Genomic DNA, 72,089 nt, shown 5'->3' on the forward strand with positions numbered 1-72,089 from the left:
TTTCAAAGAAAGCAACCTTCAAGGAATCCAATGCTGCTATTTCCAAGGAACTCACTGAGTCAAAGGAAATACTTGCCAAATTCAATAAGAGCATTGTTAAGCTAGAACAAAATCTTGAATCAGCAAAACCGGTAAAGAATACCACTAGACTTGGTTTTTCTGGTTATGAGGAAGGTGAGACCTCTGGAATAAAAGATGGAGCATCAAAGAAGAAACTGACATCAAAGGATAAAGATAAGAAAAGGTTTAAACCTGTTTGCTTTAATTGTCTCAACAAAGGACATACTACCAATGTGTGTAGAACTAAGGCCTACAATAATTTTCCTTATTTTCTAAATAATAAGCCTAGATCCAATAGATTCAATGGTAACTGTTATGCATGCAACAAGTTTGGGAATAGAGCATTTGAATGCAGGTCTGTTATGCACAACACTAGGAGATATCCTCAAAGGACTCAAGGAGTTTTTCCTGAATCCTGTGTGAACTAGAATCCAAACTGGTATAATGCCTATGACCATCAGTCAGGTGGTGGTAGCTATCAAGTGGCAACCAGTTGGAGAGAAACCTATTTGATTTGCCATGGTAGCGGTCACATTGCTGCAACATGCAGGAGGAAGAATGGTAGAATGAACAATGGACCATGGAGCACACCTGGAATGGTATGCTATCATTGCAACAAACCGGGACACCCTGCGAGAACCTACAAAATGAGAAAGAACCTATCAGATGACATACTGGTCACTCCAGGAGGGAAGATTGATGTTGAAACCATTCAAGCAGGAATGAATAAAACATGGAAAAAGAAACCTGAAGAAGTGTCACAAGATGAACTAGTTTCTGTACCTAGTGTGGAAGTCTTTGAACCGAAAAACTAAGCTTCAAAAAATCTTAGGGGGAACAAATCGGTGAAATGTTTCGAACCCCCTGGTCTACACCAGTAAAAGACCTTAACTGGTATACGTTACCTATCAATCAGCAGAAGATTGTGAAGTGGTAAAAGACGAATTAGGGTTTGTGCCCTAGTGAAGGAGCATTTACTATGGTAGGTGAATAATTCATTTAAAAGGGATTTTCAAGTCATTTTCACTTATCAATTTTCGAGCGAAGAATTTTTCAAGAGCAGAGCAAAAAAAGGTGATTGAACTTGTGATTTAGAGAGATTTCAAATCTTGCAAAAGTATTCAGAGTCATTTACAATCAATCAAGTGAAGAACACCAAGCGGTAATCAAGCAACCGAAGTGGTGTAGTGTGAGTTGCATTTGTCAAACCCTAAATTTTGAAATTGTGAAGGTATTTCTCATAATTTTGATTTATCAGTTAAATCATGGCTTTTGCATCACACTCTAGTTCTAGTGCACCTATGGACTCAGCTGAATTCATTCAAACAAAAATGAAATACAATGCCCTGTCCCAAATACCTGTCAGAGTCATTGTCGAAGGAGATATTTCAAGGTACATTGACTACAAATTGGAAGACCTAGGATCCTTAGCAATTCATTCCCAGCTAAGTCTATTTTGTGGGGATGACAAGAAGATAAAATTGGAATACAACATTTTGGAGAGGAAGAAACTTCACAATATGGTTTACTTCCTTGAAGAATTCATGGAAGACCACATCTGCATCATCCTAAGCAGAGTGCATGGAGACAAGATGTATCTTGAAAGGATGCATGACATTACACCTGAAGAAATTCATGCCATCACTAGTTTCTACAACATAGGTGAGGTGTCAGCCCTAAGGAAAGTCATCAAGACAAAAATGACTAAGCTCACCGGTTCTGTGAGCGATCAACAAGGAATGACTATTAACACCATCAAAGATGAGTTGGTCAAGTATTCTTGCATGGTGATAGGATACCAGACATTTTATGCCAGCAGATTAAACTTTGTCTCTGCTGCTGCGGTTAATGTTGCTTACAGAATGATCATGGAGGACACCTCATTTGATCTATGCACCAGAAGCAACTCCTATTAAACTTGAAGTCCATCAAACAGGACAGTTCCCTAAGATTCAAATTTGGACAACTATTGGTGGGTCTGTTTTTCTACTTCCAAGGCTATTTCCCAGGAGTGGGTGATATTCAATGGTCTGCTGACCAACCAGTCACCAAACAAATCAGGGAAAGTCTCTAAGCGGTGGGAACCAGATACCCTGAAGTCTTGAATAAATACTTTGATGAATTCAAGCAGAAGATGAGTGATATTGTTAAGAAGTATGAAGAGGACATCTCCTTTACCATTAGAGTAGATGAGTGTGTAATGGAAGTGGTAGAGCCTAGATGGGAAGAAGTAGAACCTATGGGTTATGAGGTAATGTATGACATGTTGGATGGGTATGCCTCTACCCTGATTGCCTCTCCTTTAAATGCAAAGAAAAAGAGAATCGACACCTACTTGGAAAGGGTAACACTGCTTGAAGAGCCTTCTATGAAAAGGGAAAGGCAGTGCCAGCGGCATCGGCACCAATTACCTCAGCCAACCCTAAAGTGACCAAGCGGTCACCTACCAAGAAGAAACCAGAAGTTGCACCCGCTAAAGTATTTGAAAGGAAGCAGAAGGCCAAGAGAAACTCACCAAAATCTAAAGACACAGAATCAGATGTGTAGCCTAAGAAGACAAGGCAAACAAGGAAAAAGACAAAAGCTACTAGTAAGACACCTACATCATCTACACCAATAAATATTGACATCTCTTCTTATAAGCCAATGACACATTGTCAAAGGACTATCAAGAATATAAGAAGAAAATTGCTTAGTGATCTGAAGGAGTGTTTTCATGACTTTACCAATAGTTAGAAAGAGGAAACAAAGTGGGAAGTCATTAATTATTTGTGTAAAAATGATCAGTCACCATCAAAAATTAGATCTGAGGCACCTGATTCTTTGTATAATTCTTTGGACAACAAATGGTACATTGACATAGAGAAAGAACAGGAAATAATGGAGAAAGTGTTTGCTCAGTACTTTCCTAAAGCCTCCAATCCTAGATTATTTCAGATTATGGACACACATAAAGGTCTCTTCTTCATGAGAAGAAGAAGACTTGGGCTGCTTGAAGGAAAAACCTTTGAAGTAGAGAAGGATACTCATCTACATGCCAAAGCTGTTGTCTTGTTGCATCAAGTGTCTGAGGCTAACAAGAAGGCTGAACAGGAACCAGAAAATTGGATGAGGAATTTGATGATGAAGGAGAACCAAATACAAAATAGGTGGACACCATTGATCTTGATGATCTAGATGTTGAAGATGTCACTGCAGATGCTAAAAAGGAAAAGGCTAATAAAGAAAAAGCAGACAAGGAGAAATGAGACAAAGAAAAAGCAGACAAGCAAAAGTTGGAAAAGGAAAAGGCAAACAAAGAGAAAGAAGAGAAAGAGGAAGAGAAAAGGAAAGTGGAGGAGAAGAAGAAACAAGAGGAAGAGAAGAGAAAACAAGAAGAAGAAAAGAGAAAAGAAGAGGAGAAGAGAAAAGAAGAAGAGAAGAGGAAAGAAGAGGAGAAGAGGAAAGAAGAGGAGAAGAGGAAAGTAGAGGAAGAAAAGAAAGAAGAGGAGAAGGGGAAAGATGAGGAGAAGAAGAAACAAGAAGAGGAGAAGAGAAATGAAGAAGAAAGAAAGGAGGAAGAGAAGAAAAAGCATGAAGCAGAACAAAGGGAGAAAGAAGAGGAAAAGAAAAGAGTGAAAGAGGAGAAGGAAGCAGAAAAGAAAAAGCAAGTGGAGACTCCAAAGGCAACCGGTGGTCAAGACAAACCGGCCAACATCACTAGTCCTCTTGACCTCCAATCTGTAGATGAATCAGAGTTGCTGCAAGGCATAAAGCTAGCATAGGAAAGACTAGAAGCATTGAGAATGAAAAAGATCAGGATGTCATTCACACTACTATTGACACCTTTTACCAGTTTGATCCTAGGTACCAACCTCCCCAGTACCGATTCCTCTCTGGCCAAACTGAAACTTCTATGTACAGTTGTTGAGGATCAGGTACAATGCCTGGAGGAAGTTGTTGAAGCTAATGCATAGAAGAAGCATCAAAAGGCACTTAACACTGCCTTAGTAAAGAAACTAAATGAGCTCCGGTCTCAACTTCAAAAAGAGCAGAAGGATATTAGAGATGCTATGGATGAAGGAAAACTACTACTGAGAAAAAGAAGCCAACCCCATCTATTTTGTGATGATGTGCTTGCACAAAAGGATAAACTGCAATCTAATTTGCAGACATACATAAGCAACTTTAAGACCCTATATGACTCTTTCACCACATATGGGAAAACTATTCATTGGTATTAGCTTTAGTCTGCCAGAATAGAGTTGGAGATTAGCAATAGGACAAGAGATTTGCAGGAACTTTAACTAGTTTTATTACCCACACTGCAAATTCTTCAGAAGTTCTTTCTAAATCTAGAAGCTCTAACTGCAACCCAAGAGATGAGCACAATTGATGCCATGGAAGAATAGGTATCACAGATGCAGATGGAAAGTGAGGTGGCTACCTCATTACTTGAGTCATGGTCATTATCCATGAAGACTTTTATGCAGGATTTTAAATCAGTTTTTGATAAGTTTCACTCATTATTGTCATAAACACTTATTTATTTTAATGATAATGAGAAACTAGGGTTATTCTACAGTACTTTGTCATTTTTGGTAAAGGGGGATTAGTATCAAAATTTTGGTGAATTTTATGTATACTTTCATGTTATTTATTTAAGGGAGTAGTATACATTGTATTTTCTACAAAAAGGGATAGTGTATATGCTTAGGGGGAGTAATTTTGATTATGGCATTTTTTTTGTAAAACACTTAGATGTCAAAATTTTCCTAAGTGTTTCCATCAATGCCAAAGGGGGAGATTGTTGGCATTTTGATGATGTTGTGATTGTCATTGATGGGCACACACTTATTTTATGATCACTTCCCTATGTATGAGTTATGTTCAACAGGTAATTGTTCCAATCGGTATTATGCATTATAGTCTTTTAGACTATCAGTGTTTTGTAGAAGGTGTTTACAAGTCACAAACTGACTGAAGACCCAAAGTGGTATGAAGACCTCAAGTGGTTCGAGGATCCCAAAGCGGTATGAAGGACCAAAGTGGTAGTTAACATTTTTCCAATCTTCATTTTGACAAACTGGTAATCAGTAATGAACCGGTATTTCTATGATGTGTTACCAATCGGTATTTCTGTGATGAGTTATCATCCACTGACACTTTGGCAGTGATTTTGTGTCATGTTACCAAATGTGTCTAGATGCACTAAACCTAGGAACTTATAATGTAATCCTATTGGACCGACATGAAATCAGATTCCTTTATAAGGACATGATGTCTAGGGTTTTAGATGATGAAAGGGTTTTAGTTGATGAGAGTTTTGTATGTGTGATCTTAGAAGAGAAGATTAGGTTTATATGAAGAAATAGTGTGGAGATATTGAAGACTGAAGTAATGCTAAATGGGCATTAACAATGAGCTATCAAGGATCTAACCAAGCATACTGTGCTATTATCTAGATCACTCACTTGTTGACTACTCACATCTTCGACAAGTTTGATAACCTTAACTGGGTAGGTCTAGCAAAGCTTTTGTAAACCCTCTAACAAGGTGGTTCATAACTGTGAATCTGAAATCCTCTCACAAGGTAGTCTTTAATAGGACTTATCTCCTAACAGAGATCTAGATTCCTAACAGGATCTGTTCTGGTGAAGAACAATGTATGACCTTAACCAGTCTGGTTACTACTCTGCAGATAGTTTTGTGAGTTTCCTCTCACCGTGGTTTTTCCCATTTGGGTCTCCACGTCAAAACCTCTTGTGTTATGGTGATTGTGCTCTTGTGGGTGAATGTTTTATTTGTTGTTTGGTTTGCATTTGTCTTAACCGGTTTGTTAGTAGATTTGTTATACCAATTAACTGCTAAATTGTTTAAGAGTTTAAATTCACTAATTTTTGGTATACTAATTCACCCCCCCCCCTCTTAGTATTCATCACCATGGGCCCCTAATCTCGACAATATCACCAAGGTCCTAACCAAAGGCAATTAAAGCAATCTTGAGCACATTATTAATTCTTTAATCATCAAATATCACATGGCAAATCAATTACTCAATATTAATTAAATATTTATTTAATTAATTGAATCGTTTCCAAGAATATCATTTTGATCAATTATCCTATTTTAATTTATTAAATATCCTTGCATATTTAATTAATTAATAAATTTACCATTTAATCATGCAAAAGGAATTAATTTATTACAAAAGAGGAATTAATTACAAAGTAAGAGTTGAATTGAAAATAAACAAAAAGAAGTGAATTGAGAGAGAAATCAAACTTGAGATATTATTTCTTTTTCTAAATTTAGAGCTTGAAATCAGAAAAGCAATTAATTGAATTATTGATTATTCTCTAAAATTGAAACTCAAAGCTTTTCAGAAAAAAGAAGTTCAATTGCATTGAAAAGACTCTTTTCTTGAATAAATCAAAGAATTATCTATTTTTATCACAAATGCATGGAATTAATTTATTATTATTTCTAATGCAACTTGAACTCCCTATCTAAATGCATTTCAATTAAACTATAATTGGAATCTATCTCAAGGTTAACTGAACCTGATTTCTCAATTATTTTCAATTAATCCTAAATTGAGCTTTTTTCATCATCTCTCTTGTAATTCTCTATAAATTCAGCCTTCAGCTCTCATTCTAATTCACCCCAGAGATTTTTGAGAACACGCTTGGAGATTTATTATTATTATGCTGATTTTTGCTCTGGATTCATTGAATACATTTTGTTTTTTTAGATTATTTGCATCCATATTTAGTTTATCCATATTTGCTTGAATTCATTATTGCTTGAATTATTCATCCATCTTGCATCCATATAGTTAATATCATACTCATGTAGATTAAATCCTTCATCTTGGTGTAGTCTAGTCACTGGTATTGCTTATAAAAATGTAAGAGCAATCTTATACTCGCATCTTTTAGAAGGCAATTAGTCGCTTTGTTATGGTTTATTATTTATTGATTATTGATTACTAACCATACATGTAATGACTTAATTGAAGTGTTGTGTCTTGCAAATACAGATCTTTATTCCACTTTTCACACACATTTCTAGCACCCACCGTGGGGTAGAAGACTACATTTTTTTGGCCTCCAAAACTGACTTTTCATTTTTGTTATTTTTTTAGATTTTTGACTTTTCTGATTTTTGTCTATATAGCCTCTACGTCATCTCATATGACATTTTTCATAGGCTAAAACGACAAACTGTAGGTGTCATACGAATAGGAATTTTGTATCATACGAAATAGAATTTTGTATCGTACGAGAAGAAATCTTGTATCGTACGATCTGGTAAACTCTGTTGTACGACTCTGTATTTTTTTGGTTAAAAAGACAAAAAAAACAAATTTCATGATGTTGGTTTTCTGTTCAAATTGATTATTCTGGTAGCTGACCCTAGTTTTTATCTGTCTATCTTAGAAATTTTTCACAGCCTAATTAGTTTTTTGCAGAACGCTTGTCGAAGAATATGCTTGTCAAACAAAGACAATATGACTACTGATTCATTGTCTTTGCAAGTTACCTGAGGAGAATCGACCAAACATCATGTATTCTTTCAATTCATTTTTTAGGCACCTAAATTGCTATCTGGTTAAAGAACAAATCTTTCTTTTGTGTTTTTAGGAAATTCTGAGAGGTAGGAGAGTATGCTCTTGTCTTTTTCTAGACAATCAGAAGTCGAGACCCTTGAGGCCTTTTCTTTGTTTGAGATTTGTACATCTTTAAAAGGCCTGCCTTCCCGAGGGGTTGAAAAACTCTTAAAGTTGTTAAGGTCGGTGTGAGGGGAATGACCTAAGTGGGAATGGCTAAATGCCAAGTACTCCAACCCACTATAAAATAAACATGATTTGATAAAAATTAAGTCAATGGCAGTGCTCAGGAATAGCTCTCCTTTGTACCTTTGAGTATATTAAACCTTGGTTTTCAAGGCTAGAAAACCTCTTAATTGAGTTTATACCTTGACGTACTGAATGGATCCCTTACTAGTTCCAATTAAAATTAGAAGCTACTCGGTTCACCTCTGAAAGGGGAGATAATCTTTATGCAAGAGAGATAGTAACTCTCCCAAGATACCCATCATTTCCTGCCCCCATTAGCGTTTGGAGTCGAATAATACGATGTTGAGAATCCATTGCGTGAGACTCAGCGGCCATATTCTAATTAGCTATAAGATGTGTACCTGAGTCTACAAGCAAATTTTTTCTTCTCTCACCAATTTCTGTAGGGTTTGCATGTTGTGATTGGAGTTACTATTCATACTAAGTGTTTTCTATGTTTTCATCCCTGAAATGAAAAAACTGAAATACCAAAATTGGAGAAGACAAGAAACAACTCAGTGATTAGAGACTTTGTCCGTGTCAGAACTAGTCCATCCTAAGTCAAAACTATATCCATGTCAGAACTAGTCCATCCTAAGTCGAAACTTTGTCCATTTCAAAACTAGTCCATCCTAAGTCGAAACTATGTTTGTGTCAAAACTAGTCCATCCTAAGTCGAAACTTTGTCTGTGCCAGAGCTAGTCCATCCTAAGTCAAAACTTTGTCTATGTCAGAACTAGTCTATCCTAAGTTGAAACTCTGTCCAAAACTAGTCTATCTTGGTCAAAATCAGTCCATCTCAGAATTGGTCATACTCAGTTGTCATACTTAGCTATTGAAAAACTTAGAATTTTAGTCTGTCCTATGAACAGTCGTACAAAACTGATCATTTATCGCCCTACACTATATACTGTGTCGTACGAGTCTGATAATCTATCGTTCGAGCTCAATCCTCTATTGTACAAAACCCAATAGTCTGTTGTCTAAACCTAAATCATGTGTCGTATGAAACCAAACTACATTGAATCTTTTGTCATTCTGGACAACCCATTTGTCATACGGTACTAGGTAGCAACTCATAAAAAATAGAACTGTTGTCATCCTAGAACTATTAAATTGTCATTTGGTTTAGTAAATCCTGTCATACGAATCTCTAGTTTTGCCAGTACAGAGTAGTCAAAACTTGCCTAAAACAGTCTATAGCAAGCACAATACTAGTTATCATCATCCTAAGCATAAACAGGTCAAGACAATGTACCTCTACCATTTGTGTTGCATGATTTGGTAGATCATCTTTCAGCTAGTTCAATCAACTACCTATCAAACTTAACTCACTTAGATAACATCTTACACGGGATAGATCATTCCTAAAACCAGACTGAATATTAGTCACTACTCTCGAATCAACCTAGATAAATGTCTTATATGGGATAGATATTTCCTGAACCAGACTAAATCTTAGTTTTTTCTCTCAAACAATACATTAACTGAACAAACTAGCTCTGAAATTGATCTTGACCTCTGCATCACAAACAACTTTAGGTCACACTAATCCATAAAAATGCCTATTCAAAAAAAGAGTTCTCATAAGAAAGAAGCCAAAGGCAAAGGACAGCCCTTCTCATATCAAGATAACCCATTTTACGTGGAGGATCCACTCGCTGACATACCTTCATCATTAGGCAAACCAATTTTTGATGAACTTGAATATCCCACTATATATAAGACGGAACACAATGACAAGAACAAGGACAACATTAGTATTCACAAAACTGATAATAATTCCTCATCAAGTGAAGATGAAGGAGGTGCTGAACCTCTAGAAAAGGATATTCATGACTGTCAAAATGACAAAGACTTTAGAAAAATGATGAAAGCTATCCTAACTCGAGAAAAGGAAGACTATTTCCTAAAACTAGTAAAACAAGGTGCCAAACTTCCTACTAGATATGATATTCAAACACTCATCACTAAAAAGGAAGAGTCACCTATACTCGCAGTACACAGATGATTACAAGCCTTACAGACTGAGATCACAAAATTGAAGAATAAGGATAAGTCCCCAAAACAATATTCTCTAGAGACAATATGCCCATTTCCATTTCAAAAAAATCTATACATGTCCCCATTTCTTTCACGAGTTGAGATCCCCAAATTTGACAAATATGATGGTACCTCAAATCCTCAAGACCATGTCAAAGAGTTTTGTGTCACTTGTATGGACTTCATGCGTGATCAAACGTATCTCATGTGCCTTTTCCCAAGGAGTTTGGGAGGACAATCCATGGAATGGTTCTCAAGCCTACCTAAAGGAATAAAAACATTTGAAGAACTAATCCAATTATTTCCACAATAATACTCATACAACATTTGACATCCTATGACTATGATCAATCTTTGCAATGTTAGGTCCCAGAGACAACTGAGAGGGGGGGGGGGTGAATCAGTTGTCTAATAAATTCAAACCAAAAACCAATTAACCAACTTGATGCTTAATACCGGTAAACCAGTTAAATATGTCGGTAGATAGTGTTAATAGTAAATTGCTATACCGGTAAAGATTAATGCATGAAACATAAACATAAAGTCATCCACAACACATAACACCAATATTTGTATGTGGAAACCTTGTAAGGGGAAAAACCACGGTGGGAAACCTTACCCACAATTAGATGATACTACTATAGATAGTAAGTGTACATAAATGGGGTCTGCACATGTAGAAAGGCCAGCAGCCTAGAGCTCACTGCTCAATCACAAAATGGGAGTCACACTGACTACAGTTGGATGGTTAAATCCAATAAGAATGTACTGCACAAAATAGCATCTTCATATGCTAGATTCAGTACCGGTGTAATGCTAATATGCTTATACAAAAACCTAGCTTCACCTTCAAATGATGTCTTCATGTATACCTCTGCTTATTCTTGCATATACCTTCACTCAATTCTTTTTTGCATTCCACACTTGATCTTACAAATAAGATCTTACATTTATACCATAACCTAAGACCAATTTTAGTAGGTCAGCTCTATAAGACATTACAATAAAATCATTTTACAAATAATATAGTATCGATGAAATAACCGATTAAACATGTCAGCTCAATGCATTTACATCAATAATAAATCATCTCCATAGCATGTCATGCTGATCTAGAAAAGATAAACCTGCCGGTGTAACCCTAGATAACCTAGACCTATTTGCCGATAAAAGCAAATATGCAAATATGAATATATCAATGATTAATTCTTCAAAACAAAGTGTCCACATGATGTCTTCGACATTACCAAGTGTCTTCCATATCATTCCAAGTGTCGGTGAACATTTTATCCTGTCGGTGAACCATATACCAGTAGCTATGCAATAGTTGCTTACTGGTGAATGTTGCTGGATCTCCAAAGTGCTAGTTTTCAGTAGGTGTTGACATCAATGACAAAACCATACCAAAATACCAACATGCAATACTAAACAAAAAACACGGGAGCCTTTTCTCACTTTCCTCCAATGCTGGAGAAAAATGTTCTCTAGGTATCCACGACCTATCCCAGACTCTGAGAAAATGGATATATTTGTCAATAACTTGGTCCCTAAACTAAAATATAGTATACAAATGCAAGTACACCCATCATTTAACAAAATAGTAGATAATTCCATTCGAATGGAAGATGTGCTCATAAAGAAAGGGGATATCTCACCTTGGAAAGAAACACAACCAGGATCTAACTCTAAAGAGAAGAACAAGTATTGGAAATTTGGCAAAGACGACAACAAGAATGTTATTAATGACAGAGTGGTGGACACTATTAAAACCAACTCAAAGCCCATGATATTCAACTTGGCTAGTGGCACACAAGCACTCAAAGCTATTGAAGCTGTAGCAGAAAATCCTCCAAAGAAAACAAAAGAATGGTTCAAAGAGAAGCCTTGGCTTTCCAAACCTAAGCATTATTTCACTCATCTCGAAGAATCATATGAATCCACTCTGAAGACTCTATTGGAAAACAACCTGATATCACTACCAGATAGCTCTAGACCATATGATCTAGAAGTCAAACCAAGATGGTGGAGAGAAAATGAATACTGTGACTTCCATCGGAATAAAGGTCATAACATAAACAATTGCATGAAGCTAAAAAATAAGATTCAAGATCTCATAGACGCTGGTAAATTTTTTGTTGGGAATCACCTGACCAATGCTAATCATAAAGCATTTAAATACCCTTTACCTATTTACAAACAAGGTGATTCTTCAAAGACCAAAGCAGGTGCCAAAGTAAATTATACTTATACCAACAATGACAACGTCATCAACATGCTTGAGCCTTCCCAATCAGAATATTGCAATGTGATTATAGTCCAAGATAAACCAAATGAATCATGATATACAAGAGCTCTGACCCGTTCTCAGAAGAAAGTCACTCTCCAAGGAGCTAGTTCTTCCAACCCAACTCAAGCAACATTAAACCCAACAGCCCCGTCAAACAAGCAAAAAGAATCAACCTTGGATAAATTTAAAAGGCTCACTTCAACATCATCCTCTAGATATAATGTCGTTGAATAGTTGAAAAGGACAAATGCTCAAATCTCAATCTTTCAATTACTAAAAATCTCTTCTGCTCACAAAGAGATCCTGGACAAAGCATTGCTCACCACTAATGTTCTGAAGGATTTAGACATTGATCAGTTTTAGTCTATGGTGGGTCACCTAATTTCACCTCACTATCTGATCTTCTCTGAAGAAGATGACAACTCGCTAAATCATCCACATAACTAGCCATTGCATATTGAAGCCATGATCCATAAACATAGAGTCAAATGTGTTTTGATAGATGGAGGCACGGGATTGAATATCTGTACTTACAATTTTCTTACACAACTAGGATTCTCTGAAAATGTCATTGATCCTGGAAAGAAAATAACAATAAAAGCCTATGATGAAGAAGAAAGGACCTCTAAAGGTCTGGTATCATTACCTATCAAAGTGGGACTTCTAGAAAGAGATGTCCTTTTCCAAGTACTTGATATTCCTTTGTCATACAATATCTTACTGGGCAAGTTGTGGATTCATGAAATGAAGGCAGTACCATCAACATACCATCAATGCTTAAAATTCCCCTATAATGGAGTTGAAGTCAGTATTCCTATTGATACAAATGTTGTCTGTAATGCATTGACAAAAGGTGCAGATACTTTTGTGCCTCATAATAGGGCAGCCTCTACAAATGAATATCTAGAAGCACTGATGAAAGACTTAGAAAAGAGATTGAAGATTACAATTACTGGCATGAATGGCTACAAGATAGAACTGGTACTTTCATTAGTTTCTCTCCCTCCATCACCAAAATAGTTAGGCAAACCATCAGAGGCTATGAGAACACAAACTTTAGCTCTGAATATCATATATGATGGTCTCTTTATACAGTCTTCTACTTCCCTGACAGATGAAATAGAAGAGGATGTTGTTCTCAACTGGATCTTTAAAGAAGATAGTCAAAACGAGGAGGTACGACATTGTGAGATTTCCTCAAACTAATATGGTCCTAGCTACAAAATGATTCAGCGCATGGGATATTAAGGTATTGGTCCTTTGGGAAAACAAAAGGAAGGCATTAGTGAACCAATTTAGCTACAAACAAAATCCACAAATGATAAATCTAGACTAGGACACCTTCCAGGAAAAACATCAGATCAAAAACATGCTTCTAAGACTAAATGGAAGAAAAGGAAATAGCCTTTAACATTACAGGGAGTAAACACTCAACAAGTTCAAGACAGCTATGAAACAAAATGAGAGGAACTGGCAATAAAGAGAGAAGAAATAGTCAGTAATCGAGCTCCCATAGTATCAGCTACATTGCTCCAAGAAATAGAAATCCCAGATGATATGAAAGAAGAAGTAGAAAGGTTCAGAGAAATGTTTACCCCGCTAAAAATTCTAGTCACATACACTGGTAAACAATAGGTAAAAGATTATGAGACTGACTCGAATGAGTATGAATGGGGTTCAGATCACCTCTCAGACACATCCACTACATAAACCCTAGAAGAGTCTACTACCATCACGGATGATACTCAAGAGCGGATGCACCTAAAAATGGAAAAAGAAATATAGGAAATCAAACAAAGGAGACAAGTGAACTATGAACAAGGACTGAAAGAAGGAAGAATACCAGAAAATTTTTTATCTATGTGCCCCTATGCTAAAACAGAACAAATCAAGTATAGCACTACACAAGAAGAGTTAGAAGCTATAGAACAAGAACCAATTATCAGTCCAGAAGAAGCTGAATAGAGTAGACAACAATGAATCACATAAACATCAAGATCATGTCAACAAGTATGTCAGATACAAATGACAAATGAGCCACAATATGAAGGAACTTGCAGCATTAAAGATGTTGGTGTTGATACCATACATATGCTCACTAAATCACTTGAAGAAGACTCAAAAAATTTATCCAATGACTCTCATGACTCTGAAAATGGTCCTATTCAGGACAATATCTACTCAGCATCAAAATCTGAATCATCTGATGTAAACAATGAAAATTTATTTACTGATCTTATCACTATCAAACCACAATATGAAGTCCAATCTAGCATAGGGAATGATGTTACAAGTATGTCTATTAGATTAGATCAACAAAATATTAATGTGAACTTTAATAATCATGTTCTTATTCTTCCTGATCACAAGACACTTACACAAGGTATCCTTTTGGAACTCGACTTTTTGATCCGTAGTTGTGATGACAATACTGTGAATGCTCTTGAACCGGTCCAACATTTATCCTTACTACATCCAGAACTAATTGACTGTACTTTACAGAACCAGCCCATGAATATACCCACTTTTGCCAATGACTATACGTTAGCCTATTATCTCAATGCAGTTGAACCTATGGACTCTTCCACCAATGAACAGAGTGAAAACATGATTGAAGCAAATATCAAGTATCTTAGTCGCAAAAATAGGAAAAATAAAAATAAAAGATCTGATTGCAAAAACCACATTGTGGCTGTGTTAGAATCTAAAAGAGAAAATAAAGGATGCACCTAAAGGTGAAATCCTCTCTGAGGTGCATGAAGATGAGATACTTGATGTACTACCAAGTCATTTCCAAAAAAGGTCTTCTATATTGATCGATCCAACTCAGCCAATGAACATGGGGAGTCAAGAGACACCACACATCATTCATGTAGCTCAATCTCTATCAACAGGAGAATTGGAGGATTTCACTCATCTATTCTCAGAAAATAAAATAACTTTGCATGGACATACTCTGATATGCTAGGCCTTGATCCTGATCTCATTATGCACCATCTTTCTATCACACTAGGAGTTAAACCAATCAAGAAAAAACTTCGTAAGATGCACCCTCACGTGGCACTTCTCATCAAGGTTGAGCTAGAAAAATTGCTAAAAGCTGGATTCATTAGAGCCATAAATTATGCCAAATGAATTTCAAACATAGTACTAGTGTCAAAGGCAGACAAAACTATTAGAGTTTGCACAAACTTCAGAGACCTCAATAAAGCTTGTCCGAAAGATGACTTTCCATTACCAAACATTCATATGATAGTCGACATGACTGTTGGGTATGAAATGTACTCACTAATGGATGGATTCTTTGGATATAATCAAATCAAAATAGCTCCTAGAGATCAAGAAAATATAGCTTTCACTTGTGCATGGGGAACCTTTTGCTAGAATGTCATGCCATTTGGGCTAAAGAACGTAGGGATGACCTAGCAGAGAGCAGTTACAACTATATTTCATGACATGATGCATAAGAATATGTAAGATTATTTTGATGACACCTTAGTGAAGACTATGAAGAGATCCATGCATATTCATGAACTAGGTCCTATACTAGACAGAATGGAAAAGTTCAAACTTTGGTTAAATCCAAAGAAGTGTGCATTTGGAGTAACATCTGGTAAACTACTTGGATACATCATTTCAAAGAAGGGAATTGAGGTTGATCCTTATAAGGTTCAAGCCATAATGGAAATGCTACCTGTGAAGAACATCAGTCAAATGAGAAGTCTACAGGGATGTCTCCAATCCATCAGATGCTTCATTTCTCAGCTAGCAGATAAAGCTCAACCTTTCACAAAAGTATTGAGGAAAGGGGTAATATACAACTAGGATCATGAGTATGAACAACATCTTTAGAAAATTAAAGAGTACCTATCTAATGCACCAATATTGACGTCGTCGATTCAGGGTAGACCACTAATTTTATACATATCAGCAATTGATTCATCACTGGGGGCACTTCTAGCACAACAGGATGACAATAAAAAGGAGCGAGCCATCTATTACATCACCAGAACATTGGTGTCCTATGAAATGAACTATAGTATAAAAGAAAAATCATGCTTGGCATTAGTCTTTGCATCACAAAAACTGAGACACTACATGTTAGCACATTCAGTCAAGCTGGTGGCTAAAATTGATCCACTTAAATATCTTCTTAACAAAGCAACACTTACAGGAAGATTGGCGAAATGGGTCATGATCCTTATAGAGTTTGACATTTAATATGTGGAACGCAAAGCCATAAAAGGACAGGTAATTGTTGATCAACTTGTTGAAGCTCCACTTGAAGACACTCAACTACTTCATATAGAATTTCTAGATGAGTCAATAATGCACCTTACTCAACTACCCTGGAAGATGTTCTTCAATGGGTCTTTTACTCAAAATGGTTTTGATGCTGGAATACTATTTATTACTCTTCAAAAGTACTCAATCCTAAAGTCTTATAAGATTCTATTCCCTTCACAAACAACATTGCAGAATATGAAGCTTTGGTGAATGGGATAAAGCTAGCTATTGAATGGAAGGTTGCAGAATTACACATCTATGGAGATTCTCAGCTGATCATATATCAAATCAATGATACATATCAAACTCGAGATGAGAAATTGATGCCCTATAAAAGGATGGTGGATGATCTTAAGAAGTATTTTTCTTTTGTATCATTCTAGCAGATTCCCAGATCTGCAAATAGAGTAGCAAATGCTATGGCCACCTTGGCATCTATACCTAAGTTACAAGAACCCAATTTTCACTTTTAATTCTTGGTGGAAGAGTTACATTACCCGGCCTATGATTCCCCTGAGACCCAAATAGTTTGTGCTATTATTAGACATGACTCATCCTGATATAGCCACATCTATTCTTATCTATGAGACCAAATTATCCTTGAAAATCTTACCCATAATGAGAAAAGAAACCTAACTCGAAATGCTTCATGGTATGTTCTCATTGCTAATGATTTATTTAGATGAGGTTTGGATGGTACATTGCTTAGTTGTCTATAAACTAAAGAATCTAAACGTGCGTTATCAAAAGTTCATGAAGGTATTTGTGGATCTTATTCGAATGGTCTTACTTCAGCTTAGAAAATATTATGGGTTGGCTACTACTGGCCAGACATGGAGAAAGATTCTATTAAATTTTCTAAGACTTGTGAGAAATGTCAGCTACATGGAAATCTCATACATACTCCAACAAGGGATCTTATACCCTTCACTACACATTGGCCTTTTCAGCAATGGGCCTTTGATCTCATTGGTCAGATATATCCTACTTCATTTAATGAACATAAATTCATCATAACTGCCACTGAGTATTTCACCAAGTGGGTAGAAGCAGTTCTGCTCATCAAAGCAATTGGTAAACAAGTCGCCTTGTTCATCTTAAACTATAACATATGCAGGTATGGGATACCTTCGTCCATCGTGCCTAAAAATGGAGGACAGTTCAAGAATAAAGACCTGGACAAGCTCTATGAGAAATTCAAAATTAAACAACACTGGTCATCAGTATATTACCCTCAAGGTAATGGACAAGCTAAGGCATCTAATAAAAACCTAATGACTATCTTGCACAGAATAGTGAACAAATCTAGGAAGCATTGGCATTTGCAGCTCAATCCTACACTATGGGCTTACAGAACAAGTATCAGAACACCTACTGGGGCTACACCTTTCTCTTTGGTGTATGGGTCTGAATCAGTATTACCTATTGAAGTAGAAATACCATCTGTAAGAGTTTCCTTGCAAGGTCTTGTTACTAATGAAGATCATAGAATATCTAGATTGCAAGAACTCGAATTGCTAGATGAATGTCGGCAAGTGGCGTATGATCATCTCAGAGTGTGTCAGAAGAGAATGTCCAGAGGATATAACAAGAAAGTTAGACAAAGAGAATTTGAGGTTGGTGACCTAGTCTTGAGAGAAAATCCTAAAAATCAACAGTTTTGAGAAAACAAAGGGAAATTTGAACCCAACTGGTTGGGTCCCTACATCGTTACTGCAATATTTGGCTCTTGTGCCTATCAACTCTCAACATCAGAAGGAGAACAGCTCCATGAACTGATTAACACCATCCACTTGAACAAATTCTTCACTTAGCATTCTCTGCTCCAACAACATGTACAGCTGAAAAAGTCAAAAAAATCAGAAAAATCATAAAACAAAAAAAATATATAAAAAAGAAAAAAGAAAATAGAAAAAATATAAAGGGAGAAAATGCCCTGGTGAAAACCTGGTAAACAGGCACCTTGGTAAAAAAAAATGAATCTCCGTTAAGCAGGTGAAAACCTGGCAAATAGGCGCCTCTTGTACTTAAGCGCTCCATCTATCAATGCAATGTTGGCATTCTCGCTTTACTGCATCTTTGCTTTCACTTGTACATATATTTTACTCACTTATGTGACATCCTGGTTCATTGGAACCCTCATGACTTGAAACTGATCGACGTCCTAGTCTTAGGTTAATTGATAGAGCACATTACATGTCCTAAGCAGTATCAAACAATTCATCTTTCCATCAGTGAAACCTGGTCATCCACTCCGAGTCAGTCACCTGTCTCCTGACTACTGAAGAGTTTTATCACTGAGTAAACAAGCAAAACAACATAACAAAAAACAAACACTAAACAGTTTGAGCTATGAATGAAAATTTTCTTTGTGTGTTGTCTTTTATATTGGTTTTCAATTATTATCCCTCTGAGTAACTCGAGGAAGTGTATTGTGACTAAGAGGAACAAGGATTGGGGGCATAATATTTTCTTTCTTTTCTGCTTGTAGGAATGATCCCAATGATCTGGAAACATCTAAATTAGCTGGGTATCTATGATAAGAGCCTTCACATCAAGGTGAAATCGCCTCACATACCTCGACTCCACTTATTTGAATGCTACAAGGAGGCCCACATCATTTCTTTGTTTGTTTTGAGGAAATTTCTTTATGATGCAATTCAAGTCCCTGTGAAATCTATCCAAGGATATGAATGAAAAAAGGGTCATTGCGGACAAGATAATAAATATTTCACATTGAAAAAGAAAGGAACTCTAACCTGCTTGTGTGTTTGTTATGCTCGGTGATGAATCTTAAGCATTTTAAATCCAGTGACTAGGTTTAGGTTGCATTTTGCATATCATTTTGCATTTCATTCTGTATTTTGTAAATCTAGAGTGATTTTGCTGTGATAATAATGATCTAATTTTATGAGAGCTGAAAGCATCATCATTTCTTAGCTAAGTGGTCTCCTTTTCATCATTTCTTCGATTGATTACTTGTGTTTTGAGATGTTAGCTGCATACATAAACATCTTACATAGATTCATACATTTCATATTACTCATTTGCATTCATCTTATTGCAATGAAAAATGAAAACATTACATTTCATATTACTTATTACACATTCATCTATTTGCATATGAAAAGAAACAAAAATAGACATCCATAATCATTTGCATTACATACATCCATGCTGAAATAAAATGCATACATATAGAATAAAGCATATAGAACGCATCTCATAAACGAATCAACACAAGTATGATGAATTCAAATCGGATCTCATATATATATATCGTATAAAGTCAAAGTACAAAATGATGTCACATGACATGTACAAACTCCCATCGGAGCAAGAATCATATAGGCTACAAAAAATGGGTGTGTGTAAAAAAAATATCTGAGCTACAAAAAAGACTATCTAGCTCTCAGCCTCTCCCTCATCACCTGGTGGAGGAGGTGGAGCTTACTAACCGAGATCCTAAAGAGGTGCCCGAGCTCCCTCTGACCATGCCATATATTGCAAGTAGGGGACAACTTGCTATGCAACTAGAACTGCTACGCAATACGCTACAACATAGTATACTACCCTACTTGTCTGGTGAATGACATCTTGTCATAATGCCTCTATCTCTGCTCTCATCTCTGTTCTCATCACTATGACCTAACAGTCACACTTAGCCCTAAGCTCTGCTAGCTGTCGATCACACTCTGCCAACTATGTCTGAGACACTATCAACTATGAGTACAACTTTGCAAGATGTGCTCTTATCGACCAACCTGCGTCAATCCCCTCCTCTCTTGCAGGCTCTCCACCTCCATCTCCACCTCCACCCTGCTCCTACTACCACTGTCGAGCCTGTCTCAAAGCTCCTCCTCATCTCTACCCAACCTCACACCTATACTCCCAAGGGATCCACTCTCAACCATCTATTGTCCAACCCCAACTGGAACCCTCCTGCTACTAGCACCAAGATCACCACCTGTGCGCCTCTAAGCCTCAACTCTCTATCCTCATCCCTATCTTTGTCCCTGGTCATGTCCCTATCCTATTATGGTGGCATCATCCTCAACCTCCTCTATATGAGGAGCCTACTTAGCTAGATCTATCAATCTAGAGAATGCATGCTGCTGGAACCAATCCTTGTACTGGGGCAATACCCTTGCATCTGTAACATCATCCATGTAGTCCCATCTCAGTCACTATAGACCAGTCAACTCCTACATACTCAAGGCATCGGATAACCTCGGTGACCATCCCCTCCTCTCCTCATCAACATATTTGGCCTACACTATGAACTCATGCGAGATCCCTTGAGGCCTGCCATACTACCTCATCACTCGAGAAACTACAAATTGCTCTACTATAGTCTATGATCTACCAATAAGTGAGTGTATAACAAAAATATCTCAGCGTACTAGTTGCCAGTTATCCCATGGCCCCCTGTAAGGTCTCCATATCATGGCTATAAGGTCATCTAACTATCGCTACCAAAAATTGTTCTTGCCCAGATGGGGCTGTGTAACATAACTAACATACCTATATATAATCGGCTGCCCAGGCTCTCTACTATCATCTACAATAGGCCGACAAATGAGAAGGTGCTCCCAAGCCCAAACCTGTAAAATCAACACACCAGCGACCATGCTCTTGCCCTTCTTGTACACTATCTCATGCATCTCATGATACATGTGGGCTAATATGCATGAACCCCAGCCAAGCCTCTGAGGGGTCTCCATCAATCTCTCTAGCATCCTACCCTAACCACACTAGAATCCCCATTGTCCCCTATCCGAAATCAGAAAGCAACTGATAAACCCTACTAGGACACAAGCTAGAGGAAATTCCTCATTGTACCTACTCATCATGATGTCCCAACTAATGGAATGTGTCAATATATCAGGATCCCTAAAGACATGCCTAACTGCCTGTAATCCGGGAAGGTGTGCTACATCATAATCCACCTTATCCCCAGCAAAAGGGATACAGAGGATCCTATATACATCCTTGGGAGTGATGGTCATCTCCCCAATTGGTAAATTAAATGTGTTATGCTCTGAATGGAATCTCTCTACCAATGTTGTGAGCATATCATGATTCACATGGATATCAGGTAATCTAAGAAGGTGTGTCAAACCACACAAATCAATATGAGCCTAGTCAACCTCTAATAGTTGTCAAACTAAAGTCATGGTAGGCAGATAAATGCATCTAAAGAGCACATGAGGTAATCAAACCTGCAAAACAAAATCAAACAATGAAGCATCAGAAAACATTCCAAATAAGCCTACAAGAGAAGTAAAACATCACACAAATCCAACTACGCCAATTGCAAAATCAAAATTTCAAGTTTAGACATTCAAAAATACTCATTGTTTTCCAAACTACAAAACAAAGAAGGGTAGCAACTCGTACGAGTCAGGATTAGGCCCCATATGACAAAAGACTCCCATACGACAAAAGATTAGACTTTGGACGACAAAATGGTCTTTTATGAAGGTTGTTGTATGACATAAGGGTAGGGTCTGAACGACAAAACTAATGGCCTCAAATGACAAAACAAAATTTAGCAGATTGTCGTACGAGACAAAATCCTGTCTCACATGACAAAATGAGATTGGTCGACTTAAAATGTGTGAAAAGTTGAAATTTGAACAAAAAAAATTCAAAATTGAGAACATAAACAAGCTTAAGATTGACCACTTACTGTTGGCTCATAGTGTCAAGGTTGATTATATTGTCTCTAGTGCTCGAATCGATGCTCATGAGTAGGGACCACCATTTTTTTTGTAGAAGGCTTTTTGAATTTTCAAACTTGGAGGGTTAAAATAAATTGAAAATGACACTTTTACCCCATATATAGCCAAAACCCTAATTTTTCAACTTGCTCTGATGGACATGAAAATTGTACCCTTAGCTAATTTGCCTATTCTGATTCCATTTGTTGGGATCGAAATCAAAATTCGAGATCATTTTCCTAGTCAATTTCTGAAATTTGGACCACTTAGCGCTTTTTATAAAAAGCTCATTCTTTTTTCAAATTGTGCTCAATTCCTCATGCATCAACGTTGAATCTCAATTCAATTTCATTCTACAAATCAACTTGTGCTCAATTTCTTATCAATCAACACCAAATTTTCAACAATTCCTCCAAATTATTCTTTCTTCTTAAATAACTTATCATCGCTGAAAATTGCCTATCATCATGTACCCTCATTATCTTTCGATTTCACTCCCGAGGGGGCATACTCATGACCTTAAAACCTCACATCTTCAAAGTCAAGAAATTTTTCAAATCTTCATCAAAAGTCGAGCAAAAAAAAAACCAAAAACTTTTCAACTAAAGAAAATCAATCAAATCTTATTGCTAAGGGGCATCTCAGCTTCATCGCTTCACATCAAGTTGAGATCTCTCGATCATCTGAATCAAATCAATCACTAGGGGCATATCAATTTCATCACTTCAAATCAAGCTAATATTTGTCTTCATCTGAATCAATCTCTTAACATTAATTAGTTTTATCGCTTTTCATCAAGCTGATTATTCATTTAAACTCAGTCAAAATTTTAAAGAGTATCTTTGATCACATGCTCAATCTAAGCAGGTGTTCAGTTTCATCGCATCGAATCAAACTGGATAGTTTATTCTTTGCTCATCGTATCTTGATCAATCAAGTTCAAGATCGATTTTTATCTTCGCTCGTTGTGTCTAGATCAATCAAGTTCTAGATCAGTAAGATCCGCTTCTTGATCAATCAAGTTCAAGTTCAGTATATTTTGTTTTCTATCGTTCCTTAGTTAAATCAAGTTTGGGATCGGTATCACTTTAATTAGATTTCATTCAGCTTCATCGCTTCGAATCAAGCTAAACACCTTGCTCTTCATCTAGTTCATGATCAATCAAGTTCAGAATTGGCATCTCCTAGACATCACATATTCTTTGAACCAACGTGCTGCTTGCACACTAATTCAAAGAGGGGCAAATGTAATACCCTAAAAATGGTCATCTAAACCATGGATCCCTAATCTTGACAATATCACCAAGGTCCTAACCAAAGGCAATTAAATCAATGTTGAGCACATTATTAATTCTTTAATCATCAAATATCACATGGCAAATCAATTACTCAATATTAATTAAATATTTATTTAATTAATTGAATCATTTCCAAGAATATCATTTTGATCAATTATCCTATTTTAATTTATTAAATATCTTTGCATATTTAATTAATTAATAAATTTGCCATTTAATCATGCAAAAGGAATTAATTTATTACCAAAGAGGAATCAATTACAAAGCAAGAGTTGAATTGAAAATAAACAAAAAGAAGTGAATTGAGAGAGAAATCAAACTTGAGATATTATTTCTTTTTCTAAATTTAGAACTTGAAATCAGAAAAGCAATTAATTGAATTATTGATTATTCTCTAAAATTGGAACTCAAATCTTTTCAGAAAAAGAAGTTCAGTTGCATTGAAAAGACTCTTTTCTTGAATAAATCAAAGAATTATCTATTTTTATCACAAATGCATGGAATTAATTTATTATTATTTCTAATGCAACTTGAACTTCCTATCTAAATGCATTTCAATTAAACTATAATTGGAATCTATCTCAAGGTTAACTAAACCTGATTTCTCAATTATTTTCAATTAATCCTAAATTGAGCTTTTTTCATCATCTCTCTTGTAATTCTCTATAAATTCAGCCTTCAGCTCTCATTCCAATTCACCCCAAAGATTTTTTAGAACACGCTTGGAGATTTATTATTACGCTAATTTTTTCTTTGGAGTCATTGAATACATTGTGCTTTTTTAGATTATTTGCATCCATATTTAGTTTATCCATATTTGCTTGAATTCATAATTGCTTGAATTATTCATCCATCTTGCATCCATATAGTTAATATCATGCTCATATAGATTAAATCCTTCATCTTGGTGTAGTCTAGTCACTGGTATTGCTTATAAAAATCTGAGAGCAATCTTATAATCGCATCTTTTAGAAGGCAATTAGTCACTTTGTTATGGTTTATTATTTATTGGTTATTGATTACTAACCATACATGTAATGACTGAATTAAAGTGTTGTGTCTTGCAGATACAAATCTTTATTCCACTTTTCACACATACAAAACTAGTTTAGGTGCTGGTGTCATTTTAACACCACCTTCAGGAAAACCAATCCCTTTATCCTATCAACTAAATTTCCATTGTACTAATAATATCGCTAAGTATGAAGCCCTCAAAGTGGCTTTATCTCTTAATATTCAACATTTGTGTATTTATGGTGATTCGCAACTGATTGTAAGACAATTTATAGGAACTTATCAAGCTAAACAAGACAAACTATGACAATGTCATGATTTGGCCTTATCATTGTTAGAGAAGTTTACTTCTTATACCATAGAACATGTCCCTTGAAAGGACTATTGACATGCACATGTGATGGGAATCACAAGTTCCCTCATATTCCTTGAAGATCCTATAGTGAATTATCAGTTTATTATTCACAATATTTCTTTTCTTGCTATTATTGATAGTCCTAGTGTTGTGGCTTGTTGTTATTCTTTAGATTCTAATGAATAGTATTCTCATATCTTGTAATATTTGAAAGATGGTACTTTTCTAGATTCTACAAGTAAAAAGACTAGATCTAGAATTCATAAGCTTGTTGTGTGATACATTATTCTTTCTAATATCCTTTATAAAAGGGGTCGTAATGGTCTTCTTCTTTGTTGTCTCAACAAAAATGAGATACCTATTTCTCTTGAGGCACATTCAAGTGTTTGTGGGGGGCATTTTTTGTGGTAAACCTTTGGTTCAAAGGTTTCTATTAATGGGATAGTATTGGTAAACTATAGAAAAAGATTGCTTTACCTTTGTTAAACAGTGTCATCAATGTCAACAACATAATAATTTGATTCATGCTCCTACACATGAACTTAGGTCACAAGTGGCCTCTTGGCCCTTTTCCTTGTGGGGTTTGGATCTTATTGGTAAAATTGCTCTTCCTTCTTTGAAAGGATATACTTTCATTCTTACCGCCATGAATTATTTTATGAAGTGGGTAGAATTCTTTCCTCTTTAGTCCACTACTATTGATATAATCTGTCAGTTCCTCCTAGATAATATTATTTCTTGATTTGGTATTACCTTCCACTTTGATTTTTGATAATGGTGACTAATTTAATAAAAAGATGTAAAAAAGTTCCTTGAGAAATATAAAATTCAACATCACTTTTCTACACCATACTATCCTCAATCAAATGGTAAAGTCGAAGCTTCTAATAGGATTATAGAAAAGAATATTCATAAGATTGTAAATCAGCATGGTAAGGATTGCAATACTCAGTCGACATATGCTCTTTGGGTCTACCAAACAAGTGTTCACATAGCTACTGATACTACTTCTTATAATAATGTTTATGGTAGTGGTGCAATTATGCCTTTAGAGTTAGAGATTCATTCACTGAGAATATCTCTTAAGGGGATAATTGATGATGATTCTTACTAAGAGAAATGTCTTCAACAAATTGAAATGCTTGATGAACAATATATACATGCTCTTGAGCACATCCAAGCTTATCAAAAGACTACAAAGAATCTATAACAATAAGGTCATTCAATATTCCTTCTCTGTTGGTGACTTTGCACTATATGAGAATCAACGTAATGTGAATGCTTTTTTGGAGAAAAAAGGAATTTTAGCCCAAATTGGCTTGAACCATACATCATCACTGATGTCAATGGATCAGGTTCTTATAAGATCACAAATATGGAAGGTACACCTCTTAAGGAATCCATAAATTCTATGCATCTTCATAGATATTATGCTTAGAAATTTCCCTTCTTATCTTTCTATGTTTTACCCTTCATCCTAATTGCGTGATAGGTTAGCATGTCTTTACTAAAGCATATAGTTTTTCAAAATTTATAATTTTTTGATAATTATTAATTAAATATGTATTTATTCATTCTTGAAAAACATCTTTAAATTTGGTTGTCTTGAATTCATTGTGAAATTTCTTAGGAACTTATATTTTATTATGCTATCTTATCATTCAATTTTTTTTTATGTATTATGTTAGATTACATCATGTTGTGTTTAATTAAGATATACTTTAATTACATCACATTGGCCATGCACTTTAACATAACTACATTACATCATCACTTGTAGCATTTAATTAAACACTTATTTGTTTAGTTAAATCACACATTATCAATCTAATAATGAAAGTATTGAGAAATCAATCACATGAGTATTAAATTAGGCATGCATGTAAATTTTCCAAATTTGTTACTTTTAATAAAATGAATATGACACATTGTTTTGCAATTAAAGGAACAAACTTGAGACAAAATATCATCATATATAACAATAAGTTTTCAATACAAAATATACATATCATCCCACTAATTCAAAATTTGGCATCCATATCACTAACTCTATGGATGGTGGTTGCCTGATCCATGAGACCCCTATCTTGGTGGTCTCGTGGGTGTGTATCAATGGATAGGTGTGTAATGTGAGTGACTCCTTGATTATATCCTCCGATCGTAATCCATCATGATACCCCTATACATCGCTAACTCCACTCGGGCCTTTGTGAGCTCACGTTGTAGCCACTCCCTCTCCTCTCATCCAAGATCTAACTCTATCCTAATTGTATCAAAAACATCCTCATGCCACCAAACACTCTATTTTGATCTATTTTTTATCTAAGAGGACTGTGGAATGCATGATGAAGTGATAATATCACCAATCACATTATAGATAAAGTCATGCCATCCCTACATGCTAGCTATAGAGAGAGAGAGAGAGAATGTCATGCATATATATATATATATAGTCAAATAGTTAAATTCAAACTTAATTCTTTAAACAAATTCTTACTTAGATCCTCCTTTTTCCAAGTAGGATCGGATGAGGTAGGAGCCTAATCTATTGTAGTCTCTGGCATCACCCTAGTATTTTCTCCTTGCTCATACTACCTTTGTATCTTAGGGTCTGGCACTGATGGTGATGACCTACATAGCCTCAAGCTAGGTCTCTATAGGGCTATGTCCTCCTCATCTCCCATTGCATTATATCCCATATCCTCTCATGGTAGAAGGTCTACAACTCCAACCTCATCTCCAAGATGATCGAGAATGTCCTCCTTCTCCTACTCCCATTCATCCTCTTGATACTGCATATCACCATCTATATTACTAGGCTCCTTAGATTCTTCATCTCCTCTATCCCAACTATGTGAATTCGTTGGTCTCACCGAAGGATTAGGATTCCCTCTTGAGTAGTGTTAAGGAAAGATAGCTCTTGGGAAGCTCCTCTCCCACCATCTCACATAGTTGAATTGAACCTCAATTGATAGTTTTGATACTTAATATAAGTACAGATCCAATAGCCAACAAGATGAGAGGGGGGGGTGAATCATAAAAACTTAATCTTCCATAAAAACATCAGATTCAACCTCGGTAACATATACTTCAGTAATAAAACCAAAATTGTTAAACATGTAAACTCAAAAGCATATAAACATCATAAACCTCATAACACCAGATTTAACGTGGAAACCCAAATAGGGAAAAACCACTATGGGATTTTGGACCTACTAAGAAATATACTCTTCTAGACTATGCTCGGTTAAAATAAAATCCTGTTAAAGATTAAAAACACATTGCTAGATGTGACCCAGTTAAGGGATTTCCATCAGATCTGCTAGGATCTTCACCTTGTTAGAAGTGACCTTGTTAAAGGATTTCAAACACTCAATCAGAATGTCACCTTGCTAGAGGGTTTTACAAATAAGACTGTTAAAGTCCACTCGGTTAAGATATTTTCTGTCACTTTCACAAAATAACAGTAATAAAAATCTATCTGCAACTTCACATCTAAAATGCTATAGCAGATTCCTATTTGTTCAATACAATCTAGACATAGAACTAATCTTGTCTATCTGTTGGGCTTCTATACTCTGTTATTCAAATAGGTCTTCAAGCTTTTGTGCTCAGTAATCATTATGTAGCATCCCTGTGCATACACTTGCCCACATGCATTGTTTATCAATAGTTTCCTATTTATAAACAATTAGCTAACCACTTAATCTCCTTGATTGTGTTTCCCATGATCAATCATAGCCATCAGATCTTCAATCTTGTCCAAGTTCAATGTATCTTTCAATCTGAAAATGTTTTACCCCACCTTGGAACTTGCATACATTTCTTGGAACTTGTGCCAGGGTATTGCGGTTCAATCTGAGCTGTAGACCTTCATGCTAACTTTCCTTTGCCTTAGATTCATTAACAAACTTCATGCATGGCTCACCAATCATTTAATCAGTTCTAGCTCATCAACTTCCTTCATTAAATATCACATGTAAACATTTAATGCATTCTATTATAGCTTGGTAACAACTCGGTGAATACTAAACTTCACTCGGTAGACATTCCACCTTCATTAACTGATAGGATAACCTTAGGGTTTACCGACTAGGTTCCTTAGGGTTTACCGACTAGGTTCCTTATTTGATAACATAGTATAGTATTAACCTTTACAATTTACAACATATGTATGATGTTAAAACAATCTAAACATCATGATCTCATCATTGTCTAACTCGGTAATAGTTTCCCATTGAATACCTTATTCATCCCCTTATTCATCATATTCTTTCCTATGTCTTTTACCAACATCTTTATACTCTTCAAATCATACTTCTCAAGATATGGCAACATCATACTGAATTAGAAAATCAATTTCTTGACATCAATGATAAAATAATAATATCAAGAAAGTAAACATCTTTAATTAGTTATATCCATAATCATCAACAACCTTCTCAATATCCTTAATGAAATGCCAAAAATCTTTCATTGTCTGTTATAATGCTATATTGCCAACATCAATGTCATCCTAGAATGGGGGAACATTCCTATCTCCTCTCTTCTCCTCCTCCTCATCTATAATATCCACATCTTATTCAGTAGGCTTGGCTCTTGATCCTAGTCTCACGGCACTTCGAGAGTGTCATATGTAGATTGGCACTATTGTAGGATAGCCCTACTCTAGACCAAACTACCTCATCACTCTATCAAAATAGAATGAAATGATGATGTAGTTGTGATGACCTTCTAAAAGTCAATCTCACTACATGTGTTGAAGTTATACCTGTTGATCTGACTAAATAACCATTTATTTGTAAGTTATCCATGCCATATCATCCCACCATAGATGATCAATCACAACTCTCAAATATAATAAATTATCACTATGTCAAGATCTCATGCATGGATACGCATGAGCTCGAGGCTCATTAATATCAACATCCACTTGAAATCTCATTTGCCTCATACAACTAATGTTCTTGAACATCTAGATATAGAGTAGGGTGTAGGTCATCAAACTCTTCCCTTCATAATATACATAATCTCCCAAGTCATGGTATAGATGCGGCTATCATACTATGTTCCCATGCAAACATAGTACGATTCTCCTCCAGCTTGTCAATGGCATATGTAATTCCTCCATTCATATGATTGTCTCACCCATTGGGACATACGACCGACACCATTGTGGCAAACATCAATTTCCTCACTAATGGGATATAACTTGTAGGATGAAGTAGCCATCAGATGAGAATAAAACCTCTCATATCTCATGGTGTGGATCTACCAATACAATATATCTACTCTCTCCTCCTCTCTACCCATGAGTGATGTGATTGATATTTCACAATCCTCCCTCTCACCAATAATCATAGGATGCAGTATACATCTTCCAACGTAACTGTCATCTCCCTAACAGGAAGGAATAATGTGGATGTAACTGAGTCCCACCTTTCCATAAAGGCCATCAACATTGGCCCATGAAACTTGATAGTGGGCATGCAACATACCCACCACAAGCCTACTGCATGGAGAATTCTTTGCTCCTCTAATGTCAGGTGAGGAATTTGGCTTCAGAAATGGCTATATGTGTGACCTGATGTAATGCCCACCAAACTACCCTAGAGAAACTAAAAATCTAACATACTAAATGGAGATTAAAAAAAAATTATTTACTAGCAACTAATTCTACACATAATATTGTCTACATTTACGTTCATTAACATTAATAATCATGAACATGAAATATTAATGTACTAACTAATTACGCAAGTAGAATAACATTACAATCACAACTACCATCTCTCTAGGGTACCTTAACATCATTGCTTATTACAACTTTCATAAGAAATAACATTCTACTCACTTGATTACCACATTTATTATCAATTAATCCTTAATCTTAATCAAATGCAACTTATATTTTTCCTTCCATTAGGATATGCAATCTACTAGATTATTTAACCATTATGAGATTCACTTTACTCTGTTACCTAACTAACATGATATTCTTACTTTTTCAATGCAATACTAATCCCTTTTCTTACATTCATTTTATGTACCAAATCCAAATGTTCATAAACCCTTAACCATTTCCTATCTACATGATCTTTATCCATCCATAATAATAATTCAAGATCTAATGCATAAACATAGTCATCTTATCCATGCCACTCATGCATCTAAATTCCTAACATGATCATTTTCTTTAACATTAATCTCAAGTGTATAATGTAAGAATATTATTGCTTTCCTTAGATACATGCCATACATAATTTCCTATCTTTCCAATGCAATCACATGAATGAAATATTTATCTAACATGATATTAATAATCAACCACAATTCCTATAATAAATTCATTCCATTTAATTAAGCGTATTTCACACATTAATCTACATCTTAAATGATAACCATGGAATTTAAACTAATACAACTAATAGCATACATCAATTCCCTTTCAAATCTAATTATATTACAAAGATGGCATTTTCATGAAACCTTTTACTTTCATTATTCAAGATTATCATCATATATCTTATAGTCTCATTATTACAAATCATGTCATAATTCTAAGATACCAACAACAAAACAATTACAATTACAATCATAAGAATAATACATCATGAACATGGATCTTCCTAATACATCTAAAACTTCACATAAATCCAAGATATCCATTATATAATCTACTACAAGAAACATCCATAACTGCTACAATGGGAAGAGTCCAAATCCACACATGAAGAATCCAAGAGAATATCCCAATGGTTGAAAAGCACCAACCACCCGACCATGTGGAACCAAAGGAACCACCCCCCATGATAGGATATGACACAAGGTCCCAACACACGCTCTAGACCTAAGTTGGCATCTAACAAACAAAGAGACTAAAATATGCAAGGACTCTCAAGCAAGGGCCAACTGCAAGCAATCACAAGAAAAAACTCCCAAAGGATTTCAAATCATCAAATCATAAATGCAAATTTATAAGGGGATACATGTAGGAGTTGGGTTTCATCACATGCCATCCTCTAACATAAAAAATACTATAACACAAGGCATAAGCCTGATGGACATGTGGAGACATCTCAACCTATGAGAGATTAAGGGAGATTGACTTCCCATCTCAATGTCCTTCCCATGCCTATCCTAAAACATCCTCCCTAGGATCAAGTCATGGGACTCAACTATTAATTATCTTGATTAGTGAATCTAACCACCCAACCCATTAATTCATTATTAATGTTATCACTTGATTGCAACATGGTAAAATTCCAATGTGCCCTGGCAATCTAGACTTCATGCATCCTTACAAGGAACCTCATGCAAGCATATCCCTCATGATCCTGGTCATCACAAGGAAGCCCACTCCACCTAACATGTTCCCAAAACATAAATATAACAAGAGGCTCATAATAAACACATAAATCTGAAAAACCTTAATCAACATCATGCAGCCATACGCATACATGGAAATCCAATAATCATAATGCCAAGCAAATAACAAGGAGTCTTAAAGCATAATAAAAAATCAAGCAATAATAAGGCAATCAAATCTATACAATACAATGAAAGAATTCCAACAGCAAGGTACATCAACTTGTTGATCTGAAATCAATAAATCAACCCTCTCTACTAGGGCTTCTCAACACGATAGAGGGAACCAATCCAAAATAGCAAAGCACAACATTAGATAGAAGCAAAAACTATAAAAGAATCATCAATCTAATAAAATACAGAACTGGAAAACATCAACATATTTCCAAAGAACCATTTATTATAACACTCAATCAATCACTTCCCATGCTTTTTGGGTAAATTTGGTAGCTCCGAGAAACTCTCTGTCTAAAGCTCTCTGCAAGTTTTGACATTCAACTCTGAAGAGTGAAAATATGGGAGTTAATAGACGCCACTACGAATCTAGAAGTTGTAAGGAGTGGAAGCAAAAGGAGGCGGTCTAGAACATTATGTAGAAGGGCTGGTTTTCAAAATTTATGGAGAGGCTCCATGGACGGGATGCCACAGTCACTAATTTCTTTTGTAAAAATTGGAAAAAGGGCACTTTGAAGATGGGAGACCAGTTTGTCGTCATAGATGAAGACCTCATTGCTCAGGCCATGGCTCTCCGAAGGGAAGGAAGAAACTACTACAGAGACAAAAAAGTGAGCAACGAGAGCATTGAAAGATATCCTAAAACTGAAAAGGAGAAAAAATACTTGGTGAAGCTAAGTAAAACTTACTATCCCCGTAGGGATTTTTCTAAACTGTGGAGGGAGGTTGTTTTTGTTATAATGTGCTATATTAATTTGGATGGTAGATTCACTAAAGTGTATGGCTACCATTTTGTTTTGCTGAATCATTTTAGGCATGACGAGAAAGTGAACATTCCATATTTTATGTTATGTTCTATGAATGCCACCATTAAGGCTTATAAAGAGAACCCTATGGGTGACACTGCCATGCATCAAGGCTTAATGGTTCTTATTTATGACCACCTCAAGGCTAACCAAATATCCCACCCTTAGCCCTCTATTTCTGGGTCTGAGGAGGAAGGGTCGAACTCTATTTTTTCTTTGGATGAGGGTTTTGATAGTGATTCAACAAGCGAGTCTGAGGAGAGTATGGATGACTCAGAAGCTGAAGTAGGTAAGAAGAGGAAACATTTGAAAACTAGGCCTTCCTCCTCGAAGGGCAAGAAATCTAAAGGAAAAATTCTCCAAATTAGCTCTTCGGAGGAGGAGGAGGTCTCTGAAGATTCTGAGAAGGAGAAACCCCAGGGTTCTCTGAAAAAGAAAACTAAAGTCCATATTCAGACCAAAAACAAACAAAAGAGAAAGGATGAGAAATTGAAGGAGTTGGAAAATCAAAAGAAGAAAATGATTTCAAAAGCTGACCAGAACTTGGAGGAGGTGACCACTGGGGAAGTTCATAGGGCTGAAGATAAAGCCATTATTGGTGACACCCAAAATAAGGAATAGGACAACTCTTGTAAGATAGATCCCTCCTCAAACCCTCCTCTTGAGGGTATGAAAGGTTTTATGGACACCATGGAATGGTTAATCACCAGTTACAAGAAAGTTGTGGAGGACAACAAGAAGCTCAGCCACAGAATCTAGATTCTAGAAACTATCAACACTAGCGAAGGAAAGACTATGGCAGATTATATGGAGGATTTGACCAAAACTGTTGCTGAAGCTGAAAATATAAGAGACTCCTTCAACCCCATATTTGAGCAAATCGAGAAAGATCTGATTTAGAGGAAAGCAAATGCTAATGCTATGGATCAAACAATGTCAGAAACTATTAGTAAAGTCAGAAAAATTGAGGAATATCTCAAAAGTATTGTAGAGAAAAGCTTAAACATTCTGAAGGTCTCTACTGGCAATACCAGAACCCTCATCAGCAAACTAGATGAGGAGAAGGACACCTTGGAAATTGACCCTGACACTAAAGGCACAGGAGATGTTCAAGGACCTAGAACAAGAACCAGAGGTAAAAAGAAGGAGACAAAGCCAAATAAGGACCTGGATGAACTCAAAGTTGTTGCGGCCAACTATGACTTGTTGGTGATTAAGGCGAAGGACCTCCTGAAGACTTTATAACTATGCAGTGTTTTCCTGGTTTCTATTGTTTTGTTGTTTCTATCTTTTGTTGTCCTTTTTGTTTACTAGCTTTATTACCAGTCATTTTGTAAGTCATTTTTATATGGTCTGGATACTCTATGATGATCTTTTTCAATCTCCTATGTGAAAGGTTTCAGGTCCTGAAAACCTATTTTTCTTATTAATCAGAACAGATTTCCAAAAATGCCTCTGGTATAAAAACAGATCAAAAAATAACATCTCAAATTGACAAACTGGAGAAAATACTCAATAGACCAGGATAGCGCATCTAATTAATAGAATAACGCATTTGACTAATCACTCGGTGTGTCTGATAGTTTAATCAACACATATGATGGTTCTTTATGCACATTTGATCTATGTTTTAGCACATATGAACAACAAATTGGTGTATTTGAATAACAAATTGGCGCATATGGATATTTCAGTAGTGCATATGAATAATTAGATGGTCCATATTATAAAATGTTTAGCACATTTGACATAGATTATAAAATTAATCAAAAATCAGTTAAGTTACGAATCCAAATTAAAAAATCAAGGAAAAATGATTAAGTTTGAAACCAAATTGATAAATGACGCCCAGACAAGACAAAAAAAGAGCAACAAATAGATTGCAAAATCCATAAATACATGAATGATAAAATGTGAATAAAAGCCTAAGATATTTTTTTCAATCTTACACAAAAATCTCATTTCATACCCCACACAAATTCTCTTATCGAGACAAAACCTAGAAAAGACAAGAATCAAATAAAACCAAGAAATGGCCAAAGAAACAAGGAAGAAACTTTGTATTCTTCCTTCACGACAATGCCAAACTAGGAAGCTCTCAAAGATACTAGGAATAAAACTAAAACCAAAATCCAGTGAGCACAATAAGTCTCTCAAGAAACTATAAATCCAACAACCAACAGGGAGCCAAAACTAAATATCCATAAATAGTATTTCCACATAGTTGTGCATTCACGACAACACCTCCAGCCAATAAGAATGATTTATTTTTCTCCTACCTAAATTTAAACTATATAGTAAAATCTATGCAAGAAAATATTTCTTTCCAAACTATAGTCTAAACTATATCAAATAATATTTCCCTAAAATATTCCCGCACACAGCCATTTCTATAGACACGGGGAAAACACACAAACTGGAAATAAATCTTCAAAGATAGGTCTCCAACCTAGATTAGAAGTGATGGACTAAATTTTATGAAGCACCCACAAAAATCGAACAAGCTCCCCCAAAGCCAAAATACAAGCTTGAAAATAAAAATTGCAGAAGGATTCAAAAGAGTGTAACCCGACAACAGGCTCAAGCTACCAAATGAAAAGGAAACCAAGCCTAAACCCTAGCCTCCAAGCCAAAACCCTAACCTCAAAATCAACCAATAAGAATAGAGGGTAGGTAGGGGAAATATAAAACACTTTTATAAATATAAGTGAGATGTAAAAAGAGATATAACATAAGATACTTTATTACTCCCACATAAATAATGACTAAACTATACAAATACTATAGGCTAAGATTAAATAAATCAAATGGGTAATTAAATAAACAACCCAAAGGCTTATTAAATAATTAAATAACCACTAATAAATATTAATCAACATTAAAGCTAAAAGGCATTAATAAACAATAAATAATTAAGCCACAAATATTAAACACTAAATAAATAAATAAACCATAAACAATAAATAATTAAATAAACCTCCAATATAAATCAATAAATATTAAATAAGTCATAAATCAACATTAAATATCAAATAATTAAATACTCAAAAGGCCAATCATCCAATAAATTAAATTAAATATTAATGACTATATAATCTTCACATCAATCAATTGAATAAATCCATAAACACTTGCATACTCACAACACCATAGCTCACTGACTGACATGGCGAATTACGCCAACATGTTGACGACTCAAAGTGAACAACTTAGACCTAGAGTATGTGAAGGGAAAGTCATGCCATCTCTGAACCACATGCCATTGGGATTTAAAGACACGCTCAGACCTATGGAGCCAGGTGGAGTCAGTGCCTAGTAGCTGCAAATCCTGCAACCACAAAATAATGATACACATATGCATATTTATCATAATAGGAAAGTGATAGGGAATCGTAATGGCACATCTTGCTCGCAATGAGTGATGTGACATCATCCCTCTCATGAAGATAGTCATACAATGATCAAACACGTCACATAATCAACTCATCATATGTGACCATGAAATAGGGTTATTGCAACCATAATAGCATCAAATCCATGATCAATATAAACCATTGATAATCCATCAACATAGTAAGTCATATATATAGAATCTATCAAATCACATAATCAATAATGATAATGTCATCATCTATATAAATTATCAAAATAGCATATATCCAAATAATGTCTAACATCATGATTAGTAACTGAAACACACATATGATCATAATCCAAAACATCATAAGAAGTCTAGATAAGTCTATAATGCATGAAAGTCAAGTCAAGTCAAGGGTGGACACTACACATGAGGTATGTTCCCATAAATACTATAACTCCTACAGAAATCAAAAATCATGTACCACTATCCTCTACTTCAAATTCATCAAAATCATCAAAACATTGTCCTAACTCCATGAGTGCCATCTGGTGCCCCTTTTTTGGGACCATGGTGCCCATTCTAGGTGGCCTTTGTCAAAATTAGGGTCTTGAAAGCTAATCTACCAACAAAAACACAACAAATCACCAAGATGTAATTTGGTGGTCCTACCTCATCCAATGGAGCATCCTCAATGACTGGCTATCTTAGATTCTCCATTCAGAAAGGCACTTTAGCTTGTCGACATGGTATTTTCTACTTTTGGGCTCCTCCTTTGCACTATGAGACTAAAAGGTGAATAATAAAAATGAAGTGGCACTGACTATTTAAGGTAATTTCTTCTTTAAACCCTAATTTTAGATTTCATATTTAATCTTTCACATCTTGAGTTAGATAACTCTAATTTTTGCACCGTTAGTTGTGTTAGAATCATGTTCCAGTTCTCTTTCTTACTAAACAATCCTTGATTCATTTTGATCATGTATCACACCTTATTGTGAGAATTTTAAGTTAATTTTCTTCAAAATTTGATGTGGTAAACATGATACCATGTATCAACATACTAAATAGAAAACCAAAATAGGGGGGCATATAGCTACCCTTGAATTTCATCACTCTTGGTAAGCATTTTACATGATTTTGTGATTTCAACTAGCAATGTGGTTTTATAGGATGTAGTTCCTAACCTTGTACTGCATATCCCACTAGGGGCTTCATTTGACATCTTATGGACATATCCCTTTTCCCATGAATGTTTACTTTTTTGTACTTTAGCTTGCATATGCATGTAGTGTCATATGACCACTAAAGTGGAGGCTAAATGCAACATCAAAAATTGTACACCCTTAATTAGGGTTGTCCAATTCCATGCTTAGGTTAGCACCCACCTTAGTGTGTCCCATTTCATTTTGCATTATAGGACTTATGTAGGCATTTAATTATTAATTTAATTAAACCCAAGTCCCCTTTCATCAATTTACACATCATAAAATTGGGCCCTTAACCCTAGGTGCACCCCATCTTAATTTAATCTCAAAAATGTCTTAATGTTAATATTCAAAGCACATTTTCACATATCTACACATCTTGGGTTGACCTACCATGCTAGATTCAACTTTAGAATCATGATATCTTGCATCCCTAGAAAATGAGAAAAAAGTTGGTTAGACTAGGTAGTAAACTACTTGGTCCTAAACTTTTTTCACCAAATTTCGAGAGCTTAATTTGGCAGTATTATATTATTCAAATCCTTCTTGGTATCAAATTTAATTAATTCTAAATCAAAATTTTATCAAATTTAAAATTAGGGTTTCATATATAAAGCCTTTATTTCCCTCATTTGAGGATCCTAATCTAGCAATTTGAAAGGAGATCCTTGTTAAATGAAAGGGGAGCTTGTATATAGTCTTGAATCAAAAAATTCATCTATTAATCAAGTATTCATCAAAATCTTCATCAATTATGAAATCCCTATATAAGGCATGCCTCTCAATTCATTTTCATCATCTTATCTTATGCCAACATTATCATCCAATTCAAGAGCGGTTCTTATTCCTCAAGAATAGATTTGATTCAAAGAGAAACAAACTACTTCAATGCAACTTCATACTATGTTTCAATTATGATTACATGATGAATTTAATGTGATTTAAAATTTGATTACATCAACACATGGAGGAATTGTCATAAGAACATTGCATCACTTGTTGAAGGTATTATCATTTACATTTTTTAGATCTAGCCTTGCCCTCAAAAGGCAAGCTTTTCCAATTCCATTAAAGTTCAATTTCTATTTTGATTAGGGTTAATTCCAAACCTAGGGTTTGACCTAAGGAAAAACCCTATCCACAACCCCCTTTCTTTCCTCTTGTATGTAGTTGCATGCATTTGACAAAAATGAAAGAACTCAAACAATATTAGGAGATCGATATGGAATTAATATTAGAATTTAGACTTGATTTTCAAGGAACTGGGGTTTTGGGGCACCTTGGTGATCAGGATTTTGCATCAAATTTTACAGGTGGCTTCTATACTACTTCAGGTTGCGAATTCCCTGATAATATATCAACCTTAGAAGACCAAAGCATTATGGCACCCTAGTCTTGCCAGATTAGCATTATATTTTAGTCATGGGTAAGCCGTCAAATTCCTTGTCCATTTATATACCTATTGTGAAGTTTTTATTTCAATATTAGACAGCATACTCAATCTAGGTTGTGTAATCATGCATGTACCTCCTTACCCTAGATTTGATATTCAATTTACATCCTTTCAATTACATTTTTAACTCAAACAAAAGGAGAATATAATCCAATTTTCATTCAACCCTCTTCCTAATAGAATTGAGGTTGGATCTATTGATTCACTCTCCCTTTTAATGCAATATGTGTGGAAGTTAGGTCATTTCCTAGTTTACAAAGCTTAACTTGTGAAACCCTAAAATTTCTATCTATTACATTTTGGCGAACTCGACTCTTCTTACACTTGCATATTTCTAATTTTTAGTTTTATATCTAATATTTGCATACAATTTTCAGATTTAGATGTATTAGTGAAAAAATCATAAAAAATTTCCCATTGTTATCTCTTTTTATCATGTATTTTGCATATGTTATAATTTGAAAAAGTATGTTGTTGTCATTTTTCATTTATCTAGTTCCATGATGCATTTATTTCATATGTATCATAATGTCTTATCCACCCTTGATTCACTCTATCCTTCTCCTAAGGATCCTCCTACCCATGAGAACATTTTAGTGCAAAAAGAGACCATTAACACTTCTTTTTAAACTCTTTATTCTAAGGATGAAGTTTTGATGAATGTTGTTGATCTTTCTCCTAAAATTTGCCTCTCCCATAAGGATATCCTAGAGGAAGAGGATGATATCATAAACACCTTATTTAATGTTACTTCCATATGTGGTACCTCTCCTAGAGAAGAATTTTTTATGGACATTGCTAATCCTTCTCCCCAAGTTTTATCCTACCCATAAAGATACCTTGGAGCAAGAATATGAAATTATTAGCACCTTCCTTGATGTTATCCATCCTAAAGATGAATCCTTGGAGAAAAAAGAACCTAATCAATTCAGTACCATTAATGTTTTAGTTATGTGAAACCTAAGCCCAATAAACCTCCCAATATCCTAAGAGTTGCAAAATAAATATGTGAAAGAGATGATATGGAAAGACAAATAGAACAAAAATATGGTTCCAAAATACATCACACATTTAATGCTTGTGTAAAAAATAAAGATCTCAATGTTCTTCTCACTTCCCTCCCCCCCCCCCCCCCCCTAATCCTAAGAAATGTGTTGATAAGGAACCTAATCTTTTTGAGAAACTCAATGATATCTTAGCTAAGATCTCCCTTTGGGACTTGATTCAAAAACCACCTTCATACCATAAGCTAATTAAAGAAGACTTACAAAGGGTGGTTCCCCATCCTTCTTCTAAACCAAATGATATTACATTCTTATAGGATGAATGACCTTCTATAGAGATTAAAAAAATATAGATTATCCCCTTATAATTACTCCTCGTAATTATGAACAAAATGTTGGGATCCAAGAACACTGAGAGGGGGGGGGGGGTGAACCAGTGTTCTGCCAGTAATACAAGATTTTGTCCTTTTATACCATACACATAAACTGGTAAATGTATAAATGTATAACATGAAGAAAATAAATCATCCACATAAATGAACACCATAACACACAAAATTTATACATGGAAAACCTCAAAGAGGAAAAACCATGGTGGGATTTGTGACCCACAATATCAGTTCACTAGCCATATGAAAGGATATTGCATATAATAGGGGCCTACACATGTAGGAAGGCACACTGTCTAGAGCATACTGCTCATCACTAAAGAGTCTCACTGACTACAAGCTTCTACTGAATTAAAACAATAAAATTGAACTCAAAAATGTATTTGCTATGCCAAATAGAGTTTTGGATCTAGCTCTGCTTTGTACCAGTTCATAAACCCTGAACCATACTATCGATATCTCTTGTCCTCCAAGAATGCTTTCCAAGCTATCTACAGATTATTTTATGATAATAAATTTGCATACAAATGATCTACATACATATACCTTGCATTATATAGTTTTTCTATATTCTACTATGTCGCATCCTATGTCATATCTTATGTTATATGCAAAATGACCTAGCAGACTAACCTATATACACATTACAAATAATATGCCTTATGTCATCTTACAATGTATTACAAAAATTATTCAATGTTGGCCTCGACAATAAATACAAAATGATTTACAAAATAAATCTCCCTCGATGTCGGCTTCCTTCAAGTATTGATGTCGATGTCAGTGTCGGTGTATCTCTAAATGCTCCAAAGCCGGTGTCTGCCAGTATATGCCTCCTAATGCTGGTATATGACTTCCATCTAATGTTGTTGCCATCAATGACAACAAAATGAATCCAATGATTTTCAATTTCCAACAATCTCCCCCTTTGGCATTGATGGCAACACTCATGTGAAAAATGGATTCCCTGTCAGTTCAACTAAATTATGCTCCCCCTAAGAAATACACTCCTTTTGATATCTTGATATCCTTCCCATGTGATCTTGTCTGATTTTTCTAATATTTTTCACATATATACATACTCCCCCTTTGGCATCAATGCCAAAGACTAGTGAAAGAATTGAGAGAATTTAGAATAAAAGAATAAATGAATACTGTTAATTTCATTGGAGTTTAACCAACTTCAAAATTTTGGGGTAAGCCTTATTCAACAACTAAAGATGTGTATCCCAGTCAGTTTTGAAGGTGTCAGATATAGATGCTAGTCCACTTAGTAAGTGGGCAAGTGTTTCTTTCTCCTTGACATATGTCGGTGTGGGTTTAGCAATCATGTCCATACACTCTCTTATGAACACCCAGTGAATCCAATTTGAGACTTATCAATCCTCTAAGACTTCTTTCTCTCCTAATGGTTTTATCTCTTTCCTTCTCAAAAGAAAAAATTTGGTTCTCCAAGGACAAAATTTGTCCATCAACAGATGTGGTCAGTATAGTTAATCCATCAAAAGAGTTTGCAATGCTAGCTACTTTATCATGTAACTCCTTTAATCTGCTATCTACATTAGTTGTAAGAATTCCTATGTTACGATAGACCTTGTAGATATTTGTACCTTGTTTCAAACCATTCTCAATAAGAATGAATTTGGCCTCAATTTTCTTTTTCTCTATTTTAATAATCTAGTCAAAAGCTGCTCTTTTAGCTATAGTGAATCTTTCTAGAGCCTGTCGGTCTGCAATCTACCTCAAAGATTGAAAATTGTTAGAAATATGTTATGTTAGAGTCCTGAGCTTGCCAGAAGGGCTTGCTCCATCTTCAATCTTACAATCAGGTGTCAATCTATGTAGTACTATAACTGATTGATCAATTATTCCCTTGTTTGCAATACCCTCCTTCAATAATTTTTCAGTTGCCATCATCATCAACTCGGTGGGACTCATCTCAGTGATGGATTTCTTCTCACCCTGAGAAGTGCCAATTACCAAAATCTTTGTCGGGGAATCAGTTTTAACTACCAGTATAGATTCAGTTTCCTTTACCTTATCCTCTACAACCTCTTTTGCACCAATGGCTTTGCCACTTGGTGCAGTGTCAATTAGTGTTGATGGAGTATTATCCATAATATTTACAATATGTTGTATATTTCCTTTCTCAAAAATAGTTTCAGTCAGTATGGACTATACACTCTCCTTTACTGTCAATTGTCTTTGTAAGTCTATAGTTACTATTGTTGTGGTCAAAATTAGAGTTGAACTACCCAAAATACCTTTCCCTTTTGATTTGTCAGGAATGGTGGAGGATGTAGCTTTTGCAAATTCCTCTTGAGATGTAAGAAAATCTGGATTTTTCTGGAAGAATTTGGTCCAACCCTTACTGGTATCATTTATCACCTCATTTACTCTACCCATCATTAGACTTATCTGTCAAGGTTTACTACTGAAAATTGTCCTATTCGCAACATCTATGCATCTTTTCATTTCCTTATTGTTTATAGAACCACACATTACCAAAAATGCTACTTCCTTAATCTCCCTATCTCTCTTGATGGCGTCAAGTCTTCTAGCATAAAGTTTATTATACAAAGATAGAGGTATCTCCTTCAAAATTTCTATTAAGGCTTTCTTATAAATGTCTATATGTAATGAAATAGCCTCTTCTATTTCATTTTTCCCATCATCCTCTAAATCTTCATAATACATAGATACATTTTTCAAAATTCCATCTTTTATAATTTCATCAATTACCTCAACACAAGTCTTTTTAGTCTTACCAATTTTAGTATCATCACTTTTCTTCTTTTTGCTTGTGGTTGTTGGTGTAGATGTGATTGGTTTCCTCTTTTGTATAGGCTTCCTTTTCAGAGGTGGTGGTGCAGTAGGTTTAGTTGCCTTTCTAACAAGTCTCCTCCTAGGCTCTGCCTTCTTCTTCTCTGTCAGTGGTTGATCCACTTTCTTCCTTTGTACCCTTATGAAATCTAGAGGTTCATTATCCTTAGGGTCAGAATCAGAAGTGATGGTAGAAATGTAAGCTTCAAGCTTCTTCACCTATGCAGTACTAGCCAATGTCGCTTCTGCTGCCAGTTTGGATCCAGAACCCAGTTGAGTCTCTATCTTATGAATTACATCTTGTACATATGTGTCTATCTTTTCTATTTTCTTCTCTCTTTTCTTCTCGTTAAAACCTATTTTCACTTCAAGGGCCTTCTCTTCTATTGTACCAAAATGCTCTATTTTATCATCCAATGGGGCATCTAGTAGCATTTTTGCATAAAGTTCAAAAATGCTATCATCCACTTCATATCCAAGCTCAGTAATCAAGATTGTCCTAGGTTCAACTGCCTCCATAAGGGTTTCATCAGTTTTCACCATAAAATAGATATCAATTGAGTACTTCTCCACAATTTTCTTTGATATTCTCTCCCTCTGCCTCATGTTTTCTTGGAATGTTTTGAAATGCCCCCAAAGTTTCTCATCTCTATTGGTACCAATACCGGTGATTGCTTCCTTGATTTGCATACCTATCGGTGTGTCATGAGCCCAACACTTCTTGCCAAGACCAGGTAGCTCATTCAAGAAGTAAAGTATTAAACAAATAATCAGTTTTCTGTATCTGAAAGTTCCTTTCTTAACTCCCTTGATCTACCCAAGGTTCAACATCAATTCACTCCTCATCCATTCACATAAATCATATTTTGCTTTATTCATAAAATAACAATAGAATTTAATCAGTTGGATTGAGTTACCTTATAACCTATTATCATGCTTGCAAATTTCACCTCAATGTTGGCGATTGTGTTGATCCTCATTGATCTACTATCAAGAGTTACACAGGTGAGTTTCTTGACCTCAGTGTTGGAAATTGTCTTACCAGGTTCTTGTCTGACTTTGGGTAAGTCAGTGACTTCTTGAATAGCTTCCTTAGTGATCATGTAAGGCCTATCCAGCCAGATAAACTTGTTGTGAACCCTACTCAAAACATATTTGATGACTTCATCCTTGAATTATGGTATGTACAGAATACTAGTTAACCCTAAATCCTCAATTGCTTTGTATTCTGGTTTGATGGTTCCAGAGTCTCCTAGTATCATGGATTGATACATGCTTTTGATGTCCTCTATGCCTAGATCCTCCATGGTGTATTGAATGTATGCCCTTACATCTTCAACATACATCACCCCATCAGGAACCCTAGAAAATGCTCTCATGGAGTCTTCCTTCTTAGCAATTTTGGGAGCCTCCTTTAATACGGGCCTTAACCTATCCTTGACTTTGACAATCATGAGATTTGTAGTGAAAGTAGGTGCTGAAGATCCATATGCCATTTCAAAGAATACCTGAAGTGAACGTTGGTGGAAGATTGAGTGTTTCTTCTTGAAATCCTTTTAGAATTCCTTTGCTTGCTCTTAATTCACCTTTTTCTTCACTTTGAATGCTTGAATGCTCGATGAGTGAAAATAAATTCACTTACCCCTTTTTATCAGTGAATAAAACCCTAATCTTTCTCTATAATAAATGATTTGCAAACAACCCTACAAATGCTAGTTTCACAGTCTTGTGTCAGGTGAACCTTCATCAATGATGAACACAACTCTCCAGATCTCCATAGATCTCCTCTGGGGTAATATGCAGAATTTTGCAATGACTTTACCAACCCCTAAGGCTTATTCCTTAGTTACCGATGGAATTTCCTGCCAATGGAGGAATACCCTATTCTACAAGTGGAGTTACCGGTGTAGATCCATCTCCACTTGGTTCTTCAAATTTTCTAACCCATCTCTTGGTGTGATCTTGTTGTATTTCATCTACCTTCTACTTTCCTTTCTCATTATCTTTATCATTGCTAACTGGTTGAGTCTTGCTTCTATAGTATTTAGCAATATGACCTATTTTGTTGCATGCATAACATGTAACATTGTTCTTCTGAATTGCTTTGACAAATCCGGTGTCATTTCTTGACCAACAGTGATTAGTAAAATTTCCAAACTTTCCACATGCATGACATTTAACATTCATTCTGCAATCTTCTGATCTATGACCATATTTCTTGCAATTTGTGCATTGACCGGGAACATAATTGTAGTTTTGATTTTCTTTATTTCTACATTGTTTATCCATATGCCCAAATTTATTGCAAACAAAACATCTACCATTGAATTTATAAGCATTAGATTGCCTTACCGGTTTCCTCTATTCTGATGAGTTCTGCATACCGTTTGTCTGATCTTCATTTGTAGTACCAAAGCTTTCACCTTTTACAAATCCAAGTCCTCTAGAATCATCAATCTGCCTTTGTCTTTTCAATAAATCATCCAATTGTGCAACACTAATGATTTTTTCTTTATACTCACTTGCAGTAGTTAGATCATCTCTCATTCTAGTTATTTGTCTTTCAAGTTCTGGTTCATTGTTCTGGGAGTGTGCCAAATAGTTCTCAACAGATTATTCTCATGAGTCAATATGTCACATTCATCAAATTTATTCTTCAGAGATATAACCAGATTATCTTCCTTCTTCTTTCTATCCTCAATATCTTTTGATAACCTCATAGTCAGATCTTGCATTTCATTCTTCATGAGCATGTTTGCTTGACTTTGTTTCTAACATTGTTCCTTAAGTGAATTCTTCTCCTCATCATCCAGGTTTTGCAAAAGTTCTTTTCTCTTGGCTTGAGCTAATGATAACCTTTCTTGTAAGATAAGAATGAGCTCATTTGCAGAATTCAATTCTTCTTGCAATTTCAAGTTCTTAATCCTTTCAGCATCATAATCCTCAAGAGTCGCCTCAAGTTTCTTCTTCATAACCATATTCAAAGATTCTAGTTTCAGGATCTTCCTCAAGCTGTTAAAATTCTTCCAAGGTACCAAGCTTTGATACCAATTGTTGGGATCCAAGAACACTGAGGGGGGGTGAATCAGTGTTCTACCGGTTACACAAGATTTTATCCTTTTATACCATACACATATAAGCCGGTAAATATATAAACATATAACATGAAGCGAATAAATAATCCACATAAATGAACACCATAACACATAGAATTTATATGTGGAAAACCTCAAATAGGAAAAACCATGGTGGGATTTGTGACCCATAATATAAGTTCACTGGCCATATGAAAGGATATTGCATATAATGGGGGCCTACACATGCAGAAAGGCACACTGCCTAGAGCATACTACTCATCACTAAATACTCTCACTGACTACAAGCTTCTGCTAAATTAAAACAATAAAATTAAACTCAAAAATGCATCTACTATGCCAAATAGAGTTTCGGTTCTAGCTCTACTTTGTACCAGTTCATAAACCTTGAACCCTACTATCGGTATCTCTTCTCCTCCAAGAATGCTTTCCAAGCTATCTACAAATCATTGCATGATATAACATTCACATACAAATGATCTACATACATATTCCTCACATTATATAGTTTTTCTATATTCTACTATATCACATCCTATGTCATATCTTATATCATATGCAAAATGACCTAGCAGAGTGACCTATATACCCATTACAAACAATATGCCTTATGTCGGCTTACAATTAATTACAAATATTATTCAAAGTCGGCCTTGACTATAAATACAAAATGATTTACAAAATAAATCTCCCTTGATGTCATCTTCCTTCAAGTACTGATGTTGGTGTCGGTGTCAGTGTATCCCTAAATGCTCCAAAGCTGGTGTCTGTTGATATATACCTCCTAATTCCAATATATGACTTCCATCTAATCTTGTTTCCATCAATGACAAAAAAATGAATCTGATGAGTGTCAATTTCCAACACAAAATATAAGAGGTACCTTAATTGTTAATGGGTCAGCACTTAACATTTTTTGTATTGACTTATTAGATAAGATAACTTGGGATTATTCTTCTATTCAACATGATCCTATTCATGTTCATGTCTTTGATAATGTTCCTAGAAACTTACTCGGTATAGTCATATTACCTATCAAAGTAGGACTCATGACTTTAACTACTCCTATTCATATCATGCCTAACCATCTTAATTATAACCTTCTTCTAGGTAGATTGTGGATTCATGCTATGAAATGAATCCCTTCTACTCTTCATTTCACAATCAAATTTATATATAACAACAAATTTCACACAATCAAGGTTAAATGCTAATCCTTATTATTTTTTTCATGATGAAGTACGATGTGTTTCTCTCTTTAATATTATGATTTCTTCAACAACACAATATCCCATGAATGGCACTTCCTTACAAATGAATTGGAGTACATTAAAATATGCACCCTCCTTTAATGGGTATAAGATCCCTCAATATAATAATGAAGCCTTAAAGGATCCTTGTGTGTCATCTATCCACTATTATTCTAAATCAATTCCCATCTCTCATTCCAACACATGTCTTGATGATGATGGTGGATCTTAGAATTTGACACTAAGAATGAACCCTCTCCTCTAGGCATTTCAACACATATATTTGATTATACACGTGGATACAATGGACATGGTTTAGGATGAGCACAAAAAAGTTTTGATGGTCAAGGAAAATATACATCGCACATTTCTAGAGAGGTTATAGGTTTCCAAAGTCCTCCTTTGTTAGCATACCCTCCCCCATTGTCTAATAAATTTATGCTTGTTAAAAAGCTCTCATCACAACAAGAGATTATTTGGTATGAGCTTATTGAATCCAAATTTATTACTCTCCCTCTAAAAAATCAAAGAAAGAATCATAAGAAAAATCGACATAATAATCCTTATTTTTGTAAATATCATCAAATCCATGGCCATTACACTAATGAATGTCATGATTTAGTAGATAAAATTCAACATCTTATTGTAACTGGTTTCATTCAAATACTAGATGACAATGAGTTAGAATCACATCTTATTTCTTCCGCATAACATTTAAGTTCCTATTATGTTGCTCCTCATTATGTGACATTGCTATCTTATTTATTGGAGGCTCATCATTATTCATGGTGGTAAAATTTCAAGTGCATTATACTTAGGTAAATGGCCTTTCAACCATTCTTTTTTTCTAAGGATTTACTTTTCCTTTGTTGAGTTGCATATTTCATAACTTGATGTCATTTCTTGCATAGATTTATCCTTCATGTGAGTACATGTGTGTTCCCTATATAGGACCTATTCTTCCTTAAAATATTTTGTATTTTATGAATAATATCTCCTTAGTGAAAGTGTGCAATCCTTCACTAAGAATCCACTTTTTCCTAAACATTGGAGAAGTTATATTCTTAGTCCTCTTCTCCTTTCCAAGATGTCATCTTTATTAACAATCTCATCTACTCTTGTATTTAGGTATCTTTATGTAAATATCTTTCCCTCATTTCTCAATAATACCTCCATCAAAAGGTACCTTTACATTTGTTTCAAGATATCTCTTTCACAATTATCTCAAGTCCTTGCTTAAATAAATGAAGCCTATTCATACATCTTTCTTCCTATCTTGGAATTCATGCATTGTTGCTTAAATATGTCCTTGGTGTTGAAGGTGGGTATCCTTGTTTTTATCTACCTTAAGATATCAATATAGGACTATGTTGACATCTTAAGGGGGGCATATATGTGGCCTCCTAGTTGCATTTGAACTATCAATTATCGACATGGGATTGTTGCATCCTTGTGCTTCATCCTTATTTTATGAATCATTTGTCTTAGATGGGTTGTTGCATCCTCATGTTGCATTACCTAAACCAAACATATTGTATCATGCTTCTTAAGTAGGTTGTTGCATGGTCGAAACCAAACTTAAAGTCTTAGATGAGGTGCCTCATTCTTGAAACTAGACAACAACATATATAGTGAGATGAGTTGACTAGCATAACACAACTTGCTAGACCTTTACACTATTCTATTTTCAAGTTATTTAACGTATTTTGACTAGTATAACATAAATTACTAGACCTTTCAACCCTCCTTGTGCTGAATTTTCTAGGTGAGTGGAACTAACATGACACAACTTGCTAGACTATTTCAACTCTTCCTTCCTCCATGGATCGCATAGTACAATACACTTTTCTAGCCTATGTAATCCATGTTTCTTCTTCCTCCCTCATAAACCCATATTATTTAACACACTTTGCCAGTGTTGGATCATGGTTTATTGTGCTTTCAATTAGTGTACATCCTTGTACTTTTTATAAGTCCACTTGTGCTCTTGCAATAACATGCCAAGAATGATATTAGTGGTTGGGACATTTTGATTGTCGAGGTCTCTTCAACAAGTTGAATTGTAACTTTGTGTTTTACTATTTGTTGTCACAAAAGTGTGCACCCTCGGTAAACTCTCAAGCTCATCAACCTTGTGACACATTGAAGTAGCCTCTAAGTGTGGGACCTAGCATAATTGAGGTTGAATCTCCGAAGAAGGTCAACTTCCTTTCCAATCTAAGTGCAAGCATTGGTCTAACCCAACACTGATAAATCCTAATCTAATGATTTGAGGGAGAAAAGGGGAAGAAGGAATGCTTGAAAGAAAGAAAGAAAAAAGGCTCACACCTAGATTGAATTGTGATCTCCCTTCCTATAACTACACATAACACCAATAAAATAACCCTAGATATGCACAAAACTCTATCTAAATTAGTGCCCTAAGAAAGATTGAAGGTTGGAATTATTGCAAGATGACGAAAGGAAATAATTTAGTTCACATATGACATCTACAAAGGGATCAAAACAATCACCTATGCTAAGGAAAATAGATATGAATACATTAAAACAAGAAGGTAACAAGTTACACAAGTTGTGAGAACTAAATGAAGGCAAGAAGGATAATTTTATTTATGCAAGGCAAAGAAATTTTTTACAAATACAAAGAAACATAAGTTTTCTACAAAAGAAAGAAAGAAGATCCCTATAACAGGGTTAAAAATTTGTCTTTATAGTTTAGGAATAACTGAGATGAATTATAGTAAGAAACCCTAACCCTATCTAGGGTTAGGTAACAAAATAACAGAGAAGAGAGAAGATTCAACAGGCTAATGTGATCTGAATTTATTACAGCCTTTGAGAACATCTTCTCATCTAGGGGGAAACAAAACATCTCTACAAATGAAGAAACCCCTACGCATGATGTATCTAAGATCAACTTGTAGGGCACAAAAGTCTTCAATCTACATTTAAGAGTCATAGGTGGTGTTCAAAATTGGATTGTAGAGTCAAGTTTGGAGTTATGGCGAAGCTCTAAGAGTGGATGAGTTGAAATTCAATCAGATTTGGTCACCGACTAGGCAAAAATTGGATTTTGACCATCAAGTCGAAAACCACCCTGCACAGGAAATAAATATTTACCTGCTTGTGAGTTTGCATTTTGGTCATTCGATCCCCCATGGCACGCGAAGATGAATTCTTTGTATTGCACCACATAACCCTCCAAAGGGCTTAACTGAGTTTAAAACATGACCGCTCGATTGGCCCTTAAGTGAAAATCAATAACCACCAGCATACTACGTGGTGGGTTGGGTCCTCCATCTCTTATCATTGTTTCATAGTGTTTGAAAAATTTTCACTATGTACCTCTACAAAACAACTAAAATCATCCTCCTAAATAAGCATTTTTTTCAAATCGTGGGGTGGGCCTCGCCTTCTTTATCTATCTTCATGAAACAATGAAGTCCCTTTGTTCTTTCAATCTCCATTTTTTTGTTTCACAAGGGGGATAGGAATATTCCCCAAGCCCTTTGCGAAATAGCAAAAACCTTTTGTCTCTCAGATAGGTGAAATCATTGTTTCGTAGGGGGGAATGATAAGTCCCCCACTCTGTGAATAGCGAAAACCTTCAAAACCACCTATTGGGAACTAACCCTACATGACTTGACATCCCTCCAACCAAAAGAGTTTAACTGATTTGACCAGTTGACCTGGTCAACATAAAAATATAATTTGAAGCCCGAATAGGATTTAAAAGCAGAATTACCTTAGGGTTTAGGATTTTAGGGCTTTTAGGAGGTTTTATAGTAGGGTTTTAGCCAGTTTGAATTGTCTCATATCAGATTTATACATGGCTAAGGTTGACATGAAATTAGTCAACATTTTTGGTGATTTAGAGGGTTGACAAGCCTATTTGGGCAAAATACCAGAAGTCTTAGATATCCATTGGGTATAAAGTCAATATGTGGGAAAAATTGGAAGATTTTTCGGCCCTTGCAACCTTTAGGATGTTAAAAAAAAAATTCCATTCTGAAAGAATAGCCTATGCACATGCACTTCTTAAGAAAATTGAAAAAAAAAACTAAAAGTTACATTATTGAAACTCAGACACAAGAAATCCTCTGTCAAAGATGATCCTCCTAAAGGAGTTGATCTCCTTCAGGCCATGGTCACAGTCACCAACCAACTACAAAAATTGAAGAATCCTATATGTATACATCAAAGCATACATGTTGTTGATGTGGTGAAAATAAAACTCACCATTTACTTTGATGTTGTGGGGAATCCATAAAAGATAAGCTTCTGAAACACATGGAGGCACATTAAATGCATGCTCAACAACAAAGGGAAAATGCATAAAGGGTAGGCAAGAATCAGACTTAACACTACTATCATAATTGTCTTGCTCCACATATGGATTGAAACCAAAATAAAAGGCCCCAAACTTATAGGGGAATGACAAGTATACCATACTCTTATCTTAATCTGCATAAGGGGGCTCCTTAGACACATCAAAATGGAAACATTGAAGTTCGAGTACATTGTCAAGTTGAGCAACCAAAAGTCTATCCGCCTGATCAACACACTATTTCTCAACATCTTCAAACTTGGTATGTTGGTCCAAAGTAAAACACTCAAGCTCAAACACATCATCCCTAATGTCAAAAGAAACATCTTCACCTTGAATGAAGACCTCATATTCAACATTATCACATTCAGGGATAGGGGAGAACTAGCATACATCATAATCATGAATGTTGATATCTAGCTCATCAACACAAATCTTAGGTTTATGAGACACCTCACAAGAAAATCTAAAATCTTCAGATTGTCTCTCTATTTTTTTCTCTTCTCTATTCAGATTAGCATCCTCCTACAAGTCCTAGCTTTCCTTAGTAAGATTGGGGATATGGGTGTCTTCTTCATGGATGAAAAAGGTGCCAAGGCCTATACGATTGACCTCATCAATTGGGTCAAAGTAAAAAACATTTGCCCACTCATCAAGTAGGCAATCAAGAACTTCTTCCAATTAACTTGTGGGCTCTTTGATTCATACATCCTCATTCTCCTCATGGAAGGAGTTGTAGACATCTAAAATTAATTAAATTAAATATTTAATTAATTTATCCTTACTACATAGTTAATTAATTTAATTATGTTGTTCCCCTTATTCTTCTTAGAATTAATTAAATTAAATTAAATTAATCATGTCACTATAGTCCAATAATTGATTTATCATCAATTATTCCCATTCTTCTAAAGTCATTCAATTCATTAATGCCTCTAAGTCCCCTTTAGTTAATTAATTAACTAGATAATGTGATTCCTACAAATCACTTTCCATTAATTCTCACTTAGGCTAATTAATTCTTCTAGAAGCCTGCTTATCATTATTCCCTAATTTTTAATTCCTCCACTGATTCTCTCTCCTCTTGTCAAATCCTCCTAACTTTCCCACTTGTCTTCTAATCTCTCATTATCCCACTTAATCACTTTTTCTAACCATTTTCTAGTTCCTAACCCTCATGATTAGCCACAAGTCAACCAAATTCCATAAATGGCTTGTCACCCTCTCAACCCCCAACCTTAAATGCACTAACTTTGGTCATGTCAAGGATTTCAAATTTCCTCTCTTCCCCATGCACTCTCATCTCCCAAGGAATTTTTAATTCCTTTTCTATTCCCATTCTCCCATACACCTCATTATTTGAGAATTTTTAATTCCTTATCCTCCCCCATGGAAATTTTAATTCCTTTTTTGTCTTTCTAATGTACTTGAATATCTCTTCCCCATGTACATTGTGGAGTGTGGAGACAAGAAATAACTTTATTGCATATCTCTTGATCTCCACACCATGTCCTCTCAATCCCCACCATCTCCTTCCTTCAATCTCAACCCTTGATTCATCTTTAATCTCAACTATCCATTCCTCCTCCTTCAAATCTATAAACTGGGTCCCCTCCCCTTCATTTCACATCCCATATCCATGCAATCTTATGCTGCTAGTATAGCTTTTGAATCATATTCTTTTAATCACCTCTATAGTCAATTTTAGGCATCCATAGTTGCAATAATACCTCATCCATATTATCACTTATGTTGTGTGTGGACGACAATCCACAATCCTACAAGGAGCTCATCCAAACAAGTTGAAGAGGGGCACATCTTAAACTTCACCAAAAGTTCAATCTAGAGGAGAAGACAAGATTCCAAGGTATAATGGTATATCTTTGAGTGTTTGAATGTTTCATACTTTTATTTACTCAACATTAAACTTGGAGTCTTTTTGCTCTTCATTTTGTCTTGCTCAGTGGGACCCACATCCCTTGTTGCAAATTTCAAATTTTAATGTTTTGTGATTTTTCAAGTTGCAAGTTCTGGAATGACATCCGCGTCTGTAGATCAGCATCTTTGATTCACTTATTTGACGTCTTCGCATAGATTCAACGTCTTCGTTCAAGAATTTGAATTTTAACCCACCATTTTTTTTGCAAGATTGGTACTTCGACATCTCAGCAGTGGATTAGCATCTCCACCTAGTGTCTTTTGAAACTTAATTTAGAGCTTTAATTTTATAATTTCACAAATTAAAATCACAAAAACATTTGCAAAGGCTTAAAAAGAACCAAAAAACATTAAAGTACGTATTTATTTTTTGTTTTTGACAATCTAATCAAATTTTTAGGCTAACTAGGCTAGTTTTCGAGTAGATTGACACATCAGTATCTATGCAAATGGTCGACATCTATGTCGGACCTAGTTGCCCGCTTAAATTCAAATTTCAAATTTTTAAATTTTTGGCTAACTCTACCTGTTTTTAGATTTTTGACATCTATGTAGATGCTTAATGTTTATTCTTTAGAACGATATCTCCATAGGTAATAGTTTTGCAGTTAGATTTCAAATTTTTAAAAATAAAAATTAAAAAAATATCAAATTGCTTGCTTTTTTGCTTTTTGTTTTGTAGGTAGGCCTACTTCGGTGTTTGCGTAAATTCCTAATGTCTGTGCAGACGTTCGGCATCTGCACCTATGCTTCGATGTCTACATCGAGGCTATAGATATTTCTGGTTACTAATCCAAATTTGAGCTTTGCAAGTGTTCTTCATTTTTCCAAGGCTGAATTTTAAACTACTAACTGGTTTTGTGCAGCCCCGCTTGTCAAAGACTCTTTTTTCCACTAATCTTAGTTTCTTTTCTTGCATTTTTAGATTAGATAACTTTTGTATATGGGATTAAAATGAAAAAAAAAATTATGTGTTTAGTGCACTTGCACATCTGTAGGGTGGACCTACCATTGCACTAAGTACCCTCTCCCCTCGCCTTCATGGATCTTGGGTGTAAGAGAAAAGCGATCAACAACACCCACTTTTTATTTTTGTACTAGAGAGCTATCCTTTATTGGGTATTTCATTACCTCATGAGGGTATCTTGAATTGGGACACGTCAGGGCTATTGAATCTCTTGGCCCAATCTCGAGCGGTGTGTTTTTTGGGCTGCTACATAAAAATTTGATCAAACGGTCAAAGTGCTGAGTGAATTCGACATATGTGGGGGCCTTCCCTACACTGATAAGCTCAATTAAAGCCTTTAGTGGCTTGCTTCATGAAACCATTATTGGACTGAACCCGTCAGAGAATTACTAAGAACCTTTGTTTTAGTAGCTAAAATACCACATTTTATGGTTCAGGGTCTGTGGATCGTACCTCGTAGATACCCCTCATGTATCACATCAATATGAGATAAGAATTCCCTATATCATAGATCCTTGGATCTTTGGGGTAGGAGAATATAGTATGCCTAAGAAATGAGGATCGTGGAGGGGATTCAGTGCTACCAGAATCTCTATATGTCTGCTTGTTGGAGGTATTTCTATGTTGCGCAGGCCCCATCAAATGGTTTCCACCTTCCAGCCTAGGTTGTATGTTTGAAAGTGTGTCTTCATTTTGTCAAAACCAATAAAATTTATTTGGGCTAATCTAGGTCCCCATCACTTTCACACTTGTTTCCAAGTGTTTCCCTTGGCCAATGTGTATGCTTTATCTGATTTTTCTTCCCAAGAGTAGTTGACAATGACACTTTTCCCAAACATTTTTCTATTTTCCAAACACTTTCCCACTTTGACCAAATTTCCATCAAAATATCATGATTCCCTTCATGTCCAAGTCAATCAAACATCCCAAAAGGTCAATCCACCATCAAGTCAAGAAGAAGAAACCTAGTTTGAAATAATTCCTCAAGCGTAACAAGTTTCTATATATCAATCCCAAACTCTTGTTGAAACATAGAACCTTTTTACATCACTTCTATGATTATCTTTGTGGTCACAACAATGAGTTTGAGGAGTCTTTAAGAGAACGCATTTTTCAACAAAGGTCGAGTCTTTCACAATCGCTTAATAGGGGTGGTCATATCATCTTGTCTTATTTTCCTTCTCAACCAATCACATATAGAGTCTCCTTCCATCTAGAGTAACCTTTTTCTTTTCATCGCATTCTTCAAGATCCTTTCTCTTCCATAATCATTGTCATCTTTAAGGACTTAGAACATTTATCAACCAATCAACTTCAATCCTTAATCCAATCAATCCAACCATCCAAAATCAATCTCAATCAACCTCATTCTAAGGTTAATCCCTTGTCAAAGTTTGATTTAGACCTTTGTCCTTAATCAATCAATCAATTGGCTTTTACACTTGGGAAAGAATCTCCCCCAATAACCTTTGTCTAATCATTGTGGGTTGATCCAAACCCTTATCCTTATTCTTATTTTTCTTAGGGATGTTAGTCTACCCTAAGTACAAGGAGACTTGGTCATTATCATAAGGTCTAAATTTTACCTAGCTTGGTTAGGACATAGCTTATGGTTAACATCATCAATCCCACACCCAAATCCTAATCCAAGGACTAAGGTGTAATCCCAATCAAATCTGTCACATCCTAGTCCAAGGACCATCCAAACCAATTCCCATCAAATCAAAAAATTTCTAAGTCCTCTCACCAACATTTCTTCTAAATCATCCTAAAGGTTACACTTGTATAGTCTTGACTCGCTCACAAAAAGAGAAAATGGTTGCCGAAGGCAATGAGATGCCTAAGACTAGTCACCTCTTCAATCAAGATACCCAATAAGAGGAACAACTTGTTTATCAACCTAATCTTTCTCCATGTGTTCAATCTTTTCTTGTTTATCCTTACAATCAAGACATGACGGAGAAATTTTTAAAACATAATGCTAATGGGCTTGTAGCTCATCTCATCACTCATGGGGCGTGTCTACCCCCAAGATTTGATCGATCCATCCTTGATAGACCTTCGAAAGGTGACCTTCTAGATCAAGCCATCATTGATGATATCCTCCATCCACCACCCATCACATCCGCACTGATAGTTTGTATAGCTCCAATTTCCATGCCTCAAAGTGCATCCAATCCAACCATGTCCCAACCTCCTAGGTCAACCGTCCCTCTCCATAATTCCCTCAATTATATCAACACAATTTTTCCTCCCATTAGCACTATCCATGGGTCACATCCTTGAGTCACATCACAACCCTTTGTTTCCTCATATCAATACATTGGTGGTGGTGGAATTCCATCTTCATCTCATCAAATACCCATGCTAAACATGGGTCTGTATGTCCCTCATGTGCCTAATAAACAACTCAATCTCATAAAGGAAATGTAGGACATAAAGGACATTATCAAGAACTTTAAGAGTGGGACAAACAAGAGACCCTACATGTTTGAGGAAATATGTCCTTGTCCCTATGATCCATCCATTTCCATCACACCCCACCCACCTAGATTTGAAATGCCTAAATTTAAAAAATATAAAGGAAAGGGTGATCCTAGAGACCATGCCTATGAATTTCACATCCTATGTTAGGAGGTCTCTTATAATAATTTCTACCATAGACTACTTTTTCTATAAAGTCTTAGTGGGGATGCCCTCACTTGGTTTTTCGCCCTACCCCATGGCTCCATCATATCATTCCCAGACCTAGTAGAAAAATTTGTATCTCACTATGCCTATAACATTGAGATTGAAGCTTCCATGATAGACCTATGCAATACAAAGCAAAGGCCTAGAGAAACTTTCGCCAACTTTCTTCAAAGGTGGCAACATCTCATTAAGAAGTTTCCTTGGAAACATACCAAAACCACATCAAATTGAGATATTTCAAAACACTTTGGTACCTGAGTTGTCTAAGTCTTTGGCTTGTCAATGTTTGACCTCCTTTGATGAAGTCTCCAAGAAAGGTTTAGTCTTAGAATGTGTAGTTTTAGAGGAAGGAACTTTAAAGCACTATAAAAAAATAAGGTTAAAATTCTTCCTGTTACAATGACAAGTCAAATTTTTGGTCTAGAAAAAAAAATATGGTCAATGATGGAGTCATTGATGCCAAGCACATCCAAACTGTTGCCTCCCTATCCAAAACCACCACCACCAACAATTTCTTCAACAATCAATCCAATCCTTGCAATAAATCACAACACTACAACAATCCCTCCATCCAAGGTTGACCTCCCTGCCCTAACTACCAGTCCCAATGTAAGTACACTATGCTTGGTGAGCCTATTAAGGTTATTTTCCAAAAACTTGTCAAGGCTAGTGTTGTTTTCTTTTCGATAACATGCCCTTTTGATACAAATCAGCACAAACCCTAATGGTATAATGAGAATGAATATTGTGACTACCATCGTGTCAATGATCATGATAAATATAAGTATATGATGCTCAAGAATTACATCCAAGACCTTATTGATAAATGTGAAATTGAGGTAGATGTTGCAAAACTTGGTAGCTCCAATGATAAACTTAAAATGTACCAGGACCCATTCCCTAAACATGGCAAGGATAAGGCCTCAACATCTCACGATGTTAATTAATTATGACTACACTAACTATGTCTCCAACTTTGACTCCTTGGTAGGTCACATAGAACCCATTGATACCCATGTTAATACCATCATAATTCAAGGAGTTGATCCCCATCCTGCCCCTCAATTCAAGGAGTGTATCCACCATGGTAGATAAGATGGGTTATAAAGGACATGGTCTTGGACCAGAAGAAAAAGATAGAAAAGCACCCATCTCTCCAATTTCCTATAAGTGCAATAGAGGCTTGGGTTACTCTCCTATACCCAAGATCACTGTCACTAATGCTCAGCTAGATCCTCCCACTTAAGTCAAAGAGTCTGATGAAGAGGAATTCCATGAAATTCCTTTTGAATACCTTGATGATATATTTCATGATACCCATGTGAACACTATCACCCTCATCACCCCTCCCAATCCATCTGAGCTTAAACTTGTATACCTTGAACTCATTGATTGGGGCCAACGAGGACAACCTACCTTGGACATTTGTGTTGATGATAATGCCCTCCTAAAATTACTCAACATGCAAGACCTTGAGAACCACAAATCTATCAATGGGATTCAGCTTCATCCAGAAGCTTACTTTGGTAGTCAGGTCAACTCCCTCAGTCGCAAAACTGAAAATAAAAAAGAAAAATCATAAGTCACTTGGTGAAAACCTCTTTGAGGCACATTTGGACATGAAAAAAGTAAAAATAAAGGACACATCTTCTAGTGAAAACTTGGATCAGGTGCTATAAGATGAGGGACTTGACCTCCCTACCATGTTTCCCCCACATAAATTAAAAACACCTTTACTCATTGAGGAGACAGAAACAATCAATTTGGGTATAGAAGACACCCTAAAGAATATGCTCATAGCCAACTCTCTAATGGATCAAGAAAGAGAAAACTTCATGAGCTTTTTAGATGAGACAAAAATCAATTTTGCTTGGTCGTATGTTGATATGTAAGGCCTTGATCTTAACTTGCTAGTACATAATCTTATTGTTCGTATGGATGACAAACCAATCAAACAGAAGCTATGCAAGATGCATCCTCAGATTGCTCCCCTAGTCAAAGCAGAATTACAAAAGATGTTGGATGTCAGTTTCAACAAACCCATTGATTATCCTGTGTGGGTTTCCAATATTGTACATGTTGGAAAGCCTGTTGGGGGCATTATAATTTGTACCAACTTCTGAGACCTCAATAAAGAATGTCCAAAAGATGACTTTCCACATCCCAATATAGATATGATCATAGATCTCATGGCTAGAAATGAGATGCTTTCCTTGATGGTGATGAATAATGATGAACAACAAATATCCTAACTGCTACTGAGAGGGGGGTGAATTAGTACATACAAAAACTTCTCCGACAACTTATCATATTAAAATAATGCTTAACTAGTTGTCTTCATTACTGAACTTAACCATGGCAATACTGGTTAAACACAGTAAGACTTCAGACAACTTAAACCTATAAAATTGAATGCTTCAAATATCATTCAATACTTGATAACTACTTCACCCATACATATGTGCAAGTGGTGTATCAGTAATACCATAACCATTAGCTCTACATACATAGTCACTTAACAAAGAATACCTAATCATCACATGAAAAATGTACAACTCATGACACACAGATTTTGCACATGGAAACCCAAATGGGAAAAACCATGGTGGGAATGAATACCCACAAGCTTGTTTTGAACGCTTTTGAAGTCTGCTCTATTAGGAGCCTAGTCTGGTTAAACACTTTACAATAAGTTTCTGTTAGGAATGGATCCTATTAAATATCACCCGGTTAAGGGATGGCTATATACCCTATTAAAGGTTGAAACCCTGTTAAAGGTTACCTTGCTAGAGGATTTAAAGAACTCAATGAACTTGAGTCACCTAGTTAGAGGTTTTACAATAAGCCTATTAAAGATACCCGATCAAGGGATTTTCCTTCTATTGAAATGGTTAGAAGACAACAAGTAAAACTCTGATCTGCTAACAACACTATACGCTAAGGCAGATCCTTTTCAGGTCCTCTACTCTGCAATCACACTCTGCATTTTTTACTCACTTGTTTGGCAAGTATCTCATCACTCGGATACACACACAACTTTTTCCAACACTTACAATAATAAATATCATCAACCTTAAAGAAAACAATTAGGTCGGTAACATAAACCCTAAACCCTAAGTATTTAGGTTTTATTATTACAAGTAGTTTAATCCTGACCATCTAAACACATTACATAGAATGAAACAATCTCAAACAAATCACAAGTCATTTTGCATCATCCATTCTTCACCGTACATAGAAATCAGTAACCCATCACGCTTTCTTCTCATACCACTAAGAAGTATGTTCATTCCCGAGGTAGACATTAAATGCAGTCAATCTTCATATGCAAGATCCTCAAGGAAATCCTTCACGTGCACAAAACTGACATGGCATCTTGATCTCATCCTTATTTCTTAGCTAACTCATCATAGAATATCATCGGTTGCATCGCACAAGCTAGATTGTTAAATCGGAAACTCTAGAGCTGAGACTACCAACTGATAATCATACTTAGTGAAACCCTAACACTGGTTAACTACATCTCTTCATACCAATTCTCCAACTTGATCATCAATAACAACTTCTTCCAATCTTCATACCAATTGACCTATACTTATTGACATCAATGACAACATCTATTATTATCATATTATCATACCGGTTCATCATATGCTAACAATCTCCCCCTTTGGCATTGATGGCAATACTTAGTGTAGCATTCCAATTATAGACATCATAGACTAGTGCATCTAAAATATCTTCATCAGATATCTTCTCCCCTATCATATATCTTCTCCCCCTTTGACAACAATGCCAAAGTGGAGGCACAAGCTTCCATACTCCACTATGTTGCTCCCCCTTTGGAGTAGCATCCTTCAACACATCAATCTTGAAAGATTTGTCACCGTAATACCTAACTGATGTGCAGCACACATCTTTAGTTTACTTCATGAAGGGGCAAAACCCCTAATTCACCTCTCAAATAGGTAAATGTAGTCTTCGGTAAGGGCTTAGTGAATATGTATGCTAGCTGCTCCTTACTGGAAACATGTTGTAATACAACCTCTTTGTTTTGAACCTTCTCTCTCAAGAAATGATACTTGAGCTCAATGTGCTTAGTTCTAGCATACAATACTGGAGTCTTGGAAATATTGATTGCACTAGTATTGTCACAAAATATACTCACCGATTCAGATATAGGTACTTTGAAACCATCCAATACATGTTTCATCCAGATTGCCTAAGTGCAGTTCATAAATACTGCCACATACTCTGCTTCAGTTGTAGACTAAGAAGTACAGCTATGCTTCTTACTCATCTATGAGACTAGTCTTCCACCAAGAAAGAACGCTCCACTAGTTGTGCTTTTTCAGTCATCCACATTACCTCCCCAATCTGCATCGGTAAATACCTTGAGATTAAAATCACTATTGTATGAATACCATAATCCATAATCAATTGTCCCTTTCAGGTATCTAAGAATCTTCTTGACTGGTACCAAGTGGGATTCTCTTGGACTTTTCTGAAAACAAACTACTATGCCCACTGCATGAGCAATATCTAGTTTGTTGTGCACCACATAGTGCAGCTTACCAATCATTGACCAATACTCCTCATTCACCAACGTTGAATCATCGTCCTTAGTCAATTTACAATCGGTCGCCATCAGTGTACCAACCAGTTTTCTCTCCTCTATGCCAAAGGTCTTCAATACCTCTTTGACATACTTGGACTGGGTAATAAAGATACCTTCTTTCATTTTTTCTTAGCAGCAAACTAATTTCATGGTTGAGCAAGAAACAAAGTTGCACATCCTTATCAACAGCAGAATCAAAATATGTTGCAGCAGCAACTAATTGTACATAGGTATTATGGATTAAGCAAATGTTGAAGGACATAAAGGTAAAATGCAAGGAACCTATAATCATTTACTATGATAATATGGCAGCAATTGATATATCAAAGATTCCAATATTTCACTCAAAAACTAAACATGTTTCTATAAAATTCAATTTTCTAAAAGAGAATGTTGAAGCAAAAGAAGTGAAATTGGTTTATGTGAATACTAAAGAGCAGATTGCATATATCTTTACTAAACCTTTTCCTAAGGAAACTTTTGAATATCTAAGGGAGCAGCTTGGAGTTATACCCTCACCGGTAGAAACTTAGACAGTTGATGATTGTCATCAACTGGCAGAATTAAAAGAGAAATCTTTTTCCAGCTTTGATGAAGGAGAGCTACTTCTCAGGGGGAGTGGATTGAACAAATGTGGTTATACCATTGGTATTTGTAATAAGTTTTTTGAACTGATTGTATTTGGTTTTGTATTTCTTTGGCATCTATGGAAAAACACATTATATTTTGGGGAGAGATTATTCATTGGGGGAGAGATTGTTACTCTCTATATCTGTATTTTGATGATCTCTTTGGGAGATTGTTGGTTTTTGGTTTTTGGCACTTTGATGGTTTTTCCATCTTGTGTTGCCATCAATGCCAAAGGGGGATATTGTTGGTATTTTGGATATGTTGATATGGTTTTGTCATTGATGTCAACACTTTTCAACACTTATCAGCTCTTGGAGATCTTTGGTTATGTTCATCGGCATGTTCAGTGACTTGTGCACAGTCACCAGTATCTAGTTCACTAGCAGGTTATATTGTTCACCGACACTGAGGATGATCTATTATCATCTAGCTTGGTTATGTCGAAGAAATTGTTTGGACACTTGGTTTTGGTGATTTGTTCATTGATCTAATCAGGCTTGCATATTTGTTATTACCGACAAATAGGTCTAGGTTATGGACCGGCAAGCATTATCTATTCTAGATCAGCACGACATGTCATGAAGATGATTCATTATTATTGTAAATGCATTGAGCCGGCATGATGCATCACATATTGCTTCATTTGTAATTTATTTTATTGTAATATCTTTTAGTGAGCCGACCTACTCATTTGGTCTTAGGTTTTGGTATAAATGCAAGATGTCATTTATGAGATTATGTGGAAGTAGAGGAGTGGAAAAAGTTTTGTAATAAGGTAAATGCAAATATAAGTAGAGCTATACATGCAGACATCATTTGAAGATTCAAGGAGGCTTTTGAAGAAGGCAAATCAGAGCTTAACCAGTACTGAATCCATCATATGAAGATGTTATTTTGAGCGGTACATTATCATTGGATTTAACCATCCAATTGTAGTCAGTATGACTCCCATTTTATGATTGAGCAGTGAGCTCTAGGAAGTTGGCCTTTCTACATGTGCAGACTCCATATTGTACACACATTATGTCTATAGTAGTATCATCTGATTGTGGGTAAGTTTTCCCACCGTGGTTTTCCCCCTTACAGGGTTTCCATGTACAAATAATTGTGTCATGTGTTGTGTATGTTATTTGTTTTTCTATTTCACGCATTAAACTTTACCGGTATTGCAATTAATTGTTAAACTATCTACTGGCATTAAATTTTGGTTTACCGATATTATGCACTAATTTTGGTTAAGTTAGTTTTGGTTTGAAATTAATAGACAACTAATTCAGCCCCCCTCTTAGTTGCCTTCGTGACCTAACAGTTGTGCACCACATAGTGCAACTTACTAATCATTGACTGGTACTCCTTCTCATTCACCAATGTTGAATCATATTCCTTAGTCAATTTACAGCCAGTCCCTATCGGTGTACCAACCGGTTTTCTCTCCTCCATGCCAAAGGTCTTCAATACCTCTTTGACATACTTGGGCTGGGTAATAAAGATACCCTCTTTCATTTGTTGAATCTGTAGACCAATGAAGAACTTTATCTCTCTAATGAGAGACATCTCAAACTCTTTCTTCATTTCATCTACAAATGCATGGCTCATTTCATCATCTCCTCCAAAGATTATGTCATCTACAAATACTTCACAGATCAGAATCTGATCACCTTCAGATTTTAGTTAGATGTTACTATCCTTACTTGTTCTCTAAAATCCTATCTTCACAAGATGAGAGTGTAAATGTTCATACCATGCCCTAAGTGCTTGTTTCAATCCATACAAGGCTTTGTGTAATCTACACACCATGTTACTATCTTCTGATAAGGAAAACCTGTCTGGTTGCTCAATATACACTTCCTCTTCTAGGATTCCATTCAATAATACAGACTTCACATACATTTGATAAACCTTAAATCCATTGAATGATGCAAATGCAAGTAGCATTCGGATACATTCCAGTCTAGCCACAGGATCAAAGGTTTCTCCATAGTCTTCTCCCTCTTCCCGAGCATATCCCTTGCATACAAGTTTTGCCTTGTTTCTTACAACTGTGCCTTTTTCATTTAGCTTATTCCTGAAGACCCATTTGGTACCTATGATATTCTTGTGTTTTGGTCTTGGTACCAAAGACCATGTTGCATTCTTTTATATTTGGTCTAGCTCATCTTCCATTGCCTTAATCCAATCTTCATCTATAAGTGTTTCTCTATAAGTCTTGGGCTCCAATTTAGAAACCATGCAAGAGTTTTCTTTCACCTTTCTTCTTGTGAGTATCCCTGCATCTTTATCTCCTATGATCTACTTTGGATCATGATGTAGTTTCACATATCTAGGAATGACTCTAGCTAGTTTTGCTTACTTTTCCTCTTCTTCTTCACTTACTTCTTCTTCTTCACCTACTACAGCTTCTACCGATATAGGAACACTGAGGTCTTTACTTGTTTCTTTCTTAATCAGTTCCCGGAAGGCTACACCCAGTTCATCTTCTACTTTCTTGTTGCAGGTTTCCTCAGGTTCCTTAGAAGAATCATCAACCCTGACATTGATACTCAACATTTTTTTGTGTTCTATTGTTGCAGCACTTGAGAGCTTTACTTTTAGTGGAATATCCCATAGATATTCCTTCATCGCATTTAGCATCAAACTTGCTCATATGCTCACCTCTCTTGATGTAACACTTACTACCAAATACTTTAAAATAACTCACATTGGGAGTTTTCCTTGTCCAATACATAGCTTTACCTTTCCTGATGAGTACCCGGTTCATAGTATAGACTGCACTGCTCACCGCTTCTCTCTAAAAAGTGTGAGCAACCTTTCCTTGGATCAACATTGTTTTGGTCGCTTCAACTACAGTCTGGTTATTCCTTTCTGCTATGCCATTATGTTATGGTATCCTTAGGGTAGACAACTACCTCTTGATATCACTATCTTCATAGTACTTATTGAATTCATCAAAAGTGAATTCACCTCCTTGATCAGTGCTTAGGCATTTTATCTTTTGACCACTTTCCTTCTCTACTAATTCTCTAAAGGCTTTAAACTTTCCAAACACCTTAGACTTGTCTTTCAAGAATGTGACCCACATCATTCTTGAGTAGTCATCAGTAAGAATAATGAAATACCTATCTCCTTGAATACTTCTAGTTTTCATAGGACCACATAGGTCGGTATGCACAAGATCGAGTAAGTTCTCTACTAAAAAAGACTTACCTTTGAAATTTTAGGAAGTCATCTTCCCAAGTTGACATTCTCTACACAACAAATTCGTTGGTTTGTTCAACAAAGGCAATCCTCTTACTACCTTGGTCTTACTAGCCTTTACAATATTATCAAAGTTCATATGACAAAGTCTCCTATGCCATATCCAATTGTTATCAAACTTCACAATTAGACACCAACTTATCTTGGCATTCAACTGAAACAGGTTACCTCTGGTCTACTTACCAGTGACAATAATTTGACCACTTTTACCATTTATACTGTAGACTCCTTTGAACTCTAGAATGAGTCCTTTACCATTTAGCTGAGCAACACTCAACGGGTTATGCTTAAGACCTTCTACCTAGTAGACATCATCCGCACTACTCTTTCCATTCAGTGAGATGGATCCTTTACCTTTTACAAAGCAAGGTGCATCATTTCCAATTCTGACAACACCTCCACCATATTCTTCTAGAGACAGAAACTTTCTTCAATCACCAAACATGTGGTGAGAACAACCACTATCAATAATCCACTCATTAGAGTTGTCAATGCGAGAGACAAGTGCTTTCTTGTCAGACACTTCTTCCTTTACAACTACAAACACTATGTCCTCATTCTCTTCATCCTCAGATTCTTCATCAGTAACAACCTCATCTACTGCAACAAGACAATTTCTTCTATTTCCTCCTTTGTACTTTCTAAACCTCTCCAGTTTATCCTTATTGTTATTGTTAGGAAAATTAACAACTATATGTCCTATCTTATTACATGAAAAAACATTTTAAAGGAAGCTTACCTATGTATTTTCTATGTGTGTGAAAAGTGGAATAAGGATCTGTATCTGCAAGACATAACACTTCAATTAAGTCATTACATGTATGGTTAGACAGATATAAGCATGAATAATAAAACCATAACAAAGCGACCAATTGCCTTCTAAAAGATGCGAGTATAAGATTGCTCTCAGATTTTTATAATCAATACCAGTGACTAGACTACACCAAGATGAAGGATTTAATCTATATGAGCATGATATTAAGCTAAAATGGATGCAAGATGGATGAATAATTCAAGAAATAATGAATTCAAGCAATAATTGATTCAAGCAATATGGACAAAACTAAATATGGATGCAAATAATCTAAAAAGCACAATATATTCAATGACTCCAGAGCAAAAATTAGTGTAATAATAATCTCCAAGTGTGTTCTCAAAAATCTCTGGGGTAAATTGGATGAGAGTTGAAGGCTGAATTTATAGAGAATTACAAGAGAGATGATGAAAAAGCTCAATTTAGAATTAATTGAAATAATTGAGAAACCAGGTTCAGTTAACCTTGAGATAGATTCCAATTATAGTTTGATTGAAATGCATTTAGATATGAATTTCAAGTTGCATTATAAAATAATATTAAATTAATTCCATGCATTTGTGATAAAAATAGATAATTCTTTTATTTATTCAAGAAAAGAGTCTTTTCAATGCAACTAAACTTCTTTTTCTGAAAAACTTTTAGTTCCAATTTTAGAGAATAATTCAATAATTCAATTAATTGCTTTTCTGATTTCAAGTTCTAAATTTTGAAAAAGAAATAATATCTCAATTTTTATTTCTAACTCAATTCAATTCTTTTATTTTATTTTCAATTCAACTCTTGCTTTGTAATTAGTTCCTCTTTTGTAATAAATTAATTCCTTTTTTGCATGATTAAATGGCAAATTTGTTAATTAATTAAATATGCTAGGATATTTAATAAATTAAATAGGATAATTGATTAAAATGATTTTCTTGGAATGATTTAATTAATTAAATAAATATTTAATTAATATTGAGTAATTGACTTGCCATGTGATATTTGATGATTAAAGAATTAATAATGTGCTCAAGATTGATTTAATTGCCTTTGGTTAGGACCTTGGCGATGTTGTCGAGATTAGGGGCCCATGGTTTAGATGACCATTTTTAGGGTATTACATTTGCCCCTCTTTGAATTAATGTGCGAGGAGCGTGTTGGTTCAAATAATAGTTGATGTCTAGGAGATGCCAGTTCTGAACTTGATTGATCATGAACCAGATGAAGAGCAAGGTGTTTAGCTTGATTCAAAGCGATGAAGCTAAACGAAGTTTGATTAAAGCGATATCGATCCTGAACTTGATTGAACTTAGGAACGATAGAGAACAAAGATACCAAACTTGAACTTGATTGATCAAGAAGTTGATCTTACTGATCTAGAACTTGATTGAACTAGACACAGCGAGTGAACATAAAAAATCTATCTTGAACTTGATTGATCAAGATACGATGAGCGAAAAATAAACTGTCCAGCTTGATTCCATGCAATGAAACTAAACACTTGCTTAGATTGAGCATGTGATCGAAGATACTCTTTAAACCCTTGATTGAGTTTAAACGAATAATCAGCTTGATGTAAAGTGATGAAACTAATTAACATTAGGAGATTGATTCAGAAAAAGACAAATATCAACTTGATATAAAGCGATGAAACTGATATGCCCCTAGCGATTGATTCGATTCAGATGATCGAGAGATCTCAACTTGATATGAAACGATAAAGGTGAGGTGCCCCATAGGAATAAGAATTTGATTGATTTTCTTTAGTTGAAAAGATTATTGCTCAAATTTTGATGAAGATTTGAATTTTCTCGACTTTGAAGATGTGAGGTCATAAGGTCACGAGTATGCCCCCTCGGGAGTGAAATCGAAAGATAGCGAGGGTACAAGATTTTAGGCAATTTTGAGCGACTATAATTTTATTTGAGCATAAATTCATTGACGGAATTTTTAAATACTTGGCATGGATGTGTAAGTTGAGTGCAAATTTGATTTGTAGAATAAAAATTGAATTGAGATTTAGCGTTGATTCATGAGAAATTGAGCGCAATTAGAAGAAAGAATGAGCATCTGATGAAAAAGCGCTAAGTGGTCCAAATTTTGTGAAATTGACTAGCAAAATGATCTTGAATTTCGATTTCAATCTCAAAAATGGAATCAGAATGGGCGAATTAGCTAAGGGTACATTTTTCATGTCCATCAAAGCAAGTTGAAAAATTAAGGTTTTGGCTATATAAGGGGTAAAAGTGTCATTTTCAATTCATTTTAACCCTCCAAGTTTGAAAATTCAAAAAGCCTTCTACGAAGAAAATGGTGGTCCCTACTCATGAACATCAATTTGAGCACTAGAGATGACATAATTGACCTTGACACTATGAGCCAATGGTAAGTGATCAATCTTAAGCCTCTTTATGTTCTCAATTTTGAATTTTTTTGTTGATTTTTCAATTTTTTGGCACGTTGGAAGTCAGCTTTCTCATTTTTTCATGTGAGAGAGGATCATGTCTCATACGACAAACTGTTGAAGTTTGTTTTTCCATTTGAGGCCATTAGTTTTTTCATTCTAACCCCACCCCTCTATCGTACAACAACATTCATAAAAGACCATTTTGTCATCCGAGGTCTAATCTTTTGTCGTATGGGGATCTTTTGTCGTATGAGGCCCAATCCTGACTCGTACGAGTTGTTGCCCTTCTGTATTTTGTCATTTGGAAAATAGTGAACATTTTGAAGGTCTAAACTTGAGATTTATTTTTGCAATTGATGTAGTTGGATTTGTGTGATGTTTTACTTCTCTTGTAGGCTTATTTGGAATGTTTTATGATACTTCATTTTTTTATTTTTGCAGGTTCGATTACCTCATGTGCTCTTTAGATGCGTGTATCCACCCACCATGACATTAGTTTGATAGTTATCAGAGGTTGAGGAGGCTCATATTGATTTGTGCGGTTTGACACACCTTCTAGGTTTACCAGATATCCATGTGAATCACAGTATGCTCACAGCATTGGTTGAGTGATTTCATTTAGAGCATAATACCTTCCATTTTCTAGTTGGGGAGATGACTATCACTCCCGAGGACATATATAGGATCCTCTATATCCCTTTTGTTGGGGATAAGGTAGATTACGATGCAGCGCTACTACCTGGATTATAGGCAGTCAGGCATGTCTTCAGGGATCCTGATATATTGACATGTTCCATCAGTTGGGACATCATGATGAGTAGGTACAGTGAGGAGTTTCCTTTGGCTTGTGTTCTAGCAGGTTCTATTGGCTATTTTCTTATGCTTGATAGAGGACAATAGGGATTCCAGTGTGGATGGGGCAAGATGGTAGAGAGGCTGATTGAGATGCCTCAGCGGTTTGGCTGGGGTTCTTGCATATTATCCCACATGTATCACGAGATGCATGAGATTGTGTAGAGGGAGGGAAAGAGCATGGTTGCAAGTGTTTTGATTTTACAGGTATGGGCTTGGGAGCACCTCCCAATTTGTCAGTCGATTATAGATGATAGCAGAGAGCTTGGGCAGCCGATTGTATATAGGTATGTAGGTTGTGTTACGTAGTCCCATCTGGGAAAGACCAATTTTTGGCTACGGCAGCTGGATGACCTAATAGTCATGGTATGGAGACCTTATAGGGGCTTAGAGCCATGGGATGACTAGCAGATAGTACACAGGGATATTTTTGTTATGTGCCCACTTATTGGCAGATCGTAGACTATGGTGGAGCGATTTCTAGTATCTCGAGTGACGAGGCATTATGGTAGGCCTCAGGAGATCTCACAGGAGTACACAACATATGCGAGATATGCTAATGAGGAGAGGCGGGGATGGTCACCGAGGTTAGCCTATGCCTTGAGTATGCAGGAGCTAACTAGTTTACAGCATCTTAGATGGGATTATATGGATGATGTTGCAGATGTGGGGGTATTGCCCCAGTACAGGGATTGGTTCCAACAGCATCCATTCCCCAGATTCACAGATCTAGCTGAGCAGGCTCCTTGTATTAAGGAGATTGAGGATGATGCCCCCGCATAGGGATAGGGATAGGGACAGAGATAGGGATAGGGGCAGAGAGATGAGGCTCCAAGGTAGGTAGGTGGCAATCCTGGTGCTAGTAGCAGTAGGGTTCCAACTGGGGTTGGACAACAGAGGGGTGAGGGTGGATCCCTAGGGAGTATAGGCATGAGATTGGGCAGAGCTGAGGAGGAGCAAGAAGTGCCAATATAGGTCTAATCGTAGCAAGAGGAGTAGGGTGGAGATGGAGGTGGAGAGCCTATGAGAGAGCAGGGGACTAATACAAGGCGGTTGATGAGAGCACGTCTAGTGGAGTTGTAGTCATAGTTGATAGTGGCTTAGACTCAGCTAGTGGAGCGAGACCGACAGCTAGCAGAGGTGAGAGTTGAGAGAGAGCATTAGGTAGCAAAGCTAAGAGCTGAGAGAGACCGTCAAGTCACAAATATGAGGGCAGAGCGTGATGCCTTGTAGCAGGAGGTTCTTCACCAGACGATTAGGGTGGTGTGCTATGTTGCAGCTTACAGCGTAGCAGTTCCAGTTGCGCAGCAGGTTGTCCCCTACTCGCAGTACATGGCATGGTCAAAGGGATCTCAGGAACCTCGTCAGGATCCCAATTAGTAGGCTCCTCCTCCTCCACCTGACGATGAGGAAGAGGCCAAGAGCTAGATATTCTTTTTTGGTAGCTCTGATAATTTTTGTAGACACACCCATTTTTGTAGCCTATATGATTCTTGCTCCGATGGGAGTTTGTATATGTCGTTTGACATCACTTTTTACTCTGAGACTTTATACGACATCGATTTGACTTCATTGTACTTGTGTTGATTCATTTATGAGATTCTTTTTATATGCTTTATTCTACATGTATGCATTTCTTTCAGTATGGATGTATGTAATGCAAATTGATTATGGATGTTTCTTTTTGTTTCTTTTCACATGAAAATAAATGAATGTAAATGAGAAATGAGTAATGCAAATTTTATTTTTCTATGCAATAAGATGAATGCAAATGAGTAATAATGAAATATATGA

Source organism: Cryptomeria japonica, chromosome 6 (assembly GCF_030272615.1).
Source record: "Cryptomeria japonica chromosome 6, Sugi_1.0, whole genome shotgun sequence".
NCBI lineage: Eukaryota > Viridiplantae > Streptophyta > Pinopsida > Cupressales > Cupressaceae > Cryptomeria > Cryptomeria japonica.